Consider the following 70,034-nt stretch of genomic DNA (forward strand, 5'->3'; position numbering starts at 1 on the left):
CTCAAGGTCGTGCCGCGCGCGTTCGTACGCCGCCCGCAAGGACGACAACTCGTAATGTAACCGCTGTAGTTCCGCCGTCCTCGCCTGCAAGTCGCGACGAAGGCCCCGCGCCTCGTCGCTCCGAGCCAGAAACCAGGCCCCTAGGGTGCTGATAACCCCACCCACGGTCCACGAACGATGGATGGCCGCACCCAGAGCTCGCCTTAATTCGGGAATGGCTGCCAGCTCCTCCTGGGGGAGTACGAGGGCGCGCACGACGCGCGCATGGGCAGGTTCTTGCCTCACTAAGTCAAGAGGCGAGACAAGGAGTACGACTTGCGTGGGCGTGACGCCCTCTGAGGACCCGTGAGTATTGGAAAAGGGGGTCACAGGAAAGGGATTCGGGACGGAGCCAACGAGATCCGGGCCCACCGCATCGAGGTCCTTGTAGCGCTTTCGTCGGCCACGTCGGCTTTCGGAACCGACGCCTCCCCTCTTCCCCGTATTCCCGACGACCGGGGGATTTGGGGAGGAGCGCGCGAAAAAAGCATCACCGGTCGGTTCGTACGAGAGGTAGGAGCTCCGTGTCCCCGTGGTGTAGTCTAGCCACGCCCGATGGTGACGCGCGCTGACTTCCCCGGCGCGAGACATGAGCGCAACCGCGTGACCAAACGTCCACGGGACATGACCCGAGCCGTGCTCCGAAGGGTGACGGGCCACCTCCGGAAGAGTGGACGCGACCCGCCCCACGAACGTGATGACTGGGCCCGGCTGGAGAAACACCCGCGCGTGCGCATGCACCTCAGCCATAAAGCCGCAGCACACGGACCACGCCCACTCGCGTCGGTAATTGTACGCGAGCCGTGAGTGGGCTGGGTGCTGCCGATCCGCGCAGGCATAACCGAAATGTTTCAACACGGGAGGCAGTAGCGGATGTATGCCCAAGGAGGGAAAAGCGTCCACTACGTCGAGGGGGAGCGGGGGGAAATCCTCGGACGACAATCCAGACGCAAAAGACGCCGAACGAACGACACGGCCGTCAGTCTCATCCCTCCCCCGATACGCAGCCCAATCGTAATGGGCGAATCCCACTCCATGAAGGCGCATAAGGGAACAGGACGATTTCTGCAGAGCGACCAACGGCTGTGTGTACGCGAACGGGCGAGGGGAGACGTACAGCGCGGACACTTCGGGTAGTAAGAATCGTCGCGGATCGAACTGCCCCGGACCGGCCAGGTACGAACCCATCCGGTCCACGTACGTCACCTCGGCGACACTGTACGCAAACGAACGATCGCCGGGCAACTCGTCGGGCAGCTGGTATCCGGAACCGCCGCCCTCCTCCATCAGCCGATTCAAGGACGCGGACGCCTCCTCGGCGCCACCAGTCTCGTAGACCTTCAGGACACGGGCTAAGTCCGGTCGAAGCCATGCCCGCGCCACCACCTCCTCGATAGCCACCCCCGAGCGACCCTGACGCCGCCACGGGTACTGGAGGTCGCTGACGGGAAGCAGCGCTAGGTCTACCGATGGCGACCCCAACCACTGGGTCGTGGACTCGCCCTCCCCATTTCCCACGTCGGCAACAGCTGTTGCCCTGGGATAGGGCATGGTCGACCGTGCTGGAGACCGGCGAGTCGGACGAGCGGTTCCCTCCGAACCTAGGGCCGCTGGCACTGGCGCAGCAGCCGTGTCCCGCGCAATCGCGCCCGCTGTAGCAGGACGTACAGCACCACCAGCGGACGACGCTTGGGCAGGCCGAAAAGACAGGACGGGTCTCCCGGAATCTGAGGCCGGGGTCACGAGCTCGACAGAGACAGTAGACGACCGGCTCCTCGTCCTTTGAAAAGGCGGGCGTGTCGTAGTCTCTGCGACGCTCTCGGTACCGCCGGACGCCACGACGGTCGACGGCGACCCCGCCAATACCACAGGAGCAGAGGTCACGGCCGGAGGTCCGGGCACGGCCGCCGCGACGACAAGCGGCGGCAACGGCAACGGCGGCGGAGATGGGCCCGGAGTTGGGTCGCCCATGCCTATACCAGGGGACGCGGAGAGTCGAGCGAAGAGGACGGTGCTGGACGAGCAAATGGGAGCGGCAGGGAAGCGAACAAGTGGAAAGCGGCGAGCCACACGGGCAAAGCGAGAGCAGCGACACGGGGAGTGAAGGGGGCACAGGTCACCACGGAGGGACACGAGCGAGTGTGACCACCGTCGCGACAGGACAGGCGGAAGAGAAGGAACACGCTCTACAAGCCCAGGAGTGAACGCGGACGTTCACCCTTGAGAGGGGGGTGATGTGGTATAACCCCAAATGGAAGTTCGGAAATTAGATTAGGATTAGATCAGCGACAGTAAGGCACGAGCTTTACAGCTACGCGCGCACACACGTGTCCTCCACGTGTACGGGACGCGTACTACACGTGGACTGTCAGCCCCGACGGCTGACAGCGTTACAGTGTCGGTCGACCGGCACTACTGTAGAGTTATGATAGACTACAATGTACATTAAATATGAGCGGACCGCCGGCGGTGGAGGACGACAAGGACGGACTTGTCAAGGATCCTCCACCTTGGTCCGCCCGCTTACTTTTAGGTACTTCCGTCCGTTTTACCTAGGAGTTGCACCGCGCACGGGTTGAGGACGCGCGTAGCACGCCCACGAGCCGGCTCCACCTCCGCCCGTCGGTACTGGATCGTCACCCAGTACCGCTCCGGGGCGTCGAGGCGTAGAACCGCTGGCGCGTGCGCGCGTCCTCCCCGATCCCGCTCTACCACCGCTATCTCGAGCCCGTGCTCGGTACCGTGGGTGGGCCGTGCTTCTGTCTTCTCGCCGATCGGGGTCTTTCCGAACTGTCAGTACTCACCCCCCTCGTCGTTGGGGGTGATTATACTACAGAGCGGACGGATGACGCGCACCCCTGAGTCGAAAGCCTGGCAAAGATTCTCCAATTCCACTTCTTGGGTACTATGTATGTCACTATCCAGCGATAAAAACCTCCCTACAGACTCAGCGCCTTCGAAGTCAGTCTCGCGACTTTCCCAGACTCGTGAAATGCGCTCGTACCAGGAGCAATCGGGCGTGTCTCCATTACGGTAGGCTTTTCGTAGCCACTTGACGAGGCGGGAAACCGGAGGTCTTGATCTGAATTCCATCCGGACGGCAGTGGACCAAATCCCTCCTCCGCATCTCTGAAACAGGAGATCAGCAGCACTATTCCGCTGGGAACTGCGGCCACCCATCACGGTGCAAACACCTCCCGCCAGCTCACAGAGTAGAAATTTGCGAGGAGATCCTCGGGGTCACTGCATTTAGAATGGTTTCCATGGTGAGGCGCGCTGCGTGAAAGCTAAACAAGGAACTCTACCTCGGAGTCAAACGTCAAGTGACAGCGAAGACAACTCGTCTAAGTACTCTTCTATCTCGGTCACTAATTTCACCAGGTGTGACAGGTCACAAAAAAACGAAAGCGCTTAGGGAAGCTGCGAGGAGACGAAGGGAACTGATCTGGGATCACTGCCCGCGGGGTCGTCTCTTAAACGTGCTCGTCTCTCTACGAACTTAGGCAAAAACACAGAATGGCGATGTCGCTCTGCCGGGGTCCTCTTCCCTCCCGGAGAGCGCTGCCTTTAATCCCTTTCTCACCTTTCTCTCCTTACCCCTTCCAGAGGCCCACAGGCACTGGCTGCTAATTCCGACTCAGCCAATTCGGTCGGGGCTTCTGGAAAGGGGCGCGGAGCATCTCTCCCTTTCACGCACTACTGTCGTGCAGAGACGGTCCGTACCAACAGCGGAACGCACTACTCACTGTAGGCCGCATGTATCGGCGGCTGGTACGCCATTCGGATAGCTGCAGTGCAACCGCGGTTGCACAAGGCCTCTAGTGCGCGGCGCTCGTGATGTAAAACGTCGCTCGGCGTTATAGTTCCCCATGAAGTGTGCAGTTGGCGGATGGGAGAGTGGTTGTACTGTAGAACCGGAGCGTACAGCGAAATCAATGCAACGAAAACAAGAACTTTAGTTCAGCCAGCATAAGCCGAGCGCTTTTTGTTTCAGCTTGCGTTTGGCCGAGGAATTCAGGAAGTCTTCCAAAAATCCTGAAAGGTCCTCATAAACCTGCAACAGCGGCTCCTACGTGAGATCTACCTGATCAGGTAGTCCCTGCCACTCGACAAGTATTTCTAGGCCATTGCCTGTCTCACGAATATCTCGGAGAGCTTTGGCATCCTGATACGTCGTTTCGGAGTGTTCCACTGCACGAAGGAGATTGGGATCAACAGGTTTTCCGTCAAAACCAGAGCAATACATCGTGAGACGTCTTGCGTGCACTGTCTCACGCTTTCCATTCAAGAGATTCTTGACCACGTAGACCCAGTCGGATTCGACGGACGCTACCCTTCGAGGTCCACGCCACACGAATTGTAGTTTATGCCCTTTTTTCTGAGCGCGGCGAACCAGGACGAAATCTCCAACTTCAAAGTTAGCCGGTAAAACATTCGTTCCGGCGGTGTGCTGGGATACAGCCCTAGCGCGAGCGGCGGTCACCCGTTCTCCAACATCGCGGTGCATGGCTTCCAGAGCGCCTTGGGTTTCGTCAATATTGATTAGTTGCCTAGCACGAACCTCGGATACCGCGGGTACTTCTCCATATTTTTCGAGGGGCAACGCACGCAGTAACGGCTTCGTGGGGAGATGTGAGGTGAACACCTCCAGCGGTGTGCGATAGACTCCGGAATGCGACGGGTCTCTCAGGCCAAGACGTTTGAGAAAGGGACTGATTTAGAACCGACTGAACGCATTCTGTGACAGCGGGCCAGTCCTTCTGTGCTAAACGAAACTCATGAAGCACGTCCTTGCAGGCTCGCAGAACCTCTCGACAGACGCGTTCAACGGACTCATTGGCCCAGGGGGAATACGCTGTTGTGAAATGGTGGCCCATCTTGAGCTCCTCTGTCAGATCGCGCACGAGTCGGCACTTGAAATGCGGACCTTGGTCTGACACCAACCATTCCATGGAACCAAACACAGCGATCCAGGTAGCCAACGCCTCAGCCGCTGCATCGCTTGTGGCGGCCGCAGCCGGCCATAGCCACACGTAGGATGACAAGTCGTCCCTGATCACGAGGAGGTACTTGACGCTGCTGCTACTTGCCCCCATGAAAAGGAAGTCCATATGCATGACTTCGTTCGGTCTATCTCCATGAAGCCCGTGACCAAAAGACCGCGGCACTATCTCTCCTGTCTTTGTGAACATGCAATGCAGGCAACCGCGCAAAAATGCGGCGACGTCGTGACTCATACGTTCCCACACAAAATCTTCACGCAGAACGCTCTCCGTGGCATCCTGGCCCCGATGCCCCATGGAGCCACAATGTGATAGTACGAGCAGCTTCGTTTTGAGTTCTGTGTCCTCAGCCGGGATCCATGTGCGTCCGTCCTTCTTCAGCAATCCGTCTTTCCCCATCGTCAGCCTCTTCAGTTAGCAGGGAGCGCGCTGCTGCGACGCACGTAGGACCGCTTGATCCGGCCACGAAATATCACTCGGCGACGGCACGATCTGCTCGGCAGTCACGAAAAGGCTACAGACTCTGCGTGTCGCCAGTCTCGCGACCCGATATCCCTTAGTCCAACGGGTCAGCATGTCTGCAAAAACGTTCTTCTTTCCCTCGATGTGCTCGATCGAGTAGTCAAATCGCGACAGAAAAAGCGCCCATCGCTGGACCTTGGATATCACGTGGCGCCCTAGAGCGGGCTCCAAAGCCAGAGGAGCAAATAAAAAAAGTAAATTGCGATGATCAGTGAACACATGCACAGGCTGGTCACTGAGGAAAAGGTACTCACCCTTGTCAAAAGTCTGGAATATAGCATAACCTTCCTGCTCGAAGGTACTCCAATTTAGCTCTGCACCCTAAAACCAGCCCCCAAGAAGGCCAGAGGCTCATGTTTCTGTTCCTCTACCGGAAGCCGTAGCTGCTTGGGATCAGTCTGTGTCACCACACCAGACCAAAATCGCTGCGATGCGTCCGTGTAGACACATATGACTTTACCAGTCTTCGGGTACATCAGCTGCACGGCGTTGCGAATGCTGTTCTGCAATTCACGAAACGCAGATTCATGAACGGCGCCCCAGGATAGTTTTCGCAACGACAGGCCCCGTATGGAGCGCTTCGTGCGTCTTCCAGTTACGAGGTAAGCCTCTTCCAAAATGTCCACCAGCGGAGCCACGCGGCGGGCAAAATCAGGGATGGACACCGCCATTCACCGGCAGCAGTGGACGAACTGACACAACTCATCAGCAGTTTCGGGCGTGCACATGTTCCGTAGGCCCTCGACCCGCGCTGGGTCCATACAGTAACCGTTCCCGCTCACTATACGCCCACACCACTTTATCTCACGAGCGAAAAACTTACACATGCGTGCCGAGAGAAAAAGGTTGCGTTCCTTGCATATCTCGAAGAAACGCCGCAGGCAGCGCAGTAGTTCAGCCTCACTCTGTGTATGAAGATTAAAGTCGTCCAACCAGGCCTTCATGTTAGGTCTCAATTCCTGAAAAAGGGGCTCGATGGTGGACTGGAAATACGATGTGGCATTAGTTAGCCCGGGGAGGGCGCGCGTTGATGAGTAAGTACCATTTGGGCAAACAATGCCGCACGCACTGTACGAGTCTGGGTGAACGGGGAGTTGCCAATAGCCAGAGCAGAAATCTAGCGTTGCGAAAAACTTGCTGTTCGCAAAGTCCTGCACCTCGGAGTCCAGGTGTGGCATGGGCCACGCCTGCTTGACTGTAGCTGCATTGACCGGTCTGAGGTCGATGGCGAGGCGGAGCTGGGCCTTTGAACCAGGCTTCAGGACCAGTAGCGGAGCGGCCTGCCACTCCGCATCGGGATTCGGGATGAGGAATCCCATTTCGACGAGCTTCTTGACATACTCGTTTAAGAAGGCACGCTGATGCGTAGGATAACGCCTAGCTTTCACCTTCACCGGCCTCTTGTTTGGTAACAGTTGTACCTTCATAGGCGGCACTCGCGCTGGGTCGGATTTCCCCAGCCTCAGTCGAAAACCGACCGGTTCTCCGTCACGATCTTTCGGAGGACAGCAGTCCTACTCTCGGAAATGCCTTGTTCCCGGGCGTTTTGGACAGCCTGTTCCAAGGCTGCATCTAGGTCTTCCTCCGGGTCGTCACCGAGATCTATGTAGACCCCAGTGCCATCAAGGTCATCCTCCTCAGCTCCGTCCTGACTGTGATATGTGCCATGATTCTGACTCATAATGGCAGAGATTCGGCCATCTGCCGGACGGCGACTGTCGGCGTCGACTGCCAGTGCTCGTGGGACATTTATGACGCCATCGTGCTTGTCGCACGCGGCCTGAAGCATGGCCTTGTTGTCACAAACAATTGCCTGGAGAACCTCTCGACCAATGATGACGCACTCAGCGGGCTGGTCGCTGACCTTCCAGGTGATGTTTCGGAGGACCAACTTGACCCCGTGCCTGATGCAGACGTGTACATCTGCTGTCATACTCCGGCGACATGTCAGCCCCCTGTCCTGATCCAGGAAAGAGTATGTATGCGGCGGCACCAAAGAGGCGACGTGCAAATTGGGGGCCGCCTCAGCGATCATGTCAAAAACAGCCGGAGGCATGACGTTCCCGTCCGACCCTTGGTCGGCCATAATCACACTCTCGACGGCACCGTCGATGAAATTAGCAATGAACAAAGACGAATGGGAGTCTATGGCATCTGGGCCGATGCGACGGACACTACCTTTGCGTTGACCATTCTGCCTGTCGGCCGACCCGGACCTCGTATCAAACCTCATCTTTCGCTGTTTACGCCCACGGTATTCATCCTTGTACCTGCGCCTCTGCTCGTCCGACGAGATGGGGCAATCATCTATAAAATGATACCTGTCACAAGCCGGGTTGAAGCACTTCGGAGCAAAACTCCTACATTTCTTGCTTTCAGTGCCCGACAGGCTGTCCTTGGGGTGTTTATCCTGGCCCGAGCTGACGTCACGCTTGGCGTCGCCACGTTGGCCACGACGGCTTTTCTTGCCTTTATTTGTACCCCGATGACGCTTATCGTGCTTTCCGCTCGATTCCTCGGAAGAGCGGTCCGAGTCGCTGCTCGAGGCCATTTGCTGCTCACGGGATACCTGCTACATCTCGAGGGTCTTTGCCTGCTCGGCCAACACGCGCATGAAATCGCCAAAGTCCTTCTTGCCAAAGTCTTCATCCTTGCGCCACTGTAGAATTGATCGAATGCGGCTGCGCAGACGAAACGGCTTGATGCGCTTGAGGATGTGTTTGATTGAAATATGAGGCTTCCTGGTTGGTAAATCAGCCAGTCCGGCCGCCTGTAAGACCTCTAGATAACGAAGATGCAGACTCCAGACCCGATCCTCCGCTTCTTTGAGAGACATGTCCATCTTCACATCCTTGACAAGATTGTCAATGCGGTCAAGCTCATACTCCTCGAGTTTATAGGAAGCCTTCTCTTTTACGCATTCTCTGATCTGTTCCTCTGAAATGGCTTCCAGGGATTCCGCCTTAATCCACTCGGCGGTCAAGAAAATTCGAAGATAAGAGTCGTCGATCGAAGCACAATAGGACGTCGGGGTTATGTGAACACCGGGCTCACGATTTTTCTCAGCAAGCTGTTTCTCGTAAAGCTCTCTCTTCTTCAAGAATGCTGTAAAATACTTGGTCGCCACTCCTTCCAGGCGTGGCGCCTCCAAGTTGGTAATGATGGTTTGCCGCACGGTTCCATCTGAAGTGGATGATGGTTTCCTCACGTTCGTCATCTTCACTTTTTCCTTCGTCACGCTAACACTTGATCGTTTCCGATATTGCGCAAGTAATTACTGTGACAGGTCACAAAAAAACGAAAGCGCTTAGGGAAGCTGCGAGGAGACGAAGGGAACTGATCTGGGATCACTGCCCGCGGGGTCGTCTCCTAAACGTGCTCGTCTCTCTACAAACTTAGGCAAAAACACAGAATGGCGATGTCGCTCTGCCGGGGTCCTCTTCCCTCCCGGAGAGCGCTGCCTTTAATCCCTTTTTCACCTTTCTCTCCTTACCCCTTCCAGAGGCCCACAGGCACTGGCTGCTAATTCCGACTCAGCCAATTCGGTCGGGGCTTCTGGAAAGGGGCGCGGAGCATCTCTCCCTTTCACGCACTACTGTCGTGCAGAGACGGTCCGTACCAACAGCGGAACGCACTACTCACTGTAGGCTGCCTGTATCGGCGGCTGGTACGCCATTGGGATAGCCGCAGTGCAACCGCGGTTGCACAAGGCCTCTAGTGCGCGGCGCTCGTGATGTAAAACGTCGCTCGGCGTTATACAGGTACCCCTAATATCCGGGTAACCACTGAAGCCTCCTCCGTTGGCTGCCACGGTGCCTTCGGTTCACTTTGCCATTTGTCAGAAACCTATTCGAAGGATTCTCATGGCCCTGTTGCATACCGCTGGAGTGGTGCGCGCGATTGCGCTACAGCTTTCATTTGCGAGGTGTAGCAAAAGTGCATTCGGCCGTGTCTGACCGCACAGGACAGCCTGTCATTAGAGAGAATATATATATAGTAGAATATCGCGACGACGAGTAAAGGCGAGGGGGTCATCGGACCACGTGTCCACACAAGCAAGGCATTTTTAGTCCCCCCCCAAAATGATCAAGAAATCAGAGTCCCCCTACCATTGTAACAACTCCGCGAAAAGTGCGAGTTCGAAATCCAAATTCCCCCTCCTATTTGGGTCGATTTTTTACGTCCCCCCCTACAATCGAAACAAAATGCACCTGTCTCCTACTGTATCGATACAATATCATGTGTCCCCCCCTGACACCGAAAGATTTTGACCTTGTCCCCCTCTCAATCTCAGAATGACCCAAGTTCTTACACTCCCTACAGAAGCCGAAGTTGAGATATATTTCAAAATAATAAAGGAATCAAGTTGAAAATTTGCTCTTTTACATGAAATGTACAATCAAAATTTGGGGGTTTTCTTACCGAAGTTTTTTCGCGTACTGTAGGAAGACTTTCTAAGAACAACCCCACCGCGCACATCTATTTGATCAATAGAATTTCCGCTCACAATTTTCAACCCCACCTGTGCTGCCACACCTGGTGGTGTGCAGGGCGAAAGAGAAAAAGGTTGGCTTTGATGGAAAAGGTGGTGCTTCGATGATGGAGACCATCTTCGAGGTTTATTGGCGGATCTACTTAAATGCTTGTTAGCAGAAGAAAGGAGGACTGATTACTGTACTGTGCGAAACCTTCCCAAAGGAGGATGCTGTGCCGAATTACGAGAACATGCGTGGAAGGATATTCGGCTGCTGAACCAATAAACCAAGTAAAGCGGGCGGCGGCCCGGCTACATTATGCCAAATTGGCTGAGCCTGCATGGAAGACAATTTGGCTTCTGAAACAATAACCAAGTCCCACGGGCATGGGCGCGGTTACACCACCGCGCAATTCTATCGCTTTCCGAAATCGAATAGAACAATTTTGGGATCTATCCGAGCGCCGATAGATTCTAAAAACGTTCTATCCGGTGAATAGGTTCCGCGATAGAATGCCACGTGCCAGGCGTGTCAGCCGAATTCTGGCCAATTGTGCATCCTTCTCGCCCGAGAACCTCCGCTGCTTCGTCGCTGCAGCATGCATTCCGGTGGCGCGTGACCTGTGCATGCTCGCGACGATGCTTTCATCATCGCCATCGCTGTCGTCCATATACTGTACTGAAGGACGCTTCCGAGGACTGTTCTCCGGTCCATTGGCGATGATAACTCGTGAGAGCGCGTAGTTGGACAATACCCGAGGGAGGGCGCGCGACGAAGAGGGAAAGAGGGCACAGGCTGCGAAAGAGAGACATGCAGCCGCGCGGGATTCACGGCGAGGGGTGGGCGTCTCGATGAACGATCGCCTCTTCGCAGACGATGTGTGACGTCTCGCCGTTGTCTGCGCGGGCATAGAGCGATAGATTTGCAACATATGCGTTGGGGTTGACGCGAATAGATTCCACACGAATAGATTGACGAATAGGCACAAAATTCAATTCGGGCAACCGGCGAATGGTCAGCGTACACGTTGTATTTCTATCCGGCAATATAATCGACGCGGTGGGGATGCTCTAACGCCTCATGGAGTCCAAGGCGGCATTTATTCTGATGGTGTTGCGCGGGTTGGGGTGAAGTGGTTGCTGGTGTCCCTGCGTGTCTCCTCGTAGGACGGAGGAGGACCGCAGCGACTGCGCGTCTCGTAGGACGGAGACGCGGCGAGGGATAGAGCGAGGTGCGCGTCGGTCTACTCGGCTACCCGTAGAACAGGGCAGAGTGTCGATGACTCGATATGTGGGGGTCTGTTTTACCTTTCTGATGATCTCTTGCCTCTCTCCCTCTTTGGAGAGGAGCGCGCTAGCTATGTCCTATCTTTGGTGCCGCGGCGGTGTCCCATCTCACCGACAGTGAGATGGGATCGCGGACAGTGCTGGCTGTACGGGTGTCAATCGTGTAAATGTCACACAAGTGTGCAAACTGGACACGTGTGACGTGGAGTGCAGTGTGAGCGTGGGCAAGGGAAAGTGAAGATGGCGTGTCGGGCAAGCCTGTTCAACATATTCAACAAGTTCCGTTTTTCTGGATAAAATTTTCATATTTCGATTTTGTTCAAGAGAGGTGGTACTGTTCCAGAATCGGTGGAAAGTAACTTGTATTTATACCACACGACTACGTACCCGCCTCCCCCCTCCTTCCGCTGGCGAAACGCATTTCACACCTTGCCTTCCGAGCGAAATTAACTGTTTTCACAGCAAGAACGACCGCAAAAGCCAGTTGCTCCCCGACACTTTTCGAAAATATACTCCTTCACATCACATCTCTTCCCGTGTCATCAACTCGCCATCCTGAACAATGGCGCTGGGCCATCTCGCAAACAACGTCTACGTCGTCCTGTTTGCTTACATCGCGGCCTTCCTGCCGTGGACCGCCTCGAACGCTTGCGACTTTATCTCGCCGGCATGGCGCAAGGCTGGCAACGTACGCGTCGAAGGATACATCAACCTGGCCGTTACCGTTGTCTCAGCTCTTTACATCTTATTTTACATTGCCATTCAAATTGAGAACGATACCAAGGAAATGTTCACAGCGATTGGCGCATTGCTATTTGCGCTGCAGCACTTCTTGCGGACAGCGTGGGGCTTGTGGCAGCTTCGTGTCTTTGTGGCATGGGCTTCTAAGAGCATTAGAGCTTTGCAGGCGTTGGGGATTGATTATGATTTAAAAGTTGAAAAACTTCTGGGTGCCGAAGAGAACGACGAGAGGCGTAGTGGAGGAGACGACAAGAATGAAGGCCAGGACGAAACGGACGTCCTGTCTGCGGATAAGATGGCAGATGAGCTGTTAGTCAGCGACAAACTCATCAAGAATCGCGTTTTTCATGGAAAAGCCCGTTGTTACCTGGAGTTCGGGGACATGGATATGACGACGGACTCATCGCATGGCAACGTTTTCATCCAGCACATAATGACACTGGGGCGTATACTGTCCATACCAATCCAATACGCGTATCATACAGTGTTGCAGCGGTTCTTTGGGCGAGGGAGAGTGCCGAAAGTGCGTCTGGTGCCTTACGAACCGGAGGAGGTTTGGCTGCGGTGGTCTGTAGCGTTTGCTGCTCAAGGGCTGGGAGGGTGGATGAAGGAGTTTCGAGTTGCGGCAAAGGCCGACGAAGATTTGTCGGGTTTGAACAATATGCAGCAGTACAAGAATCGACGGGACTACGTGGCGAGCCGAGTGCTGACCACGGCTGGATTACAGCTGTGGCTGGGACGTTGCGTACGGCTAGGTGAGGACTCAGCTGGGTTGAAGCCAACACTATTGCGAAGAGTGATCGAGTCAGGCTGCGGTTTGCCGTTTGATGCAAGACAGGTAAGTGCGATGAAGTCAGGTGGAAGGGGGTACAGGCCGTACGCTCTGAAACTATCGGGGATCATGCAGGAGATGCCGGTTTCGTTTGAAAAAGAAATCGAGGGGTTTGATATCGAGAGAGTGGAGTGGCTGGCGATCTTGCTGAACATAGGGCATGAAGTTATGTTAAAGGAGGCCCTGAACACGATGCGGGAGGAAATATAGTTCGAGTCGTTGCTGCACAATGATTTTGCAATGGAGAATCTGCGGGAGCAGCTGGGGATCGGGGAGACGTTCCTTGGGGAAGTTTTGTATGGGAGAAGCATTGCCAGTCAGAGTGCGTTCCCGTTGCCTGAATGGTGCTTTCATTTGGTGTCGGGTGAGAATCGAATGGTGACGAAGATCGGGGAGCTGATGGATTTCCGGCTGGCGCTGATGGCTGGGGGTCAGGTACGATTTATGGTTGAGAGAGATAGACGTTGGTAGGGACGCTGTATTGGACCAAAGACGACAGAGACTGCGGAATGTTTGATCGGTGACGAGGTATGCACGGATGATAGTGAATCGAAAAGTAATGGTGTATTTGCAACACATGTGCGGTTAGAAGAAGGAGGCTTGCATACCAGTTTTGTGTGTTTAGTTTCACTACGATCGAAGTGGCAAGGATGGAGGATGAGATTGGAGTGGAAGAGGAGCAACGGATGTCGAGGGAGGCGGGAGAAGTGGAGATCAAGCAAGGAGAGTGCTGTTGTGACTCTTATTCGAAGTCGAGGACAAGCACAAGACGAGACAGCCAGGATCAAGACGGTTGAGTCGACCATAACGGCGATGTGCGCTCCTCAACAGACAAAGCTTGTTCGACTCGAGTACACTAGCGAGCATGTGCATGAAGTGAGTGTACGGTTATGTCGTGGGGAAAATGATGCAGAGGGGGTTTTCGAGTGGGAGCGGTGGCGAGAAGCGGCGATGAGGTGCATGGAGGGCCTAAAGTGATGGCAAGGGAGTCACGCAATGAAAGCAGTGGAATTCCGTAGGTCGAGACTCGCAAAAGACTTGGGTTTGCGGATTCTGGAATCAGCGATAAGGGGGAGCAGGCATGAGTTTGTGACGTGGGCGGTATGAGAATCGTTCGAACGAAACATTGAACGCAGAAATAGGATAATCCTTGAGAAGCCAATACCTTATTTTAGCTTGATTAATAGGAGCACGGCCTAAAAATTGTTTCGTACCGAGTTCAATGACTTCGGTATCTGGGTATGGTTGGTAAAGCTTATCAAACTTGAAGTTGAGAGTGAGAAACTTTTGGTGCAGTTTGCCATGACACGGGAGCCTGTGTCCCTTGCTGTGAAAAACAAGAACATGACTAAAAGTGTTGACCGTATCGTGGGAAGGAGATGGCTCTGTCGGGTATGTAGAAGCAATTCGTGAGGGGATCCGTGACGGGTGGCTCAATGTGAGAGAAGCACTGCTTACGGGCGGCACGAGGGTTGTGGCAAGTGGAACGGCGATGTCGAACCAGACTGAAGACACCAAGGACTTGATTCGTAAGGCGGATAATCTGATTGCCGGACGACATGAAAATTTCGGGAGGGTCATTATTCTGCTCAAGGTAGCGGCACTGGAGAGGACATAGACGCTCTGTGCAGATGTGTGAGGCTTTCGAGGAATTTAGAGCCGACATCGAACTCGGGACAAGCGGTGCAAATGATCAAAGCGTTCTTTGATGCCAAATTGCTTACAAGCTTGACATTTACGTCAACAAACGGTGACGATGGGTTTGAGAAGCTGTTTGAATGTTTGCGAAGCTGGTGGTGGAGCAGAGTTGTGCTAGAGTGATCTTGGATTTGTTTGTAGAAGCGCTCAGAGACGCGATTGAGTTTGACGTGGCCGGAAGCTTTCGAAAATGTCATGCATGGATACGAAAAGTGATTGTGTGTTCCCGGAAATGGAATCAGTTGGATATGCTTGCCAAGTTTTCGGACTTGCGCGTTGGAAATGGCGGGAATGTGAAATCAGGGGAAGCAGAAGGCGATGGTGTTTGAAAGGAGGCCTTTTTCTCTGAAGGAGAGGTGACCAAGTGTGATGATATGACGTGTGATCTTGTTGGTAAGGCTTTACTGGAACGCATGATACGCGAATACGCGACGTTATTTTCAAGAGAAGGAGTTTAGACTGCTGGGTACTGCCGGACAGGGAGCTCCTCGGTTTACTAGTACGAGAGAGAGACAATATGCGGGAAGTCAGGATGTGAATTCAAGCGCAAACGCCATGATTCGCCTTGCAATTATTTTCACGCGAGGCGCACGAGGGGTGGGTCGTGACACTGGACAAGCGAAACTTCTATTCGAGACCGCAAGCTAAGAGCATGAAGTCTGTGGCGCGATGGTGAACTCGGTAATTTGCGTGCAGAAGGGACCGAAGCAGTAGAGCGTAACGCGGTGTGATCTATGAAGCTGTATGAGCGCGCTATCGAGAAGGATGACGACGTTGTTAAGCGCAGGCTCTGGTCTGTAATTTGTCGAAAGCCAACAGTTCAATGAAAAGGGTCTATGACCGCCGCCATCGCTCGATGGTTGGCTGATGATGATTTAGGGGGCGTACCATTGTAGATTTAATGATTAATCAGCGCGGCGGAGCGGCGCGCACCAGAGTCTTGTTCTGGTTGCCATAAAGTCGGGGTGACCGGGTCACTGTAGACCCGATCACCTGAAGAAACGACATACATTTTCCAGATATCCCTGGCTTGCCTTTTAGACGTCGATGCGATGGTGAGCCTCCGTAATTTGCTCGCAGAAGGCGCCGAAGGAGTTGAGGGTAACGTGGTGCGATCTATGGAGCTATATGAGCGGGCTATCGAGGAGGGTGACGACGTCGATGCAATGGTGAACCTCGGTAATTTGCTCGCAAGAGGTGCCGAAGGAGTAGATCGTGACGCAGTGCGATCTGTGGAGCTGTATAAGCACGCTATCGAGAAGGGTGAGGACGTCGATGCGATGATTCACCTCGATTTTTTGCTCGCAAAAGGTGCCGAAGGAGTAGAGCGTGACGCGGTGCGATCTATGGAGCTGCTTGAGCGCGCTATCGAGAAGGGTGAGGACGTCACTGCGATGTTTAACCTCGGTGTTTTGCTTGCAGAAGGTGGCGAAGGAATTGAGGGTAACGCGGTGCGAGCTATGGAGCTGATGAGCGCGCTATCGAGGAGGGTGAGGACGTAAATGCAATGTATAACCTCGGTAATTTGCTGAAACAAAGAGCCGAAGGAGTAGAGCGTGACGCGGTGCGAGCTATGGAGCTATACGAGCGCGCTATCGAGAAGGGTGAGGACCCCGATGCGATGGTGAACCTCGGTAATTCGCTGAAACAAGGCGCCGAAGGAGTACAGAGCGATGGAGTACGAGCTGTGGCACTGTATGATCGTGCAATGGCGAAAGGAAATTCAGGTAATGCGACTTGCAATCTTGCGATGATGTTGAGGGACGGAGCGGAAGGGGTGGAGCGCAATGCGGTGCGTGCGGTGGAGCTGTTTGAGATGGACATGGGAACGGAAGCAGAGCAAGTCAATGGTGTGTCTTGGAGACATGATGCGGGACGGGGCGGACGGGGTGGCCTGCGATACGGATGGAGCGATACTGTTGTACGAGATGGCGGTCGAGGAAGACAAGAACGCGGAGGCGGTAGCCACGCTTGCGGCGTTGCGGCGAGACAGATCAGATGGCAGTACGCGGGACGAGGGGTGAGTGAGAACAGAGGAAGGCGGGATGGAAGGCGGGATGGAAGGCGGGATGGAAGGCGTGGGCAGTGGGGGAGGAAAGTGCCGCATGGATAGGCGGCGTAATGACATATTTTTAGTGTAAATGTTTGCGGTGTAATTATTATTTTATAAGACAACAGTAACACGTGTACAGTAGTGCATTCATCATCGCCGCGATGGCCTTCTTCTTCAGCTGGAGCAGGAGCGGGGAGAGGAAGATAGGGACAAAGGAGGACGGGGCGGGACGGCAGAGTTGCGGGCGAGTCTCCGACACCGGTGGCCAACGTCGACTCGGTGTTAATCGAAAACACTCGTCTGTACTTTTCTCTTAACTCTCTTTGTTTGTCTCGGGACCAGATTGACAGTGGACACGCTGAGCTTGCTACTGTACAGTACCGGCGCTGGACATACTGTAATTTAAATTTAGGGTATGGGTCGGCGCGCTGGAGATGGCGAGATGCGAGGGATGCGAGGCGGGTTCTCCCTGGTTGTAAATAAAGTTTTTTATCATACGCGATATGCACCGTGATTTTAATACGTATTTTAATGTGTACCTTATCATACCCTTGTAAACATACCTGCTGTCTACAGCAGCCTACATAGGCCACTGATTGTCTTCCACAGTGGAATCTGGTGCGCGTAACTGGCGGCGCTGCTGGGAGATATAAACTTTAGATAATCAAATTAAATTTACGCCGGTGTGCATGTGAGGCAGGCGAAGGCTCCCATGCCTCACATGAGCCAAACATCTGGTGATGTTGATTGTCGTGGGGAAGTCGTATTGGACAATTAAATACTGTAAGCCCTATCTCCACAAGCCCTATCTCAACAAGCCCTATCTCAACAATCCCTCGTTGAATCCCTTGGCGAAATCCAAGTGTGCCCGTGCCCGCCTTGTTGGATCGCATGCCTGCCATCTCGAGATCATCATCAACCTCTTCTGTGGCCTCGTGAATGGCCACCGCCCTCTTTGCGCCTGATTCTGTCTTTACGGTAAGTCGTGCACCAAAACGGACAAACGACACCGCACATAACTTATGTATACCATACGGCCGGCCCGTTCGCGTACCTGCCTCCCCCATCTTCCGCAAGCTAAACGCATTCCACCCCTTGCCTACCGAAAAAAATCAACTCGTTTCACAGCAAGAGCGACCGCAAACGCCATCTGCCCCCCAACACGTTTCGAAAATATACTCCTTCACATTGCATCTTCTCCTTTGTCGCCAACTCGTCATCCTGAACAATGGTGCTGGACCATCTCGCAGACAACTTGTACATCGTCCTGTTTGCGTATATCGCGGCCTTCCTGCCGTGGACAGCCTTGACCGCCTGCGACTTTTTCTCGCCGGCGTGGCGCAAGGCACACGACGTACGCAACTCAGGATACATCAACCTGGCCCTTACCGGTGTCCCAGCTCTTTACATCTTATTTTACATAGCGATTCAATTTGAGAACGATACCAAGGAAATGTTCACGGCGATTGTCGCATTGCTATTTGCGCTGCTGCATTTCTTGCGGACAGCGTGGGGCTTGTGGCAGCTTCATTTGTTTGTGGCGTGGGCCTCCAAGAGTATTAAAGCTTTGCGCGCGCTGGGGATTGAGTATGAGTTGAAAGATAAAAAGCTTCTGGGTGCCGAAGAGAAGAAAGATAAGTGTAGGCGAGGAAAGGGAAAGAATGAAGGCCAGGACGAAACGAAGGTCCTGTCTCCGGATGAGATGGCGGATAAATTGTTACTCAGCGACGAACTCATCGAGAATCGCCTTTTTCATGGAAAAGCCCGTTGTTACCTGCGGTTCGGGGACATGGATATGATGACGGACTCATCGTGTGGCAACATTTTTCTCCAGCGCATAATGATACTGGCGCGTATACTGTCCATACCAATCCGATACGTGTATCTTACAGTGTTGCAGCGGTGCTTTGAGGGAGAGAGTGTGCCGAAAGTGAGGCAGGTGCCTCTCGAAACGGAGGAGGTTTGGCTGCGGTGGTCTGTAGCGTTTGCTGCTCAAGGGCTGGGAGGGTGGATGAAGGAGTTTCGAGTTACGGCAAAAGCGGACGAAGATTTGTCGGGTTTGAACAATATGCAGCAGTACAAGAATCGACGGGACTACGTGGTGGGCCGAGTGCTGACCACGGCTGGATTACAGCTGTGGCTGGGACGTTGCGTACGGCTAGGTGACGACTCAGTTGTGTCAAAGACAGAACTATTGCGAAGAGTGTCCGAGTCAGGCTGCGGTTTGCCGTTTGATGCAAAACAGGTGAATGTGATGGAGTCACCTGAATAGGGGTACAGGTCGTACGCTCTGAAACTATCGGGGATCATGCAGGACATGCCGGTTTCGTTTGGGAAAGAAATCGAGGGGTTTGATATCGAGAGAGTAGAGTGGCTGGCGATTTTGCTGAACATGGGGTGTGAAGTTAGTTCAAAGAAGGAGGCCCAAACCCAGAACACCAAGGTGGAGGAAAGAGAGCCCGAGCGGTTGCCGCACAATGATTTTGCAATGGAGAATCTGCGGGAGCAGCTGGGGATCGAGGAGAAGTTCCCGGGGGAAATTGTGGAGGAGAGAAGCATTTCAGGGATCGGGGAGAAGTTGACTGGGGAAATTGTGAAGGAGAGAAGCATTGCCAGTCTGAGTGCGTTCCCGCTGCCGGAATCCTGCTTTCATTTGGTGTCGAGTGAGAACCGAATGGTGACGAAGATCGGGGAACTGATTGATTGCTGGCTGGCGCTGATGGCCGGGGGTCAGGTACGATTTATGGTTGAGAGAGATAAACGTTGGTAGGGACGCTGTATTGGACCAAAGACGACAGAGACTGCGGAATGTTTGATCGGTGACGAGGTATGCACGGATGATAGTGAATCGAAAAGTAATGGTGTATTTGCAACACATGTGCGGTTAGAAGAAGGAGGCTTGCATACCAGTTTTGTGTGTTTAGTTTCACTACGATCGAAGTGACAAGGATGGAGGATGAGATTGGAGTGGAAGAGGAGCAACGGATGTCGAGGGAGGCGGGAGAAGTGGATATCAAGCAAGGAGAGAGCTGTGTGACTCTTATTGGAAGGCGGGGAAGAGACACAAGACCAGACGGGCAGGATCAAGACAGTTGAGTTGACAATAACGGCGATGTGCGCCCCGCAACAGACTAAGCTTGATGTTCGACTCGAGTACACAAGCGAGCATGTGCATGAAGTGAGTGTACGGTTACGCCGAGAGGCAAATGGTGCAGAGGGGATGTTCGAGTGGGAGTGGTGGCGAGACGCGGCCATGGGGCGCATGGAGGGCCTAACGCGATGGCAAGTGCATCACGAAATGGAAGCAGTGGAATTCCGTAGGTCGAGACTCGCCATAGACTCGGGTTTGCGGATTCTGGATTCAGCGATAAGGGAGAGTGGGCATGAGTTCGTAACGTGGGCGGGATGGGAACCGTTCCGAACGAAGCATTGCAAACTTGAAGTTGAGAGTGAGAAGCTGCTGCTGGAGTTTGCCGTGACAAGGCAGCCTGGGTCCCTTGTTTCGAAAAACAAAAACGGGACTTACAGTGTCGACCGTATGGTGGGAAGGAGATGCTCTGTCGGGTATGCAGAAGCAAGGCGTGAGTCGATCCGTGATGGGTGTCTCATTGTGAAAGAAGCACTGCTTGAAGGCACGAGTGTTGTGGAAAGTGGCACGGCGATGTCGAAGCAGACTGAAGACACCAAGGACTTGATTCGTAAGGCGGATGATCTGATTGGCGGAGGACATGAAAACTTCGATAGGGCCATTTTTCTGCTCAAGGTAGCGGCGCTGGAGAGGAATGACTTTGGCGCTCTGTGCAGATGCGTGAGAATTCTGTCGGATTCGGGGTCGACAAGGATGTATGCGGCGAGGACATCGAACTCGAAACAAGCGGCGCAAATGATCAAAGCGTTCTTTCATGCCAAGTTGCATACAAGCTTGACATCTACGCCAACAAGCGGTGACGATGGGTTTGAGAAGCTGTTTGATTTGTTTGAAAAGCTAGTGGTGGAGCAGAGTTTTGATGGAGTGATCGTGGATTTGTTCGTAGAAGCGCTCGATGTTGCGATTTGCTTAGACGCAGTCGGAAGCGTTCGAAAATGTCATGCATGGATACGAAAAGCGATTGTGTGTTCCCGGAAATGGAATCAGTTGGACACGCTTGCCAATTTTTCGGACTTGCCCGTTGGAAATGGCGGGGACGTGAAGTCGAGGAAAGGAAAAGGAGATGATGTTGGAAAGGAGGCCTTTTTCTCTGAAGGAGAGGTGACCGAGTGTGACATTATGACGTATGATCTTGTTGGCAAGGCTTTATTGGAACGCATGATAAGCGAATACGCGACGTTACTTTCAAGAGAACGAGTTTGGATTGTGCTGGGTACTGCCAGACAGGGGGCTCCTCAGTTTACTAGTGCGAGAAAGAGACAATATGCGGGAAGTCAGGATGTGAAATCAAGCGCAGACGCCATGATTAACCTTGGAGGTCTTTTCGCGCGAGGGGCACGAGGGGTGGGTTGTGACGCTAGACAAGCGAAACTTCTGTATGAAACTGCGATCGAAGAGCACAAAGTCAGTGCAGCGATGTCTAACCTCGGTGTTTTGCTCGTAGAAGGTGACGACGTCGATGCGATGGTGTTCCTCGGTAAATTGCTCGAAGAAGGTGGCGAAGGAGTAGAGCGTGACGCAGTGCGATCTGTGGAACTGTATGAGCGCGCTATCGAGAAGGGTGAGGACGTCGAGGCGATGGTGTACCTAGGTAATTTGCTGAGACAAGGAGCCGAAGGAGTAGAGCGTGACGCAGTGCAATCTGTGGAGCTGTATGAGCGCGCTATCGAGAAGGGTGAGGACGTCGATGCGATGAATAACCTCGGTGTTTTGCTGGAACAAGGAGCCGAAGGAGTAGAGCGTGACGCGGTGCGATCTGTGGAGCTGTATGAGCGCGCTATCGAGAATGGTGAGGACGTCGATGCGATGGTGTACCTAGGTAATTTGCTGAGACAAGGTCCCGAAGGAGTAGAGCGTGACGCAGTACGAGCTTTGGCATTGTATGATCGTGCAGTGGCGAAAGGATATTCCGGTAATGCGACTTGCAATCTTGCGATGATGTTGAGGGACGGAGCGGAAGGGGTAGAGCGCAATGCGGTACGTGCGGTGGAGCTGTTTGAGATGGACATCAAGGAACGGAAGCAGAGCAAGTCAATGGTGTGTCTTGGAGACATGATGCGGGACGGGTTGGACGGGGTGGCCCGCGACACGGATCGAGCGATACTGTTGTACGAGATGGCGGTTGAGGAAGACAAGAACGCGGAGGCGGTAGCCAAGCTTGCGGCGTTGCGGCGGGACAGATCAGACGGCAGTGCGCGGGACGAGGGGTGAGTGAGAGAACAGAGGAAGGGGACGTCGGGATGGAGGGCGTGGGGCAGTGGGAGGGGGGGAGGTGCCACATAGATAAGCGGCGTAATGTGACATATTTTTAGTGTAAATGTTTTCGGTTAAGACAACGGTAACACGTGTACAGTAGCGCATTCGTCATCGCCGCGATGGCCTTCTCCTTCAGCCGAAGAGGAAGAACAGGGAAAAAGGAGGACGGAGCGGGACGGCAGAGTTGCGGGCGAGTCTCCGACACTGGTGGCCAACGTCGACTCTCGGTGTTAATCGAAAACACTCGTCTGTACGCTAACGGTACTCGGTTTCCATGAAAAGCAGAGTCGCCGACTTCCATTACCCGAATCCATCGGTCGCCCAGTTTAGCCCCATCACTCAGTCGGCCTCCGACAGCTCCGTCTGCATGGCTCCGTGGCTCACCGCCTGCCGCATCGCTTTCGCCGTCTCGCTGCCGACTCAGCGCGCGCGTCACGTGCTGCGACGGACATGCCGCGCGCTGCCGCGGTGGCGCGTGGCGCGATTCTCATCAAGTTGAAATTTTAATGACGGGAAATTCGAAAACAACTCAGAATTCGGACGTCCGTCTTGTTTGGTTGTTCCGGTTGTTCTTGTCATCACGCACCCGCACACTGTAAGGAGACAGTTAGCCGAAAGGACAGGCTGTGCAGACACACGAGCCCCCACACGGGAGTTTCCCCTTTTTAGGAGACGGGGACGGAGAAGCCAAGTAAAAACGGGTCATGCGACTTTCCACTACTTGTGTACAGTTCTCCGTATTTTTTGCCTGACTCTCCCCTAAGTCCGTGAGGAGCCAAAATCTTGTGTGTGAATTTTGCCAGGCCGCGTTGATTAAATTTGGCTGGGAGCTTGACGGCATACGCCGAAAAGGTAGCGTGAGGCAAGGAAGGTTCTGTTGCATTCCCAGACCTTTCCTTGGCTGACGCATCGCCCACAACACGTCCGGTCTTTCCACGCCTCGCAATCGAAGCAGGAGATTGCGGAGGAGGTATCGGTGGGAAGCGCTACTGTTGTAATGTGAAGATACAGCTGGCGGGAGATCGGGAATAGCTGTGGGCACTACCATCGCGTGGCACGCGTGTTTCCAGAACCGAGCTTTATCGCGTCGCAAAATATGTCAGGTTCTCCCCCAGACAAAGCACGATCCGCTCCGGGTCGTGGTGCGTTGCGTCGGAGTGGAACGGCAGGGCGCGCGACCGCGACGGACGCCGCAGCGCAACCAGCACCACCGCGAGCCCGGTCGACCTGCCGGTCCGCACGGCCTGCAGCGCGGGGAGAACCACGGGGCAGAGATGATGCAATGTGTGACTTGAAGGACATTCTCAAACTCACATTGGTTTGATAGAACCAAAGATACAGCTGGCGGAGGCTGGCGGAGGCGTGGAGAACCGACTCGCCTCCTTCTTCCTTCTCTCCCCGACAGCAGGGGAAGTTGTCGGAAGCACGCTCCCAGACCAGTATCGCTGGGAAGGGAAAGTTTTCCTCAGTGCGTTTGCGTCGATTAAATGACTAGGGGGGCGCAAGAGAACGAGCAGGAGTGGTTGAAGTGGGCGAGAGACTTTGGCGATCTCGAAATACCACCCCTCTGTCTGGGGTCCCCCCTCCGTGCCGCCAAAATCAATTTTCACACTACTCTTACAAGGGTACTGTAGCATTTAAAATTTTGTTGCGACCTCACGGACTGGATTACCCGTAGGGGATTGGGGGATTAGTACTACTCTACCGCAGGGACTACTCTACCGTAGGTACTACACTGTAGCTAGCTACGCCGGTCTACCCTTCTGCAGGGTACTGCACCGTGGTGTACTACACCTACCCTGTTCCGCACCCTCGCCATGTCGGACAACACCCTCGCCATGTCGGCAAAAAAAATTTCCGGAGACTGGTAAAGTACTTTACGCCCTCATTACTCAGCCGGCTCCTGCCCTCTCCAGCAATTGCAAACTCTGCCTCTCACTCGCCAGAGCACGAACACTGTTGACACCAATTCGCCTTTTCCGGAACCACCTTACTGTACTTCATAGAGAAACCAAAACGGGCTTCTGCTTTTCCATTTTTCTTCTCTATACTTCTCATTTAACGACCCCCCTTCCCGCGTGCGCCCTTTCACACCTCTGGTGACGCGCCCCAAAGTCAACTATGACCTTCTAGTTGTTTGGCCCAAAAAAGATACCTCTCCATAGTTTGGCCGCAACACTTTTTTTACTGACGCACTGCCGATTGCACTATTGCTACACCTCGCAAATGGAAGCAGTACAGTAGCGCAATCACGCGCGCCACTGCAGCGGTATGCAACGGGGCCATGTTCTTTCTCTGCAGGTACACGCAAAGCATTCGCAAATGGAGCGGGAGAGCCCGCAAGTTGTCGTGCACTTTCTACCGTCGCGCCCCCAGCTCTGACAGAAAGGCCTGGCTGGCCTGTACCATAACAAAAAAATACTGTCGGCGGGGACGTCCCTCAATGTCGCAGCGAACCCGTCAAACAGGGGCGTTGCCGCCCGTCCTCGCTGTCTCCGGCATGGCTTCATTTTCCCCTGTTGTGCAGCGTGGTGAAACATGCCGACGTATGTAACCGTTACACATTGCGACGCACGGTACCCGCCCTTCACTAAACGGCGCACCCGGCCTGCGCACACGTATGGCGGCAGTCAGACCCGCGGAGTCAGACAGGCGTGCCGTAAATGTACTCGCCTCGGCGAGTGCGTGCGCGGCATCTTCCAGTGACCAGCGCGCCCGTTGCGAAATAGCGCGACGTGCTTCTGTCGCGGGTTTGTGCGATGAGGTGCGCGCGGACTACTTTGCTGGGTGTGTGTGTGGGCTCGCCTTCGTTCCATGGGGCTGGCCTTGATGCTTCGAGGTGGGTGCACTGCTCTGGGGCTGCACTGCGGTCGCAAGTGCGCCGGGTAGTATGGCGCAAGGCATCGGGACGTAAATCTCCGCCTCGCCAGCGACAAAGTCTTCGCTACTGTCGTCATCCGACACCGTCCCCAGCCCCGACGCTGGGTTGGGGTCCGGCACCGGGTCCGGCAACGGCCCCGGCACGCAAGGCACTGGCACGGGGTCCGATATGGCAGCTTTCTCTTTCGTTCCATGGTGCTTGCGGCGATGCATTCCATGATGCTTCGAGGCGGGTGCGCGGCTCTGGGGCTGCATTGCAGTCGCACGTGCGCCGCGTGGGATGCCGCGAAACTTCGGCCCCGAGGGGCTTACTCTCATTTGCATCATTGGGACAGAACGTCTGTCGGATGCGCTCGCAACCATTCCATAGTACTTGTCGTGATCCTTTCCGTCATGCTTCGAAGAGGGTGTGCTGGTCCGGGGCTGCATTGCGGTCGGACGTGCGCCACGTGGGACGGCGCACGGATGCTCTCCGTGATGCTTTCCGTGATGCTTCGAGGCGGGTGCGCTGCTCCGAGGCTGCGTTGCAGGCGCAAGTGCGCCGGATGGTTCGGCCGATGGTTCGGCCGATGGTTCGGCGCCAGGCCCCGGCTCCGAGAGAGGTATGTTGTCGTGCTGCGTTGCGGCCGAAAGTGAGCCGGACGGGCTCGCTTGCGTTCCATGGTGCTTGCCCTGATCCTTTCCGTGATGCTTCGAGGCGGGTGCGCTGCTCTGGGGCTGCATTGCCGTCGCACGTGCGCCAGATGGTACGCCGTTAAAGATATAACCATATGGTTCCGCCAATAGTTCGGTGTAAGGCGGAACTATGATGCCGAGCTTAGGTACTGGGTACGAACGTGAGCTGGATGGACTCGCCTTCGTTCCATGGGGCTTGCCGTGATCCCTTTCGTGATCCTTCGAGGGGGGTGCGCTCAGGTCATCCATGACAGAGGGCGGTAGAGTTGCGTAGTACTACGTCGTGAAGAGATAAAGCGGTCTCGCGAGAGCGGGCGGTTGCCTGAAGTCGATCGGTATGCTCACAGGGACTGAATAATATTATGCGTCTCTTGTTCGGAAGGCTTGGCTCAGCTGATGTTTGAACTGAGGCCCCCGAAGAACGGCGGTGGGGCAGAGACGTTCGGTGGCAGTACATTGGGAGAAAAGGATTACAACAATACGAAAGGAACAGTAACGTTGTCTGTAAAACAACGCGCTGTCGGGAAACTCGCTGGACGTGAAGTAAACCCGAGATTAATTCCACCACGAGTTTTGTGGACTGACCTCCAGCAAGGTACCTGCCCGCAACAAACGCAAATCTGGTGACCAGACTCTGGTCCATCGTTGCGCCGCCAGACGGATCACGTGCACCTTCAATCATGAGTTGTACAGTACAGTTGTACAGATATACAAGTGTACAACAGCAATGCAAGCTGATCATGAAGTTTGATCTCCTGTTCAATTTACTGTAGATGATAATTCTAAGCCATCCTTCTGACTTGCTCTTGCGTGTTAGATTGAGAAGTCGAATGCACTCCTCTTCAAGGTATTGCCGTGCTTTCTCAGCAAATATCTTAGCATACATCCACATCCCTATCCTTTGTTCGTGCATGAACCTTTAGCAGTGTACTTGAGCTGAACTCCCTCGCGTCGCTTTGTAGAGGCCGGGGCCCAAGCACAGCACTATCTTAGCATCGGATAAAAGCAAATCCAAGGCACTTTGCCTACTTGCTGTAACCCTCAACTCCCCACCTACATACTGCACTCTGCCTGCCCCTCTAACTAAATACACCTGGGCGAAAACTCGATGAAGCGAATATTGCAGTTTGCCACAAGGATAGAATGGTTATCAGTCGAAAGGGCGATGTATTTCGTCTTCTTGACAGGCTGAGGGGGGCCGTTTGGAGAGGACCGCTTTTTAGAAGTTTCTACTTGTCTATCTTTCGCGGTTGCTTCGGCGGCATCTGTGGCAGATCCTGTCGCGCTTTGATCCGTTGATGGATTCTGGGTCGATGGCGTCCATGACGCAAACTGGTACGATCCGTACAGTATGAGACTCGATTGTGCTGAGGAAAAAGCGGAAAAGTTACTTCGTTTTCCTTCAAGACAGGTCGAACCGGCATTCAATGCCGGATCGTTGCTGTGATCACTGATCACAGCAATTCTGGCGCAAAGGTGGTTCCGGAAAAGGCGAATTGGTGTCAACAGTGTTAGTCCTCTGGCGAGTGAGAGGCAGAGTTTGCAAGTGCTGGAGAGGGCAGGAGCCTGCTGAGTAATGAGGGCGTACCAGTGTCCGACATGGCGAGGGTGCGGAACAGGGTAGGTATACCATACATCGGCCTAGCTATTCAGCCGAAGAACACGGACTAGATCTCCGCCTGTGTGTACCGCTGTTCCCAGTGTCTATTGGACCCATCGGCCTTGCTAGTCAGCCGAAAAACACAGAGAACAACCGGAACAACCAACCAACACGGACGTCCAACCTCTTGAATTCTTTTCGATTAGCCATGGAGAGCTCAAAGGAACGTGACTGCATCAACACGGTTACAGACAACTCTGCTCAGATACCTTCCTACAGTAGTTGTGCAAAGGAGCAAAGGGGCAATCCGCACTCATAGGAATCAGGCGAGTTAAGAAAGGCCCTTAAGAAAGGCCCTGAGGGCCTTGTATGGACGACTTTCTCCACGTAGGCTCCAACAGCATCACTTTCTGTCGTACCTGCCTCCTTTCGCTGCACCAATCTCTACATGTCGAAAGATACTGAAAGGGTACGACCTTCAACTATGACATCGTTCGAGGTTGTTCTCATCCACGTGTACACGTCCACACGCGTGCGTGTCATCGACACGTGCCCAGTCGGCACAGCATTACAGCATATCTCACCATCTCGCCAACTGTTTGTTCCTTTCGCATTGTTGTAAACCCTTACTCGCCATGCAACCTGCCACTCAACTCTTCTTTACCCCAGTGCTGTTCTTCGGGCGCCTCTCAGTTTCAACACAACCTGAGCCAAATCATTCCCAACAAGAGACGCATACTATTTTTCAGTCCTTGTGAGCATACCGATTGACTTCCAGGCCACCGCCCGCTCTCATCAACAGCTTTATCTCTTCACGACTTCGTATTACACAACTCTACCGCCCTCTGTCATGGCTGACCTGAGCGCAACCCCCTCGAAGGATCACGGAAAAGATTACGGCAAGCACCGTGGAACGAAGTCGAGCTCATCCGGCTCACTTTCGGCCCCAACGAAGCACGAGAACATACCCCTCTCGGAGCAGAGGTTTGTCCGCGGAACCAGCACAGGGGGCGTACCATCTGGCCCACGTGCGGCCGCAGTGCGGCCCCAGAGCAGCGCACTCGCCTCGAAGGATCACGGAAAGGATCACGGCAAGCACCATGGAACGGAGGCGAGCCCATCCGGCTCCCTTTTCGCCAACACAGGTGCGGAACCACCCGGCAAACTTGCGACCGCAATAAAGCCCCAGAGCAGCGCACCCGCCCCGAAGAATGACGAAAAGCCTCACGGCAAGCCCGATGGAACGAAGGCGAGCCCACGCACACACCTTCTGGTAAAAGCTAAACTACCTTCGCCTTGAATGGACATCCAGGTCAGCCAGTGACCTCGCTCTGTCCCCTCTTAGACTGGCTACCGAAGGAAATGGAATAATCAAGCGAGCATTTTCTAATTCCACCTTACAATTATTAGTGAGCGCTATCCGCCAATTTCATGCAACTACTATTTAGTTAGAGGGGCAGGCTGAGTGCAATATGAAGGCGGCGAGTTGAGGGTTACAGCAAGTAGGCAAAGTGCCTTAGATTTGCTTTTATCCGATGCTAAGGTAGTGCTGTGCTTAGGCCCTGGCCTCTACAAAGCGAAGCGAGGGAGTTCAGCTTAAGTACACTGCTAAAGGTTCATGCACGAACAAAAGACAAGGGATGTGGCTGTATGCTACGTTATTTGCAGTGAAAGCACGGCAATACCTTGAAGAGGAGTGCATTCGACTTCTCGATCTGACACGCAAGAGCAAGTCAGAAGGCTGACTTAAAATGCTTCCGCTATGTAATTATTGCATTATCATCTACTGTAAATTGAACAGGAGATCAAACTTCATGATCAGCTTGCATTGCTGTTGTACACTTGTGTAGCTGTACATCTGTACAACTCATGATTGATAACTGCCTTGAGCCGACTGCAACAGCACCCTTCTGCCCGACTCCGCATTTGCGCCTATCCCCTCTCACTCACTCTCCTCCCCGTCCTTCTCGTCCCCGCCGCCCTGCTCTTCCCCACTGCCCTCACCTTCCCCGCCGCCGTTCTCTTCCCCACTACCCTCACCTTCCCCGCCCGCCCTTTCTGCCTCCGCCGCTGCGCCGTGCCCGCCCCCGCCTCGCATGCTCTGCCCACGCGCCCACGGCATACCCCAGCCTCCCGAGCGCGAAGCGCACCGTGCGTAACGCCTCCTCCACGTCCACCGTCACCCCGATGTTCTTCATCTCCAAGCACGGGTTGAGCACCTGCCTGGTCTTCTGCCCGCACCCCTTGTCGTAGTCCTTCTCGCCATGGTCTGCCCGCCGTCGCGCCAGCATGTCAGCAACAGTCACTCGTTAGACACACATCGCTTGCTCTAAAAAACACCGCCCGAATCGTACACTCGCAACTCCACTTACCCGCGTGCATCAGGCTCTCCAGCTCGTAGTACCAGATCTTGCACGACTCCGCCAGCAGGCTGAACGAGTAGTCATTGTATCCCACCGGCATGATCTCGATCAACGCGCTGCCAATAAAATCAAACAAACACACACACGCACACACACACACACACACGCACACACACACACACGCACACACACACACACACACAAACAAAGGAAACAACGCGTCAGTCACCCTGCCTGCACTTACCGCACCACAACCACCGCAACCCACTTTGCGCACCGCCAACATCTTACCTATGCCTAGGCATCCACATCTGCCCCATGCTCTGGCTCCCATGCGGCGTGATAAGCACCCCGGCCCTCGCGAAAATCCTCACAAAGTCCTCGGCCGTATTCAGCTTATCCGTCGACACCACCTCCACCTCCACCCCGTCCCCCTCAAACCTCTCCCTGAGCGCCGTCTCCAGCTCGCCAATATTCTCGAGCGGTCTCGTCAAGTGCCTCTGCAGCACCACGATCCGCTTGGGCGGCTGCGGGAACGCCGCCTGCCCGACCCGCGCAATCTCGGGCTCCTGCACCCCGTACAGCTTGTACGCCTCCTGCCGCAGGTGCCGGCACACGCGCTCGTGCGCCCCGTTCGCCAGCTTCGCCCCGGCCGTGAACCGCGGCGTGCACACGAGGTCCGTCTCCTTGTCGTCGCGCATCTCCCTGTGGAACACCAGCCGTTCCTCCGCGCGCAGCTCCGGGAACGCCTCCAGCAGCGGCGCGGCGGTGCGGTCCTCCGCCGACCCCGCGTGCCGCTCCGCCTCCGTCAGGTTCGGGTACAGCTGCCCCGCGTCCAGTCTCAGGATCAGCGCGTACATCAGCCGGTTCACGTCGCGCGAGGTCTGCTCTACAAAGTCCGCTGAGCCCTGCGGCAGGTACACGTGCCGGGCGCCCTCGGAGAAGAGGGGCGCCGGTAAGCGCGCGCCGCGCGACGCGGCCGGCTCGTCCGGCGCCGCGCGCACGTCCACGCTCTGCTGCCACAGCGCCACGTCTAGCAGCCAGATGATGTCCATGACGAGGTGGTAGTTGTGGTTGCTGTTGACCATGTCCAGGTCGACGAGCCAGAGCGAGTCGAGCCACTTGATGCGCGCGCTGCGCACGTCGGCCGCGCTACCGCCGGGGCGCCGCAGCAGGCCGTCCAGCGTGCGGAACTTGGCGTTCAGGCAGCTGCCCTGCGGCACGAACGTGTCCTCCATGATCGGCCAGTGGCGCGACGAGAAGTAGCGCGGGTCGGTAGACTGGTAGCGGTAGCCGCACCAGTTGTCCGTGGGCACCTCCGCGCCGTCCGGGCGCGAGTCGTCGACAAAGTAGACGGTCGGGCGGCCGAACTCCTCCTCCGTGGTGACGTTGACGCACACCAGGCCTTCGTACACGCAGCTCTGCACGCCGGCGATGTACTCGCGGCAGCCGAGGCGCGTGGTGGAGATGTTGCGCGAGGGCGAGTGGGCGCGGAGGTGGGCGAGCCATGTGGAGGCGGACTTGGCGGCTTCGGCACGCGCGAGCGACCAGGACGCAGTGGCGGTGGTGAAGTTGGACGGCGGGGTGACGCGCGTGGACTGCAGAAGCGAGCGCGGCAGCATTACCACGATGGCGTAGAGGTGGGCTGCGATGGCGGCGACGATGACGATCGCCAACCCTGCCTGGCGCGAGGTCTTGAAGAAGGGCGAGGACGCATTCTTGGGGCCCGGGCTGGAGGAGGTGGTTAGGACGGGGCGCGACATGATCTAAGGATGTGGAGAGGGGGAGGGTAGGCGGCGAGGATGCAGCCGCGAAAGGGAAAGGCACAGAGACGTCGGCATGTCGCTCGGCATGTCGCGCGACGCGTCGAAGCGGTGGGCTTGCATAATGTGGTTTTGGGTGTCACGATGCGACGGTGTCGATGGTGTTGATGTGTTGTCCATTTATCGACGTGGCGTGCCACGGGGACGCATGTGCGAGTAACAAGGGTATGAGAGCGCAGATGCGTTGAATTAGTACAAAATTGGATAGCTACAGTAACGCGAGAAAGGACGACGAATTCAGGGTACTGTATTTCGGAAATACAGTACCCTGAATTCGTCGCAATACTATTTCCTCTAGACGTTAGTTAGTCTAGGTCTAGGTGTAAGCAAGAAAAAAGGGGACGGCTCGTTACACGTGTTCACTTCTCTTATGTGAGTCTTTATGAGGGGAACGGGGTGGTGCTGAACTTTTCTGTAAAGTAGTAAAGTACACGTGTTCACTTCTCTTTATGAGGGGAACGTGGTGGTGCTGTCCGCACGGCTGTTCGCAGAGGTGTACCCTTCCTGACCGGGGCAATTTGGGAATCGGGGGCAATTTGGGAATCGGGGGCAATTTGGGAATTTTTAGTATTACCCTTCCAGATTCTCAAGAACACGCCGTCGCCATGCTAGCGATAGTCGTACAAGTTCCTTCGTCCTCTAGGAAGGTATCTGAGCAGAGTTTTCTGTAACCGTGTTGATGCAGTCCCGTTTACGTTCCTTTGAGCTCTCCATGGCTAATCGAAAAGAACTCAGAGCTCGGACGTCCGTGTTGGTTGGTTGTTCCGGTTGTTCTCTGTGTTGGGCTGACCAGCAAGGCCGATGGGTCCAATAGACACTGGGAACAGCGGTACACGCAGGCGGAGATCTAGCCCGTGTTCTTCGGCTGAATAGCTAGGCTGATGAACGGTATACCTACCCTGTTCCGCATCCTCGTCATGTCGGACACTGGTACGCCCTCATTGTTCAGCTGGCTCCTGCCCTCTCCAGCGCCCGCAAACTCTGCCTCTCACTCACCAGAGCACGAACACTGTTGAAATCTGTGGTGATTCCTTCATATGACTCCCAGTCATTCCTCTCTCCTGTCGTTGGCCAACGGCACCTCCCCTTTTGCTCAGCCTGCATGACAGTTTATGGGCCTCATTCTACTGCTGCGCACGCGAGTTCGAATCCCACCGTACACCTCCTTCCCACGTTACCCAATCACAAGCTCACACGTCAACCACCCGACGTTGTTAGAAGCAACCCCTCACAAGCTCACACGTCAACCACCCGACGTTGTTAGAAGCAACCCCTCACAAGCTCACACGTCAACCACCCGACGTTGTTAGAAGCAACCCCTCACAAGCCGACACGTCCCACACCCGACGTATTCAGATGATGCAGAAAACCTCATTTTTCAGGTTCCAAGGTCCACCCGCACTGTAAGACGTCACCAACACGCATCAAAAACCTTCAGGTTCATGGTACACCTGCGCTCATACTTTCAAGTCAAGAACCCGGCATTCCTTCTCATTTAGTCACTCACATACGAGTTCAGGGGGACTGTGGTGATTCCTTCAACTCATTCATTGAACTCGACTGCTCATTCCCACTTTGCGATGCTTCCTTCTCTGCTCATTCCTTCATATGACTCCCAGTCATTCCTCTCTCCTGTCGTTGGCCAACGGCACCTCCCCTTTTGCTCAGTGGTTATCATTCCCTGCATGACAAAATCAATTCGCCTTTTCCGGAACCACCTTACTGTACTTCGTAGATAAACCAAAACGGGCTTCTGCTTTTTCATTCTCCTTCTCTATACTTCTCATTTACCCTGCCCCTCTTCCAGCGTGCGCCTTTCACTTTCTACGGTCGCGCCCCCAGCTCTGGCAGAATGGCCTGGCTGGCCTGTAGCATATAAAAAAAAGTTGGTGGGGACCCTCAATTTCGTAGCGAACTCGTCAAACAGGGGCGTTGCCGCCCTTCCCCGCTGTCTCTGGCATGGTTTGATTTCCCCGTGGTGTGCAGCGTGGTGAAACATGCCCGCGTATGCAACCGTTACACATCGCGACGCACGGTACCCGCCCTTCATCAAACGGCACACCCGGCCTGCGCACACGTATGGCGGGAGTCAAACACGCGTGCCGTAAATGAACTCGCCTCGGCAAGCGCGTGCGCGGTATCTTCTAGTGCAAAGCGCACGCGTTGCGAAATAGCGCGACGCAGTTCTGTCGCAGGTTTGCGCGATGAGGTGCGCGGACTACTTTGCGGGGTGTGTGTGTGGGCTCGCCTTCGTTCCATGATGCTTGCCGTGATGCTTTCTGTGATGCTTCGAGGCGAGTGCGCTGTCCTGGGGCTGCATTAAGGTCGCAAGTGCGCCGGGTGGGACGGCGCAAACCTTCGGCACGCGAGACACCTTCCTGCAACACTTCCTGATAGGCATCGGGAAGGGGTACGATATCGCAGCTTTCTCTTTCGTTCCATGGCGCTTGCCGTGATGCTTTACGTGATGCTTCGAGGCGAGTACGCTGCTCAGGGGCTGCATTGAGGTCGCAGGTGCGCCGCGTGGGGCGTTGCGATGCTCCGCAGCTGTCTCTTTCGCGTCGAGGCAGAGCCTGAAGATTAGCACGAGGACTGTGATGCAAGAATCGATATCCGGGTCTTTACTCTCGGTCCCTGCTCTACACTAAGTCCAGCGGTCTTGCTCCGTCGTCAGTGAGGCACTATGCGCGTGTGGTATGTGCTACGTGTGTACGTGCAAGGGTATCATCACAAGGACTACGGCGCCCAGGATGACGGCGACGATGGAGCCAATGGTTATGACGACTATGGCGCCGACTGAGAGAGCAGACGCGCGGACGACTTGTTCGTTGGGCAGCAAAATCAAGGCCGGTTAAGGAGAGGAGCATGCCGAGCGCGAGAGAGGAGGACAGGGAATGTCCTTGCAGATATATATCTCGGACGCTGGCAAGCACAATTCTCTCCCTCCACTGCAAGGGAGTGGTGCGATATCTCAGACGCAAGACTTTTTTTATTGAGATGGCAAGCAATGCAGTGCACGTACCGTACGTAAAAATATGTTAAGCGATGCGTGCCTCTAGTCAAGAGTTACCGTACACCTCGTCTGTCTGCCTGTCTCTGTGAATGCAGTTTGATGCAGTGCCGTGACGTGACACGAAATCCGATTATGATGCGATTGACTCAACACGACTTGGGATTCGATTCACTTCTACCTTCTCTTTGCTGTGTTTCCGCTGATGCAGATTCACTTGTACGAACTGCCCTGAAACATCCATGTTTCACTTAGTTACACTCTTCTTCATGCTTTGTCTTTGTTACTCTCTAGACTTTAGTTTCTCTTGCGGTAGTACTTAAGGCTTCTCCGCGGCTTTGCAACTAAGGTATCGATCATCCGCCGCACTCAGCTTGTGCCAGCATCAGAACGCCAGCAAAGACAAAGCATGAAGAAGAGTGTAACTAAGTGAAACATGGATGTTTCAGGGCAGTTCGTACAAGTGAATCTGCATCAGCGGAAACACAGCAAAGAGAAGGCAGAAGTGAATCGAATCCCGAGTCGTGTTGAGTCAATCGTATCATAATCGGATTTCGTGTCACGTCACGGCGCTGCATCAAACTGCATTCACAGTCTCCCTCTCTCTTTATACTTGTACGTTGGTGGCGCAATGGCAGATTGTTCAAAAAAGCGGGGTGAGCGCGATCTGCATCCGTCTCCTTCCTTTCTCTCATCAGTAAGGGCACAAAGACAGCAGCCGTGCCCATTTGGAAAACGACCACGCCCTCATGGCCCTAGTGGCTCCATGACTCTTGATCTCATCTTATGCATGGGTTGCGTTCGGTACCTCAGAGGCAGTCAGTATCTGTTGTGGGGATACTGCCATACTTTTATCTTTGTTGCGAAAACTTGATTTTGCCTTCCTTTGTCTCGGGACTGCGCAGCAATTCTACAGCACAATACCCTTTACTTAGGGCCTGGGTCAGTAGGAAGCGTATCGGGAGCAAGAGCAGCAAACTCAACGTGGGTTCTGCTATTACAACCGGCGAAGACGGTTGATAAGAAACGTGCCCAAGCTAAATGCAAAAAACTGAACTCCCGATCTGAATACTGTACAGTACATGGTGGTAAAAACAATCCCATTTCTGGTTACACAAAGCATGCAAGCAAATCATTACAGTCGACCCTACGCATTAGTGCCGCCCCCTGTAAAGACTAATAATACGGCACTAATTCGGAGCGGCACAATCAGATGCCAGAACCACTACCCGGCCAGAACTCTGTTATTAGAGCAACCCCACCGCGCACATCTATTTGATCAATAGAATTTCTGCTCACGATTTTCAACCCCACCGCGCAATTCTATCGCTTTCCGAAATCGAATAGAACCATTTCGGAGTCTATCCGAGCGCCGATAGATTCCAAAAACGTTCTATCCGTTGAATAGATTCCCCGATAGAATGACACGTGCCAAGCGTGTCTACCAAATTCCAGCCAAATGTGCCTCCTACTTGCGAGAAGGCGAGCCGAAACTCCTCGGCAGGCGTGTCGCGCGCTTCATTCAGGCATGCAATAGTGCGCCAACACCATGGCTCGCGGCTATGGTACTCATAAATCAGCCTTTCATGTCCTCTAGTAGCGTGGGAGAGGCACATCATCAACAACCACCTGTCACAGTATACTACGAATAGCGAAGCGCGCGAACTCGATCATGCCGTCCCAACCGAGAACCTCCGCGCTGCTTCGTCGCTGCAGCATGCACTTCGGCGACGTGTGACCCGTGCATGCTCGCAACAATGATTTCATCATCCCCATGGCTGTCGTCTGTGTACTGAAGGACGGTTCTGAGGACTTCTATCGGGTTCATTGGCGATGATGCCGTGTGGGAGCGCGTAGTTGGACAGTACCGGAGGGAGGGCGCGCGGCGAACAGGGACAGAGGGCACAGGCTGCGGAAGACAGACATGCAGCCGTGCGGGATTCACGGCGAGGGGTGGGCGTCTCGATGAACGATCGCCTCTTCGCAGACGATGTGTGACGTCTCGCCGCTGTCCGCACGAGCATTCAGCGATAGAGTTGCAAATATGCGTTGGGGTTGACGCGAATAGAATCCACACGAATAGATTGACGATTCGCCACAAAAATCTATTCGTGCAACCGGCGAATAGTCAGCGTACACGTTTCATTTCTATCCGGCAATAGAATCGACGCGGTGGGGTTGCTCTAGCAGGGAATTTGCAGAAGTCTGCTGGAGTCTGTCGCCCGCCTAATTTTGGACAGCATCAAGGGACACGCCCTTTATGCAGAATTTGCCGTGAACGCCATCAGAAGAAATCACGTTGGTACAGTAGTGTGTGTCCAGGCCTTCTACACATGTGGTGCGCTCTAAATCGTTGCGTTGCTCATCGGACCAGCAGGGAGACCAGCAGCGGTCTGGTCTGTCACGATTCCCGCCGTACAAACAAATTCGGACACAGAGAGACGTGGCAGATTCAAGCCGAGGTGAAGCATTGTGACAGTCGGTATGCTGTATTCTCGAAGACCTCAAAACAGTACACGAACAAACTGTGCCTTGCAAAGTTACTGTACCTTACTTTCCTCCGCACTGTAGTTTGTCTTTTATTCAGAGACATTCGAACAGCCTACGACGTAGCCTTGTGACTATGACAAAGCCATGGGACCTGCCTGCCGGTCGGTAAGGTCAAAACGCAAGCCCGAAAAGCTGTTCCACTCATGCACGGGAGCCAAATAACCCTTCATACAGTACATGCCACAAAATTCTGCGAATTAATTCTTTTCAACTTTGATGTCCAATGTTTCTATTTTTCCTTGGGAGGTTGACTCGTTTTGTAACTCTTCTGAAGTTTTGACTTGAATAGAAAGCACTCTACCCAAGGGTACGGATTGTCTCACGGCTGACAAAATTGTGGCACAATATCAAGCAGGGGACAAGCTGCGATATCAGCACAGTGCGACAGTGCCGGCGCGACTCACAGTATGTCGCCAGACGCAACGCACAAGCTCCTGCATGTGTGGTGATATAAACTCTCTAAAATTGTAGCGTTTTGATTTTACTGGGTATGCTTTCCTCGGGGGTCAGCCGAGAGACAGGTCACCTCTCGGGCCTCCCATGCGCCCTCGGCTCCGCCTCGAGGCACATGTCCAGCCCTCGAGCTGATATCGGCCCAAGTGTGCCCCGTGTGACCACGCATACATGTCTTTATGCTACTGGTATAAAATTAGCTTAGAGAAAACTAGTTGCTGTAAGTCGACTTTTTCTTTTGAACACCTTTATGTGCGTCAACGAGTTGGTTTTCGCTAGAATTGACGAGCGGGTGCTTTACTTGCAGTCGGTGATGTCACCGACATCATAATTGCAGTATTTTATGATAATATCTTGAGCATTCTTGGAGGGATAGACTTCTATTTGCGAAGAAACAGAAGTTAAATCGTGCTTTGCGTTGTCTAGAAAAAAGTAAACCGGACCGTTTCCGGTAGAACACTACGGTAGACTCAACCATTGCAGCCTTATAGTACCAGGTAACGGTATTGAGATTAGGATGTGGCCTCCAGCCAAATCAAAATCTGCTCGACATCCCAGCGTGCCTTGTGTGCCCACGCCTAATGTAGGGTTGCTGCTTGCGGCAACAATGTTACGCCTGGGGCATATGCGCTCGTGGCACATCTGGTTCACGCCCATTAGTTTCCTAACGAGTTTCGAACGCCCACATAGTCGTCTCTTCCCCTTCATTCAGCCGAGACGAAGTTACTTTCATTAAGAAGGGGCTTTGCTGCGCTGCAATGGAAGACGTTGGAAATGCGGCCGGGCTCCCTTCCTGCATTGGCATTGTTGCAAGACGTTGGGAATGCGGCAGGGCTCCCTTCCTGCATTGGCATTGTTGCCGTGTTCTTCTACTTCGAACTCGAGCTGGCCCTTGTAAGCTGGTGTTATTGGCGGAAAGCGCATATTCTATGGTCATTCCCCACCCCTTGATAGGCGAGTGGATAATTTGGTTTGCGTATGATATGCGCTTTCCGAGGAGGTGACCATGACGGCGTCGCAGGGAGCTATACTACAACGTCCGCGTGTACACCGATTACTGCAAATAGTGCGGGTGAGAATATAGTGCGGGTTCGAAATTAGTGCAGACCGCAGTAAATTATGTTTCTCGCCTATCGCCGATGGCGCAATTACTGCGGTCCGCACTAATTGCAAACCATACATCTAATAGTGCAGTCTCAGAAAGCAGCCAATTCGCTGTCCTGCGCGCCATTTTTGACAGATACTAACCCAAATCTGGAACAAAACGCCATTGTGGTGTTTTGGTTATGCACATATAAAGGCTTACCTTTTCCATTCTTACATCAAAGCTGCACCCCGCCGTCCGAAAGATCCAGCTTGCGTATCATCACGGTATCAGCATCTCCCATTATTGCTTCCCTCCAAAAATGCCGAACGCCTGCGGAACGAAAGAGACGCAGCTTCAACTCAAGAAGCTACTGTAGATGCCAATCATTCCTCTGCCGATCTCCTAACATCTGCCACACTACACCCAACTCCGGCTTTCCGGCACCGCCGCTCAACACAGCCGCGCCCTCGGCGGTCTGCACAAGAGCGGTCCAACGTGTGCTTACGCGATCAGATCGCGTTAAGATTGACAAGTGGATGGCTGAGGAGGTCTCCAGGGCAGGTTCTAAACACATTGCCTCAGAAGCTGTCCGCCAGTTCCCCCATCTGTTCCGTGGAAACGAAAAGGCGAACAATTCTAAGGCAAGTCGCTTAGGGAAAGCACGCATCGAGTACCTTGAAGCAGAAGAGACGGCTTAGGCGCCCCGCTCAATTACCAGGGTTAAAAGCTGTGGCTTCAAAAGGGTGTATCCAAAGGCCAAGCCTGGCCGCGGTCTGAAGAGGTCTGCTTGGGTAATGGCGCTGCAAGCCGACCTCCTCGAAGAGTTTGACAGGCTTCGAAAAACCGGACTCAAGTTCAGTGCCAAGCTGCTCGGGGATCTTGCCACACAGCTCATAAAAAGTTCTACGAGGTATGAATATTTTCTAAATTGTTTTCATACGTCGTCAAAAACGTTTATTCAGTACATGATCACACCGCGATGGATCCAGGCATTTATGGAGCGGAATGAAATTGTTAGTCGCGCTCAAACCAGCAAATTGATGGTTTCCCCGGAGAAGCAAGCCTTTATCGAGAAGAAAGTGGCGTATCATCTTGGCTTTGTGGCTCTAGAGTTTCATTTAGGGCGTTTAGATGAGCAATATGTGTGAAATGCTGACGAGACGCACTTTGTCATCAACATGGACATCCATCGAAGGTTGGGAATTTGCGGTGAAGCCGAGTTGAAGTATTCAGACGTAGTGTCTGGAGCGGAAGAGATGACAATGATTGTACGTATATCTGGTGGAAGGGATGCCAGAATCGAAGCGCCAATGATGGTTTTTCAGAACAAGAAGAGAAGCTACGCAATTCAAAACGTTCCTGACGATGTAGCGGGAGTTTCGTATCGCTCGGGGCCGAAGGGTTGGATGGATCGCAAATTAATGCCGCAGTGGCTGAGGGAACGGAAAGTAATTAAGGCGCTTCGGCACGGCTGGCGTCATGTTTTGTATATGGACAACTGCAGTGGGCATGGTGAGACTGCGGCAATGTTGGAAGCGTTGAACGAAATTAACACAGAGGTCAGGTTTTTCCTGCCGAACTGTACGGACCTACTGCAGCCCGCCGATTCCTTTGTGATACAAAAGCTAAAAGATGCTTGGCGTTGTCGTTGGGACCAGCACAAAATGGAGCGCATAATGGCGGGTGACTTTACGGCGTCTTCTGGCAAGTTGCGTAATCCAGGCAAGCCCTACTTTTTGGAGCTTGCCACAGCGGCCGTTCGGGATGCTAACGCACAACGCGACACCGAGGGTTTAACCTACGCACGGAAAGCCATGATTAGATGTGGCTTAGCGCTCAACACAAATGGGCAGTGGGAGGAAGGACAATTGTTTCCCAAGCTATAGAACATAATTCAGAGGCATCGAAACCATTTTGAGTGAGCTCCTGTGATTGCGAATGAGGACCAGGTTGTTGGCGAAGGCGCGTAGAGATATCCAGTACCCTTACACATTAAAACTCTCAACTCTTCTGATTGGTCCAGATTGCATTCGGCATTACAGACAGAATTAGGGTAGACTGCACTATTAAGAACAGAAATATTTACTGCGGACCGCACTAATAGGGGAAATGACTTAATTAGTGCGGTATCAATATTAGTGCGGACCGCAGTAAATACCGTCACCTCGGCTTCGAATTGGCGTTCCAAAATAGTGCAGACCGCACTATTTGCAGTATTCGGTTGTAAACCTTAAGGGAGGTACAGTAGCTCTGTCATAATATCTTCAATCCGGCGACGACAGTTGGTAGACGTGGGTGACAAAGCATCGTCGTGGGTGAGGACAGAACGAACTATCGGTTGATACAAACACTGACCAGAGTCATGCCATAGTGCATGAAATATTGATACCGAGGGACTCATCAGCCAATGACGGGCTTCGTGGTATTGTGGCAACAATCCTTTTTCGCTATTCTCGGACTTGGTTTGGTTTTCTGCTGACGTTGCCCATAGTGGATGCAGCGACAATTGCGCTTCACTACTGTTTCCTGGCAGTTTGACGCAGCCCACATGATTCATTTTTCTTGGCGTTGCCCTCCACACGATACTGTTCTGATGTTTGTAATCCTCTATAGAGCAATTGCGTTACATTCATCCGCTGCTGAAGTATCTTCCAAAAGTACTTTTGTGATGGCTCATTCACCCCGTCTATTCCACGATTTCTCATATCATTTTCTTCTCACTGCCCTGTGGCAATCGAAGTCATGTGCCTGTCATGTGTAACTTAACGAGTTGCATCGATTCGCCGTCTTTGTTTATTCTAAAAAGGTGCAGGTGAACGGTAGATCCCATATTATTCTTGGGAAATAACATCCCCAACCAACAAGTATGCGTTGTCACACGGGGAAAGAGGACCGATATCAGCTCGAGGGCTGGACATGCACCTCTGATATCGGCCCGAGTGTGCCTCGTGTGACAACACACTTGTCTCTCGGCAGACCCCCGTGGATGCCTCCGTCGAGATCGCCTCCGCACACCCCCTCGTACCAAGCCTGTTTCGTTTCATCCGTTCCCCAATATTGCGAAAAACTAGTGTTATCGCAGGTGCCCTAGGGCAACCTTCGATATCAGCGGTGTTATCGAAGGTTGCCGTAGGGCACCGTCCATAGCAGTAGTTTTTCAGAAGATTGCGACAACTGGGCATGGTCCTCAACATCACTACAACATCCCCACAATATCACCACAATATCACCACAATATCACCACCCATGCAGGAGCTTGTGCGTTGCGTTTGGCGACAATTTTGTCAGCCGTGAGACAACTTCAACAGTATCATAATAATATCATAATAATATCATAATACAGAGATCTCCAATGATCATATTTCTTTCGCTTCCTGTCGTATCTTACACGTGTACATAGCACTCCCACCGTACTTAACACCGTCGTCGCTTATGTCCCCAGTAAAGACGACCCCAGGGTCTTGAGTCTCTCCTACACTCCCTATCACACTACAAGTTTTGTTGCCCATGTCGAACACACTGCGACTTGGAGAATTCACTGCTTCCGATCGGACAGGCACGGTTGAATAATATTGCTTTCTAGCTCTTTAATTCTAGGCACTTTTCATTCAGCCACGGGCAAGTATTCAGATTCATCATTAGATATTATGATAGAGGCGACACCAGCCGTACTCTCAATAGCTCATTCAATGGCACCCATATTTCAAAATATCATTTTAAACGCGATATTTCTCTTATGCCTCGATTCACTTCTTTTTATTGTTGACATCCATAATGTCTTATCCTTGTTTGAGCTTGTTCGTTTCCCTGGGACCCAAATAAAGTACACGAATATGTCTTTGCTATCGAATCGTGGATATTCTCGTTGGGAGGGGAGCTTCCAATATTGGACAACCGTAGAAACGATTTCAATCCCAGAGTGCGAGCTTTTATGAACGCATGTACTTCTAAGTGAAAAGAGTGACAAGTAAGGGGAGATAACGAGAAGGTTCAGCTGTACCGGCAAATTGTAATAGTGAAATATACAGTGAAGCATGTAGAAATGGCATGCATCCTTCTATCATGTGCGCGACAAATCTTGTGCAAGATCTTACATCACGGAGAGTCCATTTTGTCTCTTACGTTCAGACAAGTTGTCTCGAACACAGTTCATTTCTCTACCAATCATGAAAAGATTTCGCAAGGAGGCACCCCTAATTTAATTGCAATCTTGAGTTCACCATTGTCAAGAAGCAAACGTTGAAGCGGCCTTGTGTATGGTAATATTTTGCTATCGCAGGATGCAAAGCTAACATTTGAAGCAGTTTTGCTTTGCTGCTCCTTGATCAAACTCGTGACTGCTACTCGAAACTGTTGAACACTCTTGAAGATTTTGGCGATTTACAATGCTATAAAAGTAGCAGTTCCAGTCCTCACCAAACTCAGTCGCCCCATCTCATCAGCTTTCTCTCCAACTGAAGCAAGAACCAAAGAGACTTTCAGCAAGCTCATACCTCACATTTTGCCCTTGCTGCCATGATTCGTATCGGAACGTTTTTCCTTTTGGCCCTTCTGGCTCTGTGCGCAGTCGCTTCCGTCGTGGACGAGATTCCCATGGAAGGCGATCTCACCGAGCACAATGACATTGCAGAAGACATGGATGTGGCGGGACGTTCGTATTACCCGTATTACCCGCACAAGGGCCACCATGGACACCGGGGCGGGCGCCACCATGGACACCGGGGCAGGCACCACCATGGATACCCGTACTATCACAAGAAGCACTACGACTCTTACTGAAATAGTTTCCTTTCTGGCTGTGAACTTCTACTTATGCTATCTGTCCGTCGTCAGCAGCGGTTGAAGCTAAGTTGAGAAGTGTCCCATTGGAAGTGAGAATCCCCCCTTTCTGAAGCTCGGACGCTTGGAGAATAGCTATGAAGAGTGTCTTCGCTTCTGGTGACTTTGATCCTTGAGAACTAGTCGCTGCTGTCCGCAATAAACAAAAAGTTGCTAAAATCTCTGATAGCCTGCCGCTTATCATCTGTGTGTTCATTTATTTTCGGGCTGACAAACGTTAGATATAATTTTGTACATCGTGAAAGGAGGTGTCTTGAGGGACCAGAGCAATTGCGAGATGACAGTATGATGAGTTTTATAATCCCCATTGTACGAGGACACCATAAAGAGAGAACAAGGCTCCATGTCATGGGGGCCTCTTGCCGTGCACTACCCGGTAGCATTGGCAGCTCGGCGCTACGGCCTAATGACCTATCCGATGAGTATACTGTACGATGGTACAGAGGTAATATGCACGGTCACAGTCGTTCCTGAGAAACGAAACGCAAAGCGTAACTACGATTGCAGGACACTGTGTGAACTGGAAACCGATGACTCGTCGTATACTCGTCGTCGCTCGTTAAGTATGTACTCTGAGGAACAGACTGTCCTGTGCGGTCTGACAGACACCTTGGCATATTTCACAGATAGACAACCGTGTACATTTTCAAGAGGTTCGACCTTTACATTTCATGTTAAAAGCAGTCGCACAGCTATGGGCGAGTAGCACACACCAGGCTGGTTTTGGTGCTCGCAACAGAAGCTTTCCCGACAAGAAAGATACATCAATTGCACGACAGGGGCGGTCACAGTCCTGGACGTCTGTGAAGCATGATTCTCAAGAATCAGTACCGCAGACAGTTGCATAAAGGGGGTGCTGGAGTTGTCGGACAATGACAAAAAAATCGGACATGCAAAATAGTTTGAAAAAACATCTCTGACACGGGCCAAGGTGCACTGCCGCGAGTAACGGCGCCAGACAGTCGGCCGTATCCAAGAACGACGTGGTTGAAATTAAAGACTAAGTACAGTCGACCCTACGCATTAGTACCGCCCTCTCTAAGGACTAATAATACGGCACTAATTCGGAGCGGCACAATCAGAAAGCAGAATCACTACCCGGCCAGAACTCTGTTATTAGAGTGTGCTGTTGTTGCCTTTGACCCTGTCTCTCATGCCTAGCTTCTAGAAAAGCTCGTTTTGCGGACCTCAAGTGCGATAAGGCATTGCTCACATCGCACTCCACACCCAGACTCTCCAAAGACCCAAACAACCTTGCTAACACTACAGCACTCGGTACGGCTCGCCTCTCCGTAATTTCACACTCGCCTTCTGCCACACAATCATCCATCATAGCATCACTGGCAGACTGATTCTGTAGCTCTCCACCATAATGTATTGAATCGCAAGCATCACTAATAGAAGCTTCTGCCACAAGCTCATTAGTCTCGATCTCAATCCATTCCTCCACATCGCAGGGTGCAAAGTCTTTGTTCCGAGCGTTGTAGCGGTGTTCGTCACAATTTGTTGGAGGAAAGGAAGAGAGCGTTTGATGTTTCGGATGGTTCGCTCTGAAATTTTGAACTGACGCATAACTGTGGTATTCGCATTCCCGACCTGCAGCAGATGCCCAACCTCGATTTTCTGTGCAATCGTAAGGCGCGCAAAGTTACGCTTCGCTTTGGCGATCTTTTCAGGAATCATGTTAGGGTCTTTGAGTGAGGTGCCATCACCAATTGTTGAGCTGAGGCGCATGAGTGGGCGATGACGACGTCGTGCATGACACGTGGCAGAACCTGTGTCTGCCGGTTTTGGCGGCACTAATTCGAGGGTGGCAATAATGAAAGCGGCACTATTGCGCTTCCCCCCCTGTATCTCAATCGCTTGCTCACATGAGCAAGCGATTGAGATATTAGAAAGCTGTAAACAGCTTTCTACGTACAGTATAGGAGTGCAACAACCCTAGCATACAGTACAAAAACAGGCGGACTTTTCTATTTTTTTAAATTTGCTTGGATGTTCGATCTTAGGGCTCGGTTGGGGTGCAGTAGTGTCCGCGCGCAATCTCACTCCTCTTCCGTGTCCGTGATTGTTTTCGCAAAGTCCCAGTGGACGACAGGCTGAGAGTGTCCCTGTCGCAAAACACAAAAAATGGTGATTGCCTCACAATTACACGTACTTTTTCTTTTAATATTGAGGTTTCTGTCCGACGTCTCCAGCACCCCCCCCCCCCCCCCCCCCCCCCCCCCCTTCAGCAATAAAAGTGTCTCTGTCTGGAGCGCAAGGATTAGGGGATGGCAGTTTGGCTTCATAATAGGAACCAGACTACACAACCCTGCATCTACTATTGTACCCATCACCGTGATCTAATCGCAAACCTGGGCGGAGAGAGCCACAGAGCGATGCTCTCACGCAGGAAAAATTTCCAACGGACTTCAAAAAACCTCCTACGTTTTGTTTGCGTTGTATACACTAGTGTATGCCTGTGATTCACAGGCATACACAACTGACTACAGGAGGGGGGTGTGGGAAATTATCGTAAGACCGTGGCACATACAGTAAGAATAAAATGCACCTCAACGCAATAATTGTAGTGCACTAAAACGGTGCGTTTTAATAATCTCAGCTGTCAACATGCAGTGTATCCTCTCCTAAAAATGCTTCGATAGTGAAAAACATAACATGAAGAGAGGATAAAGCACCTGACTGAAGTAGTAGTATAAATAAGGGAGGATTCAAGGCAGACTAGCTGCTCGAAGACACAAGCAAGAACGAAAAACAAAAAGCCACAACAACAAAAAGGGGATTCGCTTCATTCGCCCAGTCCTGCCGATTAACCCTTTATTGTTCCGCCTTTTGTTTTAATTTTCCCCTTTTTGTTTTAATTTTCTGCGACAATCTAGACTTAAAGTTGGATAGTTTTTTTGCGGAAGACGAAACAGACTCAAATTTTCTTGGAGTTGCTTAACTTTTTGTAATGGTTACGAGGGTGGTTTCCCTACCTCTTTTTGCTATTAACGAGGTACGTTTTATCAAAAAGAGGTATAGCCGTCGTCCTGTTTAAGGATAGCTCTCACTGAATAAATAAAAGAGCAAGTTCTTTGTTTTTCCGCTACCTCTAAAATAGGAATTTAGTTGTCTAAATAATTTTTATCTTGGTGGTATTAAATTCACACAGGATCAAGAAACCCAGGGCAGCGCACTCCCGTTCAGAAGACCTAAAAGACCCCACCCTCTGCGTACGGTCTCTATTCCGCACGTCTGAGGTTAGTTGGAATATCGACGAGAAGGACTCCATTTCAGTATTGGACCTCGTCGAGCTAAAAGCTAACCGGGCAGTCCAATCCAGGCCAGACGAAAGGTTTTGGAGAAGAAGGAATTAATGCGCCTAGTGTATGAGATAATTTAACACATGGACAATGCCAGGCAAAAGTTTAATGAAATTATGGTACGTTCTACAGTGATTATGCAATCTCTACCTGTACTACCAGAAGACGTTAATAGGACATTGCATCCGATTGACGTCTTGCATCGCGAAAAACGTGCTCCTGCGTCACTGCTGATCAGAAAGGTGTGCAGCATTACTGTTACTAGCACGCACCAACTTTTTCAACATACAGGCGGCAAGATTCATCTCGCACGCGAGGCGGAAGACCAACACTGCTAGCGAAAGATATGTTCCCTCCGCGCACGAGTCGGTGTCCCACCTCATTGCCGCCAACCACCGCCGCCGTGCCTTATATCTGTGAAACCGTAAAGTAACCGGCAGTAATCTGAATTTTAGTATCAAAAAACTGTTTCAGTTTAGTTTTCAAAAACTTCTTTTGAAAATTGAAGCACAAGTTTACACAGAATTTTCGAAAACATGTTTCACAACTTTTAAAAAATTACAATTTATTGCGTCCTACTGTAGTTGGTACCCCCAAAAGTGGTATACTACACACCTCTCACACTTGTGAACTATAACTGTTGTGGAAGTTGAACACTTTTAGCACGTATTGTTCGTGCAACAGATCGGATACTTGTGACACACTGCACCAGGTGTGGTAGTGGTACATGTGGTTACCACAATGCTGGGAGTGAACTTTGCACACCTGAACACTTATTCAACTGGAATTAGTAGAGCAGAACTGCAAGTGATGATGAAATGCGCAAAAACAAATAAAATAATAGTATCTGTCAGTAGATGCGCACGTACAGTAAAAACCAGTTCGCGCGCACCAAATTCATAGCTACACAGTAAAATCGTAATTCACTAGGAAATGCGCAGTACAGTGCCTTTACCGCATTTATTGACCAAAATGAAAGAGAACACAATGCATTACCCGTACAGTACTCTAAAACCAACCACGTAAAGGGAAGGAGTTGCGCACGTAACACCTCTCTACTCCGTGTCACTGTCATCAAACAGTGCACGACGCGTGCCACTAGACATGCGAACGCGGCGATTTTCTGTGTTTTCAACGTGTACACGGCGCCTCTTTCGCATCTGACTAGTTGATATGGCCCGTAGGCGAATACGTACACCAGGTCTGTGTTGCCCGTCCTCGAAGCGGAGAGGGCTGGCCTTGACACTCAGATTGGTAAACGCCAGGCACACTTTGAACACCTGCTCGTAAAATCCCTCTCCCCAGCGCCACTGATGAGAAAGTACAGTCCATAAACCGCACATTCTCCCAAAGTAGTTTTCTACTATGACACAATCAGAAGATACTTGGAGATTGTAGTCCACGTCGTCGAATGACAGCGTTGAACGTGCCGGAGTTCGCACCGGGTGCACCACACGTAGATCTTCGGCTGCACCTTGATATCCCTTGTCCGCCAGTATGGCCCAGTAGTCATCCATAAATTCGCTCAATCGTCTCTCATCCGTGAACCGCAAATCACGTACCCCCTTTTTAGATGCCTCCTTATGAAAGGGTCTATTGCAATGAAATTTCTCCAGATCTGACACGGAGCCCGGATAGTGCTCCGTGCACCCAATAGCAAGACCAGTAAGCAGTACCGAAACTTCCACTTTGTACCCACACAGCTTATGCTTACCGAGGAAGTATCGCTTCCCCTCTGATATATTTGCACTCGGACGATTGCTCTGCTGAAAAGTGACGTCGACAGCATATCTCGCGTATTCAAAATCGAAAACATCCGGTCCTCCAGACGACACTTGGCCATTGTCCATTTTTCCTCGACGCGTGCCACACATATATCATACATGTATTCTGATATCATACGTATAAATCCAGTTATTAAACGTTCGAAAGTAGAACATTTAACAGAAAATAGACGAGCTGTAGAGTTCCATTGCTGACCATGCTTGAGTACAGTAAGTGTCATAAAGAGAACATCCTGGGCCTTGTACTGTGTTCTTTTACCTCTGCCAACATTCCAATTCATTGACACGTAGTCTTCAATCATAACCCATAATTCGAAGAATTGAGAGGAATCAAAATTTCACATTGCCTTAATAGATTAAGAACCTCCGTCATTGTAAAACGTGTCATAAATCGAACAATTGGAGTCGTTCTCATCATCGCTGGCAACCACGTCCTCATCAATGTGATCGACAATCTCATTGACGTGTCGGTTGGTGATGTCCGAAAGAGCCTGAACAGCGCGGGAGGGATTCATTTTTGAAATAGTAAAAGGAGTGGGAGAAATGAGGAGCAGCTGCAAGAAGTAGTTTTTTTCTACCTCAACTGTGCAGTTGTTCCATTTTATAGTGTTTAGTTTGAGTAGACTGAAACTGCGAGGTATATCTCACAAAAAGGCGGGCTTTCCAGTTTTGAAGTTGACTCGCAATTGCAGATATGATGCACACCTTAGGCTATAATCTGCGTTGCTGTATTATTTGCACATTTAGTTTACTTTTCTACTGATATTCCCCAAACTCTAAGTGCTTTCACCCAACTGCAGTACTTGAGGTACTGTACGTAGTTACCCTAGTGTGAGTCAAAAAAAATTCAAAAATTTAAAGTACAACACTAAGTTTGCAGAAAGCGTTTTTGTTTCTAAAACTGAAGAAACTTACCAAAATACTTTTTGTAGTCTTTAACTCACCAAACGAAATTGATAACGTCATCGACAAGGCAGCTATGGATACCATCACCAAGGAACTTAAATCGTACACACCACCATCCTCAGATCACCACGATATTATATCAGTTATTACGTCACACATTACACGCGAAAGATCTGATAATAATTTTGGCACAGAACTGATACAAAAATTACGTGAAGGCCTCCCTGTTGAAACTCTGTACTCTTTCGAAGCACTGAAGGGCACCACGTTCGTTTTCTGAATCACCCGTGACTTCTTACGTGCAGAAGGTGTAGAGTATAACAGACATCCGGCAACTGATCGCATGTCATGGGGATTAGAGCAAATATTATACTCAGACACACCGATAACGATTGCGCTTACGAAAGGCTTATTCAACACAAGAAGAGTAGCCGACCATGCATGCCTACTGACAAGGAAGTTGAACGTCAACCCAGCCCACCAATACAAAGCTATCCCCCCTGGAAAACGTAACTCCGAAACAAGAGCCACGCATAACATGACATCGTTTCGTTTAAAGAATCAGGATAAATTCACGGGAAACTGGATGAGTACTTCACGGAATACATCAACAACTACATTGATGCTGCCCAAGACTACAACCTTGACCAATCCAACAAACTTGCTTTTTCCCACAACATATTCGATGGAGAAGTTAAGCGATTCTATCGACAGAAGGTGAGGGATAGGTGTCTAAATTTTGGCCCCGCATGCCAAGTCATGCAACACGAGTACAACAGCATAACTCGACGGAAGAGAATGAGGAAGTACCTCCAGAGCCTGAGAATTCAATCTTAGATGCATGCCAAGAAGCTCAACACCGCAGAACTTTTGGAAGAGCTACGAGAGATCATCGCACGATTGGCTCCTCAAGGACCACAGACTCACCTTTCAGAAGAAGACAAGGCGGAATACCTTTACAACGCTGTCGTTGGAGCCCCATAGGCGATGTCAGCGCTAGCGATCTCTCAGTCTACATCCAATCCTTGGCATTTCCAACAACTGTATACGGCATTAGACTCCGCCTGGCCTCAAGACCAGGAAGAGCAAGAAGTAAGAAAGAAAGATATAAACATCGGTCAATCTGTCCTACATAAAGAGATGAAATCTACATCCAAGTATGCTCCTGATCTTCACTACGAAGGTCAAAAATATTACGGACGACCGAAGAAACCAGGATCACGCTCGTCTGCTCTATTAAGGCCCCCTCAAGATAAAACAAAAGACGGTCAAAATGGGTAAGACCGTTACGGAAACCCCAGGCTATGTAACAACGTCAGGATTCCAATCATTTCATCAGGGACTGCCCCAAACCTCGCAACGTCACGCGAACTATCTCATCCCAAGTCAGGAGATATCCAAAGAGAAGCCATCAAATCCTTTTCGAACTCTGTCAACAACATAAGGACGCCTTATTCTCCACAGACGAAGAAGACCCTTCTGCTGCCCGTACAGAGGAAAACTTCAGGCAGGAGGACTCCACCTTATCTGAACAAGAGGCGCATGAGCATCGCGATACAGGAGGACAAATATTCCACAGTACTGGTGCTTAGAATCGGGTAATTGCGTCAATCCTTGATCCAGAGGATTTTTGAGAAGAGGCAGTCTATACTACCGTCGTAGTTCGAAGTTAAAACGAAATGACCCTTACTACGAGACTGTCCTCAAGAAAAAACGGTCTCGTTACAAAATCTCGCGAATCACCTAACAAGGATAGTATATGACATGCGAAGAAACCGGCGTCTCAGACAACCTCCCAGTAACGCAAAGATGAATTCTGTATTAAACTCTTGCCGATGTCTTTCACAGGTGAGAATCGATTTGAATGAACGCAGGAATGACTGGCAGGGAGCTTGCATCAACAGTGGAGCACGACGCACTGTTATCGGACTACATCAAGCCAAAGCCTACCGCATATTTGTTGGATGTAAGTTCAAACTAAAGGAGAAATTCAACAAGTACAGATTTGGTGTTGATGTACAGAAGTCAATTGGATCAATCTCAATTCGATTGCCATTTCTCAAGGAAGGATTTTTGCCAATTGAGGTTGACATAGTTAGAGCGAATGTACCTTTTGTTCTAGGATTGGACTTGCTCGATAAACTTAAACTATACCTGGATACGACAAGAAATGTACTCATCAGCTCTCCGGGAAACCTTTCTGTCCCAGTCGTGAGAAAGTTTGGACATGTTTCCCTGGAAAGGAAACGGGAATACGCAATTCTATTCTGAAGAAGTGAACTAGTCAAGCTTCATAAAGGTTTTCGACACCCAACTGACACGAAACTTCTGAATCTCATCAGAAAAGCCCGACCGCACGAGGCCACCGAGGCCACCACAAAAGTCTTGAGAGAGACTTCTGACTCATGCAATACCTGTCAAAGGCTTGTATCATAACCAACTAGATTCCAGACTACGTTACCCACACTACAAGAAGTTGAATTCGGTGAAGAAATATCAATGGATCTGATGTTCATAGAAGAAAAAGCAATTCTGCATATTGTCGACACTGCAACTCGTTTTAGCTCGGCCATAATTTTAGACTCTCAGGGTCACAATTACGGACAATCAGTCAACGGAATATGGCTTGCTTTCCTTTGAGTGTGGTGCACTCTCAATACAGTATTTCCTAACCGCATCAGAACTGATGCCGGCTCAGTTTTTACTTCACCTAGATGGAGGGAAATGGCCGAAAGCGTTGGGATAGAATTTCGAATTTCAAGCGTTGAAGCTCACAACTCATTAGGCATTCGAGAAAGAATACATGCGCCCCTCCGAAGAATATATCGAAAGATATTACTCAACTTTCCTCAAATTGACCGCAACTCGCATTGACACTATCAATCAAGCCATGAACGATACCAACAGAGATAACGGACTAGTTCTCTCAATAGTTGTATTAGGAATAATACCACGATCCCCAATCATTAGCTCAAATATACCCCCTCAGAAAGAAGGGATGCTTGCACTTTCAAAGGCTCAACTGGAAACGAATGCTGTAGAAGAAGAGAGGCGCATTCTTGCTGCTCTTACCAGAAGCATCTCGACCGCAACCGATTTTGCATTTTAAACAGGTCAAGAAGTACTTGTCTACCAAGAAAGAGGTAAAGAATTGATTGGACCTGTTACCGTCACAGGTATATGCTGGACATCTAATACTTTGTCCCATAGGACAAAATATTAGATGTCAAGAGCAACGACGGGGAATGGCATAAGACCATGAAAATGCAACAAGTTAAGCCTTATGTTCAAGAAAGTTCTCAACTCATAGACATTCTCTCACGCGACGATTTCTTAACTACTATGTTGTGTTGTAATTCTACGACCACATGCTGATATGCATGACACACAACGACAGGTATGATACGTGTAAAATCGAAAACACTCCGCGTGACGAGCTGAGCAAGTTCGATTTTCAATGTGTACACGTGTGAAATATGTACACGGTTGCGGTGTACAGTACAATCTGAGCATGTTTCATTTTCTTCGCCCGACACGTGTATGACCTGGACACATGTCCTCATTACACTGTCGGACGCGTACAGTACGCCTGCAGTCTTACAGACAAAGTGTAGAACCTTGGTGGCGGGTGCGTGGCACGTGCCAAAGGTTTACAGCGTCCATGGAGTGCAGCACGGGTACAGCAGGACACAAGGATACTGTTGCGCGAGTTTTGAATTCGTAAGGCGAAATGTGCACTGCTGTAATTGACAGTGGACAGGACCTCACGAGAGATTCAGATTCATAAGGCAACGTGTGCGCTGTAAACAGTCCTTGCAGGATTGATTTGAATTCGTAAGGCAACTTGTGAGCTGTAAACGTGCCTTACGAATTTGTGCCACGCTGGATTTGGAATAGTAAGGGGATTTGTGCTTTGCTGTGCTTTGTTGTACTGTCTTACTAATTTCTCCGTCATGACAGTGGTAATTCGTAAGGCGGTTTTCTGTTATGTTTGTTGGGCCATCGCCGGTTTGGCTGAGTAGCAAGATGGGCACATGTGTTAGAACCAATACATTTGTAGTATGTGTGCCGTAGTCTTTGGTAGTAGAGTTCTAGAAGATTGCAGAAGTGTATAAGTTGCGCCAGAAGTTGGCGACTCGAAGTAAATCGGTACCCAATCCTTCAACTTCACCTTATCAACCGTCCTTCGAATCCCCTTCGCCCCGCTGACCTACCATTATGGTAGCATCGCTGAGTTACGTTGAAATAGTAAGCGCGCCCAAGGGGACACCAAGAAGCCAGCGCCTGTGGCTTAGTGGTTAATGAATTTTTGCGGCAAAAATTTCAGACCTCGATTTTACCATCATGTTGGAGCCTTTCAAGTCCGTAAACAGACCCAAACCCTCCAATTTTGATGTGGAACTCTCTGAAGTGATCAATCCTGGTGACTCTAAATCTAAAGATGAACTATTCAGAGCCACAAAGAAAAAGGAGCTGAAAGGTTTAATGGAAAAAGGAACGTGGAAGCTTGTATGCAAGTCAGAAATGCGTAAAACGCAAATATTCTCGGTGGTAGAATTTTACTAGCCATAAAGGATGAAGTCACTAAAGAAGAGGTATGGAAAGCCTGTTTTGTAGTTGAAGGATACAGAGATAACCTGAAAGAGGTCTCTTGTACACGATACTGCCGCGCCGAGGCAACATTCTACAAGAATTTTGATCGGATTGGCAGCAATATGCGGAATCCGACCATTTTCAACATATATGACTCAAGCATACCTTCAAAGTACAGAAAAACAAATGAGGGATGTATACATCAAACCCACCGCATAGTTTGAACTGAACCAGAACAAGTTGTTGAAGTTGCTAAAACCTCTGTACGGACTTGTTGACAATGGTAATTACTGGGGCCTTACCATTAGCCATCATATAAATGAAGACTTTAACATGACCGGAACAACCGGTGATGGAGCATTTTATTGAAATACACGCGGGAAAAGCTTGACGGCATGGGCATTATCTACGTAGACGATGCCCTCCAAGCAGGAACAAAGGAGTATTCAGATCTCGCACACAAGACAGAAGAGAAGTTCAAGTGTAAGGGAAAAGCTTCCGATAAGTTCAATTTCGTCGGAGTACAGGTTGAGAGAAAGGATTCCGAATACATGATTCACCAAATTGTACACCCGGGAGATAGAGAAGCTCTTAAAAACCGCCACGTCCAAGTCATAGCGATGGTTAAGAGCCAAATTGGCCTAGATTACGTACACCAGACCAGATGTTAGTTTCACCATTGCACAAGCCGCCCAAGTTACGGAATCATCATATTCTATGGATCCCAAACTTCAAATCCGATACATCCACCGCACCACTAGATGACTCAAGAAAGAGCCATACCTACCATTAAGGTATCGCAATGTTGACGATAACTGTAGTATAACACGCCCCAACGGAGAGGGGTGTATACTTGGCTCGGCGTAGACCCTGTAAGGGGGCGAGAAGACGGGGAGAACACACAGCTAACGAGACATGGAAGCGGGCCCTGGTAGCGTGGTAGAGCGGGACGGTCGGGGACGAGCGTACGCGCAGGCCGATCTACGCCTCGATGACCCGGAGCAGCGCTGGGTACCGTACCAGCGCTGATGGGCGGAGGCGGATCTAGGCTCGCTCGCGTACGCGGCTGTCCCCTACCCGCTTTGTCTCTGTTAACGCGCGCGAAGGCGGATCGCGCGTGTTAGTTAAGCTGGAAGACGGACCTAGGCGGCAGGTGGTGGACAAGTCCGTGCTTGTCCCCCTACGCCGCAGCCGGTCTCGCTCGTATTTAATGTATACAATGCGTCTATCATAATACGACAGTACCGGTATGCTGTAGTAACTTACTGTAGCGCGGGTCGTCCCGCGCTGTAATGCTGTCAGCCGTCGGGGATGACAGCACACGTGTGAGACGCGTACTGTGCGCGCGGTGGTACGCGCCTCCTACACGTGTACGCGTGCGGTCGCGTGTTTTCCGTACACGTGGGAGTACACGTGTGCGCCTGTGTGGTTCGTATTGATCTGATCTAAATCTAATCGCGAACCGTTGTTATGCCACACGGGCCCCTCCTCAAGAGTGATTGTCCGCGTTCACACTTGAGGAGAGAGCCATGTCGGACCCGGTCGCTTCCGGAGCCTAGGTCCTGTTCGCCTTTGATCCGGCGTTGTCTTCGGCGGCGTCCACCGATCGACCTTGCCCCCCTTACGTCCCCACCGTACTCCGTGCCCCCTGGTTTTGCATCCTCATCCACCTCTCCTCACCCGCCGCCGCGTGTGTTCCTCGTTGTTGCCACTCACGCGCTGCTCACCGCGTCTTCGTCGTCATGTCTTCGCTTCCCGAGGCGCGTCCTTCGCCTGGGGCCTCTTCCGTCGGGCTCCCCGCCCTTCTGCCGCTATCGGGGGCCTCCGTGCCCCCGCTTACAGTACCTCCCCCGGGCTCTTCCGGGGACTCCGTCGCGCATCCTTCTCGCGTAGAGGGATTTGTCCCTCCTGCGGCGCCAGCGCTGTCGCCCTTCCAGAAGAGTCGCGGCCCCTCGGGGTCCACCGGGAGTGTGGATTTTCGTCCCGCCTCGTCGGGTGGTGCGCTGCCCCAAAGGGGCAACGTCATACGCAGAAAGGTCGGAGAGGTTCCTCCTGACAACATGTCCGACGCGCCGCGTACGAGCGCGCCTTACCAGCCGCGCCCCGGGTCGTATGGGGCGTGGGGGAGCTGCCGACAACCGGGCCTCCTGCCTCCGAAGACCCGAGGTAATCTCGACGCGGGGGCGGAGTTGGCCGACGACACCACCCAGTGGTTTGGCACCGCCCTGGCCCGCTCGATACCGCTGCCCGTGGAGCGGCTCAGGTTCCAGTGGCGTGGTTACTCCAGAACTGGAATCACCTCGCGGAGTTGTTATCGCGTGAAGCTTTGCGCCCTGACCTCATGCGCGTGCGTCGCATTTATGAGGCAGACCGCGTGGACGAGGCCGTCCTCGTCCTTGCTAGGCTGACGGGCAAGGGCAGGGGAGTTCCGTATCAAATCCCCGACGCGATCCCTTGCCACAGGACGTTCGCGTACAATTCTGGCGAAGTAATCTATGTCGCCCGCAAGGCCGAGCACCTGGTTGGTCGTTTACTGGGCGCACCGCGGCGGGTCATCCTTTCCGAGGTTGAAGAGCTCTACCTGAGTCCCCGTCCTTAGGCCTATTCGAAGGCTCGCGTGGCTCTCCAGAAATCGGCGAGCTCCCTCATGCGCCTCTACTCGGTCGCGGTGTCGCCCCACGACTGGGCGACCTACCGCCACTGCGAGGAGGATGACGGCCGCGTCTTCAGATCGGCGTCCTTCGAGCAAGGTATCACTCCGAGGGACTTCCGCGAACTACCGGAAGCGGTGCGGGAGTCTCTTCCGTCTTTCGGAGTACACGCGTTGCTTCCGTATGCTTTAAAGAATTTTGGTTACGCGTGTGCGGAACCCGACCACCCGGCCTACGCCGAGCTTGTACATAACTTCGAACGTGAGTGGGCGTGGGCCCTGGGTAACGCGTTTATGGCCGAGGTCCACATCAACCGTCGCGTATTTGTTCAGCCCACTGGGGTCCTCGCGTTGCTTGGAAGGGTTGCTTTCGACCTCCCTGTGGTACCACTCCACCCCCTGGAAGTGAACTCCAAACACGCGATGTGGGACCTCGCCTCTGTGCTAACCCTTATGCACCGCGCGTGTCAAGTCTCCGAGCGTACGCATCGCGCGTGGACCGACTACACCACGGGCGAGCGAAGCGCTTTCCTCCTGTACGACCTGCGGTCCGACGCGTTCGTCGCGAAGCCGGCCTCTCTCAAACCTTCACCGATTACCAAGGGGAGAGGGGCCGGTGTGGGCTCCGTCCGTCGCGAGGCTCAACGTAAGCGACACCGAGAGGTGGACAGCGATGTACCGGCCTTTGCGGCGTCGCCCATGATCAATTTCCAGTCGCCGGAGGCATCCGGTGTGTCTCCTCAATTTGCGTCCGGGGTTCCGCTTGTTCTCCCTCTGAGTTTGGCGCGTCAAGACCCTATTCCTCCTTCCGCGACGCCACAGCTCGTCTTATCGCCGGGGGACATCTTGGCCATTCCCGGCCTGGCTCGTGCCCTCGTGACCTCGTCTCGTCGGGTTTGGAAGGTTGGCGGGTTGTTGAGCACCCTCGCCAGCTGGTACCTTACGCGCAGCGACGAGGCAAGCCGGATCAACGCGGAGCGGGAGGTCCACGCGACGGACCTCCGCCGAGCTCAAGGAGCCTTAGTCAATTTCCGTGAATCGTCCGGTCGGCAGTCGAAGGCTCTTGAGCGTCCTCTGGCGGATCGCGAGCCGGACGATCTCCGTGTCGCGGCACAGCGAGGGGTCGTGACACCTCGTCACACTGCGGCGTCCGTATCGCGCCCTGTCGTGCGGGATCCTTATGCTCAACCGGGATACGAAAACCTTCGTGCCGAGGGTGGTGGCTTCACTCATGACGCGTCGGGTCACGTTTGGCCGCGGCACAGCGAGGTCACAATGCCCCGGTTGGAGGAGCTCGGGTGAGAGGTACCCCGGCACCCAAGCTACTGTCCCCAGCCTTCCCACGTCTCTGGTCCGGCACGGGCTACTGATGGCACGAGCCATTTGTCGTGCGGCCCTACTATACCTCGAGGTTCCTTCCTCGACTCGTGCTTTCCCGTTAAATCGGTAGATCCTTTCTCCCTGCTTGGCGTCGGTCCGTGATGTCGCTCACCGGCGGACCGTCCGACCCTTCCCTTTTTCTTCGCGTTACGGCCTTGGCACCCCAACCCGTCGGATGGGGCGAGCGAGGGGTGTGAGATCGGCAATCGAGAGCCACCGTCACGTCACGTACGCTCCGCACACGCCGGAGTGCAAAGAAGGCCCCCTAAGTTTGCCAAAAATGCGCCGCGTCCCACGTGTAGCTTTTCCTCCTGCGTACGGTCCCCTCTGCGCGACTGCCGTACGAGTCGTCGAGGCGCGGCGGCGGTTATTCCTGGGCTCTAAAAAAGGCGCCAATTCCATACCCGTATATGTTCAGATGACTTCCCGTCATAGCGAGGGTAGTCCCTCCGTTCAAGTTCCTCTTCACTCGTATGTTACCTTCTCCGCCACACGCCCGTGGTGGCTTTCTCGGAAGGGCCATCGTCGGGTACCGGCGGCCTCACTCGTCGAGGCAAAATCTCGATTCTCACGAGGAGGGGTGAGATAGTGGTCACGCTGCCCCGGAGTTTAACGACCTTCCCATTGGCTAGAAGCTCCTACCGAGTTGACAAGCGCACACAGGCAATTTCCCATACGCTTGATTTGACGAGCTCCTATTTGTTGAGCCGCTCCGGACTGCCTCGTTCCGGCTGGAGGGGCACGTAGAGCGGCTCTTTTCGCTCGTCGACTTCGTCCCTTGCATGATGTCAGCGTGAGAGGCCCTTCTTCGGTCTGACCTTGTTATCTTCAGCGCGAGAGATGGCTTGGTGCCCCTGGCTGTCCCTTACATCCCACCTCCTCCGGTCGGGTGGGTGAGGGGTACCGCATCGTCGTCCATAGCCCCCGTCTCGTTCCGCGCATTCCACGGTCACAACTCCCTCCTGAAAGGGGTCGCAGGGGGGATCAGTTCGCCACTGACCGCGGCCCTCGTGGCTCGTTTCGCGGTTCCTCCTCCGCGCGTCAGCCTCGTCGGTCACGGGTTTTGATGAGGAGAAAACTCCTCTCCGCGTGGAGTGCTTTCTCTAAACGTCTCCTCTTGTCTCTTTGTAAATTCCTAGCGCATTGCTTGCAGATTGGTAATTCTTATGCACTTTCACCCCCCGGAACCCGCGCACTATTCATGAAGGCAGCCCTCGAGCTACTCCAATGCGTCGATGCGGCACGGCTGTACCCTCTGCAGCATGTCCTTGTTCCACGCCCCCTATCCATGCAGCTTCTCATGTTGGCAGCAGGCCGCCGTCTCCTTTGCGTCCTTCTCACAGGACGTAATCGGGCTGGTACTCTTCCTCCCGACCACATATGCCCAGAGGGTGTACGGTACAAAGTCACCGTAGCCAATGGCAAAGACGGGGACGACGGAAAAATAGAATGACTTGGCGAGCGTAAGTTCAAAAATAGTGTAGTTGGAGTTTGCAATGGGTCATCCAGCCTCTCAAATAGGTGAAGGCCGTATGCAAAAACATATATGAAGACAATAAACGGTTCCTGTGCGAGCCCCCTTTTCATGCCAGAACGGCGCGGTCCCTCTCCCATCCGAAGGGGGTAGCGGGGCGTCGGTTCGCCGCCGGCTGCGGGTTTTGACGCTCGTTGCTCGGCCCCTCTTCCGCGCGTCGGTCTTATCGATCGCTTCCCGGTCGTCCTTCGAGACTACTTAGCCTCTCCCTTTTACGTGGACCACGCCCGCCTCTTACGGGAGAGGTGGGTAACGGTCGCGGTTGCGGCACGCCCGCATGGTGTATGTTGCGGGATCCCGCGTAACGAGGCGAGAAAGAGGTGGTAACAAGGGAGAATGCTGGCGGTATGATTGCCGCGATGGCGGCTTCGCCTGTGCGTTCGCACCGTGTGCGGCCGCAGGGGTTCGCGGCGAGACGCGGAGTGTTCTTGGTAATATGCCCTATACGCTGCACGCCGGGTGGCGTGCGTGCCTGTCAAGGCTGCGTGATCCGGAGTCGACGCCCTCGACGGCGGCTTCGATTTGGTGCTCCTGACGCATGCGCGCAGTGGTGGTAGCGGAGCGTACTGGCGGCGACGACGCGTAATGAAGGAAGAAGGAGGGAGTCGAGCGAGCCTTCTGCAAGGTACTTCTCGGACAATTCGAGCCGTGCACGCGGCTCTCGATAATCGAAGGGTGAGATCATAAGTCGTTCGGAACTTCGCCTCTTCTCCGCTCTCTGCTGGGTCCCAACTGGGAGGAGTGAGCAGCAGGGCCGCGTCCCCATCACGGCAGATGCTGCATGTGGGATAACTCCTCTCCGCCCTGGGTTGGGTGAGAGGCGGAGGCTTCAGTGAGGGAGCACGCGGCGCGGATGCGACGCGCCAATTGAACCGATCGGACGAGCTCGCGAAAAGGGAGTGGCTCACTGGCCGGTTACGCGCAGTCGCCCCGTGGTGCGTGAACGGGAGCGACCGGTAACGGGTTAGAAGCCAGCGCGCGGCGGACAACCGAAAACGGACGTACGTAGGCGCAAAAGGGACGGGGGCGAGCTTGCCCCCCGTTTACTGGTGGGGACGGGTGCCAGGTCTTAACCCCCCAGAGGGACGCCTCGGACACCTGTCCCAGTACAGTAGTACAGCACCTGCCGCCTAGTGCGTGCCGGGTACTGTACACAATTAAAAAACTAGCGCCATAATTGCTACTACCGCACGGACGCTGCTACTACACGTGTGCACTACTGTACACGCGTGTTGCTTACAGACTACCGCACGGACGACACGTGTGCTAACGCGCACACGTAACACGCGTAGACTACCGCTCGGACGACACGTGCACTACTGTACACGTACGCCAGATTACGACCGCTCGGCATGCGCGCGCGCTCGCTACACGTGGGCACAGCCGCCCACGTGTATACCGTATACGGCCGTCCGATGACCTCCGCGCGCTCGCTCCGGTCATTATACTACAGACCTCCCTCCTTAGCTTTCGCTACGTCCCCGTAGCGACCCTCTACTCGAGCGCGCGGGTCCGTTCCGGACGTTTCCTTCTATCGCGCACGATGCGTGAACAGAAGCCCCTCCGTGTGGACGATCATGCCCCCTGGCTCGTCAGCGAGCTAGCGGTATATAACGCCGCGAGTTCGACCGATTCGGAGAGCGCGTCTTTCGATTCTCCCCACGCGATCCACACTGACCCCCCAACTCTTCCCCAGCACTCCCCTGCGAACTCCGAAACCTCCTCCGACAGCGACGACGACATTCCCCTACAGCAGCTCTTCAACCAACCGATGGACGGTCATCGCGACACGCCGGTTGTGCGCGCGTACAGGCAGCCGTTGAGCCCGCCTCGGGCTCCGGCAGCGACGCCGGTCGGTCCCACCTTCCAACCGCGGCGACGCCTTCGCGACGGCCTGCACCCGCCCCCTGGAGTGGCGGGGCCCGCGCAAGCGCCAATTGATTCGCCCGTACCGGTCGCTCCGCCACCGCCAGGCGCCCAAGCAACACAGTCCCCGCCGCTGCCCCTCGTGGGCGTGGCTCCAAGAATGGTCGAGGCGGACCCGGAGCTCCCCGTGGAGCTGCCGCCGCCTCCCATGTCGCCGCTGCCCGCTGCGGGTACGGCGCTCACAAGGGCCGCTTCCGACGCGCCGTACGCGGCGCCGGCGCCGTCGAGTAGCGTAGCGCTTGCGCCGACCGGACGGGGAGCGACAACGTCGCTGGGGCGGGTATTCACCGCCCCGAGTACCCCGGGCTGGCTGCGCAGCGGCGTTGGTTCCGTACGGTCGCTGTGGCCTGGGTCCTCGATGGACCACCGCCGCCGGCGCGCACGCCGACGCGCTGCGGGCCGCAAGCCTCCGCTTACGGTCAAGGAGTACGTTCAGCGGAACTTGCTGGACGCGGCGAGGTTCGCGGCCATTCCGATGGTGCGCGCGATCATGACTCCGTCCGGACGCGGTGCCGTGGCGCAAGAGAACCGCGCCGGCGCGTGGAAGGCGCGGTGGCGTCACGCTCCGTGTCGGACGCCGGCGGCGGCGGGCAGTGACTTGCTCTACGTCCGCTGCGAGGGCGAGGAAAAGTACCACATCTCGCTACTGAACCTCTTCGGTCGGTATCGTCGCTACGAGGGCCTCGCGCCCGACGTCCGCTTGGTGGCCTTTCCGCGGCCTTTCGACAGCTGGTACAGCGTTGCGAACCGAGCGCGGTGGGGTGAGGACGCAGCGCGCGAGAGTCGGCTGCGCTGGCGCCGGGTGGACGATTTCTTCCACATGTGGCACAGCACCGAGGTTTTCTCGGTGCCCAGCGCCGTGCGGCGTGGCCTGTACCCCGCGCTCCCGCCGAACTGGTCGACGTTCGAGGCGCCGGAGTACCTGTGCGTACCGACGCCGAGCGTCATGGCGTACGTGGCGGCGCATTGGTTGCCGCTCGGCCGATCGGAATCCGCGGAAACGGAGCCAACGCGCGTCTTGGTGCACGCGATCATGCTTTCCGAATGGGCGGTCTTGGCCTTCCTGTGCTTCTTGCACGCCGCTCGCGAGGGACTGCCGTTCTTCACGAAGTGTCCCGACCCGCGGCTGATCGCGCGGCGCGAGGAACCGTTCGGTGAGCGCGGCCTGCTCTTCTGCCTCTCGGCGGGGCTCATCGATTTAATCCGCTCGGTCGGTATCGCGGAGATCCTCGAGGGTACGGCGTTTGACGTGGCGTACGCGACGCAGCTGTTGGCCTTCACCGAGGGTATGGATTGGAGCGGCCGGCCGGACTTCGCGTGGTTCAGCTGGAACCAGCGGTGTACCCTACCGATGCCCGCCGGAGCCGAGGCAGAGACCGGTGCCGATGGTGGCAGCGCGGCCCCCGGTCCAGCGGACGCGACCGTCGCGGTCGACGTGGACGGCGCAGTCGACACGGTCGACGCGGGTGACACGGGCGGCTTGCTTGCCGATGCCGATATCGCGCCGCCGCGCGATGCGGGAACCGGTGCGGTGCGGAGCGTCGTCGAGACCGCGGTACCGGCCCGCGGCGGGTCCGCTCGCGTGGCCTCGATCCAGAGCGACTCGCCGAAGGGGTTAAGAGAACCCCCCGGTGTCGTGGGAATTTCGGCCCCCACCTCAAGCCCCCCACACATCAGCGTGGTGACCGGTACCGAAGGCGATCATCGTCCCGTTCCGATGCCGCCTCCTCCAGTTCCACAACCGTCCGGCCGGTCTTCCCCGGAGCGCCTCCGTGAGGAGGCCGCGTTCACTGCCCTGCAGTACGCTTGCTCCTTCGAGGGGGCAACAGTTCCTTCGTCGGTTGAGCAGGCGCTGCTGCAGGCGCGCGAGTGGATGCACCAAGCCAAGCAGCTGGAGACGACCGTCGCGGCGCTCCGAGAGGCCTCCACCGCGGCGGAGCGTGAGCGCGTCGAGCATCACGAGAAGCTCCGCGGCGTGCAGGACATCCTCGCGGTCGTCAGCCAACGTCTCGCGGCGCCGCCGATGCCTGCCGCTACGGTCGGGGCCTCGCGCCCCGCGCCCGAAGGTGCCGCGGCGGCTCCGCCGGCTAAGCGCACGCGTCGTTCTTGAGCCCCGACCCGTTGGTCGCCCCCTTTCGCGTAGCCCATTAGGGGCTTCGCCCACAGTAAACAGAGCCGACTAGCGGTGTTCCTTGCCTTCTCCTTTTGGCACGTGCGGGCGGTAGTGCACGACGCGCGCGAGCGAGGTCGTCCTGGCGGTTCGGCCATGCGAGGCCAGAAGAAGCGCTACGCGAGCGCGCTTGTCCGTTCTTGGCGCGTACGCCAATATCGGTCGATGAAAGGTTGCGGGAGCCCCTCGGAGGGCTCGTAGGTATCGTCGGAAGCGGCGTACCCGTACCAGCGAACCTTGTACTCGATGCCGCCGCGGGTCATACGGTGTCCGACGATGCGGTCAACGACGTATTCCGCGCGGGGCGTTGTAGTTTGCGCGTCCGATGCGGATGGAATGGCCGAGGCGACAGTGTCCCCCGGCCCGCGTGGCATTTTTGTGACGCGGTCGATGCTCACGCGGTTCTCCACACCGTCCTGCTCGATGAGGACCGTGGTGTCCGTAGCGGAGCGCACGCGAAACGGCCCCTCTGTCTTTGGTAGAAGTTTGACAGAGAGCTCGTCCGTTCCGGTCGTACCTTGCGCACGCGTGCGTCGCTCGACGCTTGTCAACGGGCGGGGCGGGCGATCAACGTAGACAAAATCGCCCGCCACAACGACCGGACGGAAGCGGACCTTCTTGTCAAAATCGTCCTTCTACCGCTTTTGCGATGCGGATAATTTCGTCCGAGCGCGGTCGAGAGCGTCGCGAAGCTTGCGCAGCGTGGCGCGCTTGTACTGAACCGGGGTCCACGGGTCCTCTCGATGGGTCCCCGCGTCCTGCGGCACAGTACCGGGGAGAATCAAACCGGACGGTGGCGGCGTTAACACCAGGTCGAACGGAGTCGTCTCCGTCGACCGGTGGACCTGCGTATTGTACGCGAAGGTCAGCGGCTGCACGTAGTCGTCCCAATCGCGCTGGTGCTCCTCCACGTAGTGCCGGAGGCGTTGCACCAGCGTGCGATTGAACCGTTCGGTCTGCCCATTCGACTGGGGGTGGTAGGCTGTCGTGAGATAATGCCGCACCCCCAGGAGGGCGCATACCGCGTCGAAGAATTTCGCAGCGAACTGGGGGCCATTGTCGGTTAGTACGTAGCGCGGCGCTCCGTAAACGTAGACCCAGTTGTCCAAAAACGCGTTTGCGACGACCGAAGCGGTTGTGGTCCGGAGCGGGATACTGCGCGTTAGCTTGGAGAACCGGTCGGTAATTACCAACACGTGTTGGTTTCCGTGCGCGGTCTTGGGTAGGGGCCCCAGGAGGTCCATCGCGACAAAATCCAAGGGCCCCGCCGCGGGGAACAGCTTGAGATCCTTTTGGTTCTTGACAAGCGTCCCTCGGGTCGCAGCACACGAGGTGCAATTCCGTACGGTCGAAAACGCGTCGCTGGCCATGTGTGGCCAGTAGTACTCCCTGCGAAGGGTGTAGTACATACGCGTCGCTCCCGGGTGACCTGCCAACCTCGGATGGTGTGCCAGGTACAGTACCCGGGGGCGCAACCGAGTCGGTACCACGCGCTGCAGGGTCCCGTCCAGCGGGGACGTCCTCACGAGAAATCCGTAACGGTCGATGTCGAACTTCGAGTTCGGCGTCCCGACGGTTTCCGCGGCGAAGCGACAGAAGGCGTCCTCAGCTTGTTCGCGTAAAAATTCCTCAACCGAGATGGACGCAGCGTCGCGTTCCTCGGGAGTTATCGCGAGCGTGTGACAACCGTCCGGACGGTCTTGCGGCGGGTCCCAGTGCACATTGTCCAGGAGGGCCTCGCTGCCCTCTTCGTACTGGACCGCGAAGCACGGGACCTCATCATCGACCGGTTCGGTGTCTCCTCCATCGGTACGTAAGCGCGATACGCCGTCCGCGAGTTGGTTCTTGACGCCTGGGCGGTACTGTACCTCGTAGTCGTACTCCGCCAAGCGCAGGCGCCAGCGAGCGAGCCGACAGGAACTGTCCGCTAAATTGAGGACCCAGCGTAGGGCCTCGTGATCCGTGCGAAGGTTGAACGCGCTTCCGTATAGGTACGGCCGTAGGGTGAGGATGCTCCACACTACGGCCAAGCATTCCTTTTCGGTAGTCGTATAATTGCGCTCCGCGTCGGTCAACGCACGACTCCAATATCCGATCGGTCGAGTACCTCCATCGGGTTGCTCCTGTAGAAGGGCGCAACCCACTTGGTGTCCGCACGCGTCGGTGTCCAGCGTATATTTCCGTCCGTAGCGGGGCAGCGCGAGGATTGGCGGCGACACGAGGCGCCGCTTCAATTCCTCAAACGCCGCGTATTCCGCATCGGTTAAGATCTCCAACTCGTAGGGCTGATTCTTGCCGGTCTTCTTATTCAGCGGCGCGGCGATCTTCGCGAATCCTTGTACAAACCGTCGGTACACGTTGCACATCCCGAGAAAGGATCGCAGTTCCGTTTGGTTCGTAGGCGCGCGCGCGCGCTCGATCGCAATGACGTTGTGTCGCTCCACCTCCAACCGTCCCGGACGAATGACGTGCCCGAGATAGGTTACGGAGGTGTCGAAAAACGCGCACTTCGCCAATTTTAGCGACACGCCCGCGGTATGTAGAAGCCGTAGTACCTCGCGCACGTGTGCCATATGTTCCGTAACGGTTCGCGAGTAGACAATGACGTCATCGAGGTAGACCAACGCGGTCTCCCATTTCACGCGGGACAGGATGATGTCGACCGCTCGTTGAAATGTCGCGGGCGCGTTTTTGAGACCGAACGGCATGCGTAGAAAACGGTAGAGGCCCGAATGCGACGCGAAGGTCGTTTTATCGCGGTCCTCCTCGGCGATCTCCACCTGCCAATACCCGCTATTACAGTCTAGCGTGGTAAAGACAGTGGCATCGCCGAGCGAGTCGATACATTCGTCCATGCGCGGTAGTGGGTAGGAGTCGCGAACCGTAACGGCGTTTAGCTTGCGATAGTCCACGCAGAACCGCATGGTCCCGTCCTTTTTAGGGACGAAGACCACGGGGCTCGCCCACTCTGCCGATGTCGGTTCGATGACTCCCGCGCGCAGCATGCGGTCGATTTCCTTCTTCTCCTTCTCGCGCGCGATGGGTCCGGCTCGGTAGGGTGCTTGGTAGATCGGCTTCGCACCGGGCTTCAGCTCGATGCGATGCTTCGTAGCATCGATCTTACCCAAGTGGCCGGACCACATGTCCTTGAACTCGGACAGCATGTCCATAATTTCCGACCGGACGGTACTGTCTTCTGCACCAATATGGACGTCTTCTTCCCACGAGCGGGTCTTCTCCGCGTCCGTATCGGTCCGCTCATCCGCGTTAGCGGGATTGCCACTGCGGGCTTCGTCCGTTTCCGGTTCTTCGCGTCGCGCGCCTCCTCCCGTAGCGGTGGTGGATTTAATTCTGCCATCGTCCGTAACGGGTCCTTCTCGTCGCGCACATTCCCCCGCGGGTGAGGAATTAATCCTGCCTTCGTCCGTAACTGGTTGTTCGCGTCGCGCCTGTTCCTCCGTAGCGGTCGAGGAATTATTTTTGTTCCCTCCCCCTTCCTTAGCGTCGGCCTCTCCGGGGACCGGCACGCCAAGTGTCAGGATGTGTGTGGGGGATGGCAACGCGAGGCCAACAACGGTATGCTTGGGGACGTGGGCCGCGCGGCTTCCGAAGTTGCTGACAAGCACCGTAAACGGCTCGCCCGGGAAGAGGTCCAAGACCCCCTGGGCCATCAGGCATAAATTCTTATGCGCCGTTTTGGGGTGGTTTTGCAGGAAGCAAAGCCCCCCAACCGGTGTTGCGACGCGAACCATCGCTTGGGTCATCGGGGGTATCGTGACCCCCTTGACCACGCGAATTTTCCGTGACGGTACGTTCGTCGGGAACTGCGCGCGCTTCCGGTCGGCCGAATTTTCCTCCTGCGGGAGCTGCTGCGACGGTCCCCTCGAGGCCATCTTGCGGCCGTGCCTCGAGGGTGTGACTCCCGTCAGCGCTACGGACGGCGCATGATGGAACAGCACCTTCCTCTGCGGTGGCAGGATCGCCTTCACGTGGCGATCCAGGAACGTGGTTCCGACGATACAGTCCACCGCGAGGTTGGTGACGACCAAGAACGGCACGCGCGCGACGAACTCACCAATCCGGACGTACAGTTTGAGCTCGCCGAGGGCCTTCATCGACCTATTCGAAGCGTCGATGAGAGGCGGGCTCCGCGCGGACTGGATGGCAGCGCGCCACGGTTCTGCCACACAGCGTAGGTGGATTAGATTCGGGCCGGCGCCCGAATCTAGAACCGGCGTGATGGCGCGCATCATCGCGCGTCGTCGTCCGACCGTTGCGGTGACCTTATAATTTTGCTTCTTGAAGAAGCAAATTGCCGCTTCGTCCGTTCGGCTCTGCGATGGCGCGCGTACCGAAGCGGTCGACGGGGTGCCTTGTTTATTGAGGCTTGGCACGGGGAGGATCGTCGACGCCTCTACGCGTCCTCCCCGGCTTCCCCCGTCAACCCAAGGTCCTCGGGCCCCTCGTCCGCGGGTTCTTCCGATTGGACGGCCTCGCGCGGCTCGACCACGTTGATGCCCGTGGGAGCCTGCGCACGCGAATTTCGCCACGCGGTCGGCGGTTGGCGCTCGAACGGCGAACCCGGGCGGAGACCTTGACGGATCCGAAGCTTTTGATAATTGGCCTCGCGGGCCTGCAAAAGCTTCGAACGCAGCGCGCTATCCGCCACCACAGGACATTGCTCCTGTCGGTGGGTCAGGTCCAGACAGAACCGGCACGGCGGGGGTCCCGGTAATCCTTGGTTGAAGAACCAGACCCGCTGGTTCTGTACTGGCCTTCCGTACGGATGTGCGCGCGCGTCACCGTGTTGGGCGGGCGCCATCGGCGCGCCCGCCGGGTACGAGGCAGGTGACGGATGGTAGCTAGTCGGCGGCGAGCTAAGCGAGCTCGGCGTCGCCGACTGGTCCGTCACCGCCAGTATCTCCTCCGTTTCGGTTCCGCGCGCTGTCGGGAGTTCAGACAGGGACTCGACCGACAGCACAGGCCTTGTCCGCGCGTTGCGCGTGAATCTTCTCACCGAATCGGACGGTGCTTGAGGCGACGCGAGCGAGGTCGCCTGTCTTCGAGCCGAGCGGTGCGTCTCGCCTATCGCTTGCGCGTAGCGTGCCACCGCTTGGTAGTCCACGCCCGGATGCGTCGCGAGATAATTCCGCACCTGCGCGCACGTCGCTGGCAGAAGTCCCTCAACAAAAAGGGACCTCAGGCGCCTGTCCGAAAATAAGGTTCCGCAGCGCAACGCCTTGTCCCACAACTGGTTACTGTACACCTCCTCCGTCATATTAGAGCTCTGACGGAAGGAGGTGACATCACCGACCGCTTCGGAAATAACTTCGTCAGTCGCGTACGTGCGCAATAAAAAGTTAACAACTTCCGCGTAGGTTTCCAGCATATCGCGCTGCTCCGCATCGACCGCCATGGTGTTCCCGTGTAGCCTGGACTGGAGCAAGGCGTGAGCCTGCCCAGTCAAATAGAACTGGAAACACCATACGGCCGCGCCTTCGCTGACCCCATTGTGGTCGCAGGCCATCTTGAAGCGCGCGAGAAATCCTAGCACCGCGATTGGATCCTGACCACCGAATGTGTGGGTTTTCAGCTGGACGTCCAACTTCTTCCGATATCGGTTAACTCGCCGCGCGGTACTCGCGTCGTAGCGCGCGCTGCGATTTTCCAGCCTATACGTGCGGTAGTCGACGGCCTTGGTGAACAGGTCGTTCAGCGGCCTGATCACCGGCAGCCGTTTCGGATCCCGCCTCGGGGCAGACCGGCGGTCTGTGCCCCTGCGGTGGCGGTCTCCTTCTCCGCCGGCGCTACTGTAGCCCTCCGGATCGGAGTCTTCTCGCCGGAACCGACGTCGGTCGCGCGCATTGCGACCTCTGCGGTCGCCTCTGCGCGATCCGTCCGACTCGGTGTCCTCGTCATCGGAGGGGTATCCACCTCCTCCGGCATCGCGGTATCGCGTATAGCGTCCTTCGCGGTTATCATCGGAGGGGTAACCGACCCCTCCGGCATCGCGGTATCGCGTGTAGCGTCCGTCGCGGTTATCATCGGAGGGGTAACCGACCCCTCCGGCATCGCGGTATCGCGCGTAGCGTCCGTCGCGGTTCTTGCGCGTCGCCGTGTGGCGACGTCTTGTGTCTTCTTCCTCGGAGGGGTTTTCTGTACCCTCCGAGGTGTAGCCTTGAGCGCCGGGTGCGCTTCTTCTGCTCGACCGATACGGCTGTCGCTTTTCTGTCGCGAAGCGTCCCAGGCGGTTTTCTGTCCCGCGGGGGCCAGCCGTATCGGCGAGTACGGGAGGGCCATTTTCTGTGGGCCCTCCTGTAGCACCATAAATTGGTGGGAGGTAAATGGTCTTACCCTCCGGGTGAGGGGCCATTGTACCGATCCCGGGTGCGGCGCCGATCGGTTCAGCGTGCGTTAGCGTAGGATCCGGAGCGGTCGAGTCGCGCTGCT

General features: G+C 54.1%; 8 protein-coding genes; 5 read left to right on the top strand and 3 right to left on the bottom strand.

The window, feature by feature from the left end:
• Positions 1–9,646: 9,646 nt before the first annotated feature.
• On the top strand, positions 9,647–9,835 carry CHC_T00004767001 (hypothetical protein). Its single transcript, XM_005716090.1, has one exon. It carries the CDS (start codon positions 9,647–9,649, stop codon positions 9,833–9,835), a length of 189 nt encoding a protein of 62 aa, XP_005716147.1.
• Positions 9,836–15,762: 5,927 nt separating this feature from the next.
• Positions 15,763–16,098, top strand: CHC_T00008820001 (Sel1-repeat containing protein). The gene has a single exon (XM_005716091.1). It carries the CDS (start codon positions 15,763–15,765, stop codon positions 16,096–16,098), a length of 336 nt encoding a protein of 111 aa, XP_005716148.1.
• Positions 16,099–17,588: 1,490 nt separating this feature from the next.
• On the top strand, positions 17,589–18,086 carry CHC_T00004768001 (hypothetical protein). Its single transcript, XM_005716092.1, has one exon. The coding sequence runs from the start codon at positions 17,589–17,591 to the stop codon at positions 18,084–18,086; it is 498 nt and encodes a 165-aa protein (XP_005716149.1).
• Positions 18,087–18,743: 657 nt separating this feature from the next.
• On the bottom strand, positions 18,744–19,208 carry CHC_T00004769001 (hypothetical protein). Its single transcript, XM_005716093.1, has one exon. The coding sequence runs from the start codon at positions 19,206–19,208 to the stop codon at positions 18,744–18,746; it is 465 nt and encodes a 154-aa protein (XP_005716150.1).
• Position 19,209: 1 nt separating this feature from the next.
• Positions 19,210–19,527, bottom strand: CHC_T00004770001 (hypothetical protein). Its single transcript, XM_005716094.1, has one exon. The coding sequence runs from the start codon at positions 19,525–19,527 to the stop codon at positions 19,210–19,212; it is 318 nt and encodes a 105-aa protein (XP_005716151.1).
• A 2,325-nt stretch (positions 19,528–21,852) lies between these two features.
• On the top strand, positions 21,853–22,143 carry CHC_T00004771001 (hypothetical protein). XM_005716095.1 is given in 2 exon segments: positions 21,853–22,008; positions 22,009–22,143. 1 exon segment carries the CDS (start codon positions 21,853–21,855, stop codon positions 22,006–22,008), a length of 156 nt encoding a protein of 51 aa, XP_005716152.1. The 3' UTR covers positions 22,009–22,143.
• Positions 22,144–23,363: 1,220 nt separating this feature from the next.
• On the bottom strand, positions 23,364–23,690 carry CHC_T00004772001 (hypothetical protein). Its single transcript, XM_005716096.1, has one exon. It carries the CDS (start codon positions 23,688–23,690, stop codon positions 23,364–23,366), a length of 327 nt encoding a protein of 108 aa, XP_005716153.1.
• A 1,590-nt stretch (positions 23,691–25,280) lies between these two features.
• Positions 25,281–25,691, top strand: CHC_T00004773001 (hypothetical protein). The gene has a single exon (XM_005716097.1). It carries the CDS (start codon positions 25,281–25,283, stop codon positions 25,689–25,691), a length of 411 nt encoding a protein of 136 aa, XP_005716154.1.
• The last annotated feature ends 44,343 nt before the right edge of the window (positions 25,692–70,034 follow it).

This window comes from Chondrus crispus, genomic scaffold, assembly GCF_000350225.1.
Source record: "Chondrus crispus Stackhouse genomic scaffold, scaffold_248, whole genome shotgun sequence".
Taxonomy (NCBI): domain Eukaryota; phylum Rhodophyta; class Florideophyceae; order Gigartinales; family Gigartinaceae; genus Chondrus; species Chondrus crispus.

What these genes read in the sequence shown, in the direction of transcription:
- CHC_T00004767001 (XM_005716090.1), top strand. Translation starts at nt 9,647, where the DNA reads ATGATCAAGAAATCAGAGTCCCCCTACCATTGTAACAACTCCGCGAAA.
- CHC_T00008820001 (XM_005716091.1), top strand. Translation starts at nt 15,763, where the DNA reads ATGGTGAACCTCGGTAATTTGCTCGCAAGAGGTGCCGAAGGAGTAGAT.
- CHC_T00004768001 (XM_005716092.1), top strand. Translation starts at nt 17,589, where the DNA reads ATGGCCACCGCCCTCTTTGCGCCTGATTCTGTCTTTACGGTAAGTCGT.
- CHC_T00004769001 (XM_005716093.1), bottom strand. Translation starts at nt 19,208, where the DNA reads ATGCTTCTCTCCTCCACAATTTCCCCCGGGAACTTCTCCTCGATCCCC.
- CHC_T00004770001 (XM_005716094.1), bottom strand. Translation starts at nt 19,527, where the DNA reads ATGTGTTGCAAATACACCATTACTTTTCGATTCACTATCATCCGTGCA.
- CHC_T00004771001 (XM_005716095.1), top strand. Translation starts at nt 21,853, where the DNA reads ATGCGGGACGGGTTGGACGGGGTGGCCCGCGACACGGATCGAGCGATA.
- CHC_T00004772001 (XM_005716096.1), bottom strand. Translation starts at nt 23,690, where the DNA reads ATGCTACAGTACCCTTGTAAGAGTAGTGTGAAAATTGATTTTGGCGGC.
- CHC_T00004773001 (XM_005716097.1), top strand. Translation starts at nt 25,281, where the DNA reads ATGCGCTCGCAACCATTCCATAGTACTTGTCGTGATCCTTTCCGTCAT.